Here is a 57,468-nt window from a genome sequence, read left to right as displayed (position 1 = left end):
ATCGTCCGCATAGCAGATTATTTTAAGTTGTTTTTCTCCCATTTGGTATCCTTTTTTAGTTCTTACTTTTTTCATTATTTCGTCCATGATCAGGTTGAACAACAGAGGACTCAGGGAATGTCCCTGTCTTATCCCATTGCCAGCTTCAATTGGGTCAGTTAGTTCTTCATCTACTTTTACTTTTATTGTGTTGTTCTGGTAGATATTTTCGTTCGTTTTAATTATTCGTAGAGGTACCTCTGTTGCGTATAATAAATGGATAACGTCCTTTAATTTGACCCTGTCAAATGCCTTCTTAAGGTCCACGAAACATAAGTATGCCGGCTTGTTGTATTCTAACGATTTTTCTTGAATCTGCCTCATTATAAATATAGCGTCGGCGCATGATCTTTCCGACCTGAAACCTTGTTGTTCTTCTGCTAATGTTATAATTTTATTCAGTTTGTTTGTTATCACTTTGGTCGTTAATTTTACTGTTGTGTTTAATAAATTAATTCCTCTGTAATTCTCCGGGCCCGATTTTTCTCCCTTTTTGAAGAGATGTATTAGGATGCTTGATATCCATTCTTGTGATATTCTGTTTTGTTCTATTATTTTTTGAATTAGTTTTAATAATTGTTTGGTCAGGTCTTTTCTTCCATACTTTAGAAGTTCATTCGATATTCTGTCCTCTCCTGGTGATTTTCTATTTTTTAATTTCCTTAATGCTTCCGTTATCTCTGCTTCTTTAATATTTATTTCTTCGTTTGTTGTCACTTCAGGTGTTGGTGATTCGTTATCGATATCTTTAGCAAACAGAGATCGAAAATAGTCTGCCCAAGTTTCCTTCTGAATGTGTTACCCTGTCTCGTAATATTATCTAGCAATTTAAATATATTCAAAATCATAAAAGCAACAAATAAAGTAGTGTAGATAATTACATAATATATTACACTATTCTTCCGATTATCTTCGTAGGCATATACCTATTTTCGATATACATATTGAACTATAGAACAGCAACTAAAGGAATAAATAAAAATGAAAACACGCAACACATTGTGTAATAATGGTGGTACATATATTCAGGCGAGGGACTTTAAGTCCATTCACCATTTTTTCAAATACAATTTCATAATAATAATAATATTACGATGGTATATATTTTTTAAGTTCTTACTTAACGAGGTTCTGAAACTATTCTGTAGCCTGTCTAATTAATTGAAATACTATGTTTAAATATTGGTCTTTGCTATAAGAGATTATAATGATTATTTCATTCATAGGAGATTCTGACCAATGGAAAGCTACAGAAATCTGAATTAAATCGATAATTTTTGATAATCTCCCATCGTTAAATATATTACGTCAGATGCCCTTCGTTGCTACGAAAAAATACATTCAGTGACATTAATAACAATTAATGTTTTAAAAATTATAAAAGTGATGACTTTCAATCGTCAAATATTTATAAAAACTGTGTGTTTAATGGTACTTACATAAATAAATTACAATAAAATTTTGGTTTTGAACAGTTTTATTCATGAAATAATCGCAACAAATTGCACTCGACCTCTGAAATTAATATAGAATTTTTGCTCTCCTGACACTTTGACATAAGTTCACTCGCCTTCGGCTCGTGAAATTAAAACTGTCAAAGTGTCACTCGGGAAAAATTCAATAATTTCAGAGCTCTTGTGCAATTACTACTGAAAATTATATTTTATTAATTTGATGTTTAGATTTGCTTTAGATGTGTAAGTATTATAATGTATTGTTACATATCATCCTGCAAATAAAAACATATTATTCATATTTAGCCATACGGCTCACACTCCCTCTATTCCCTCCCTTATTATTATTATTATTTCACTCCAGAAATAGTTAATAAAATATTATTTTGAAAAGGTGCCAAAAATATAAGCAAAACTTGTATGCTTATCTGTAACTTGTCGAAGTCTTTGCTTTTGATCCATATTTCATATTCGTTTGTTCCTTTGTTTGTACTTTATTCTTTAAACCCCTTCTGGTGAGGATTCCTGAATTAATTGTGGTCTTTTTTATCTACTTTCTTCAATCTTGACCTTATAGAACTTTTCATTCACAGTCATTTGTTTCGAGCTTCTGTCATGTGTCACATAATATTATATCATACGTTATTGGCATATACGCTGTGAGCTCGTACGTAGAGGGGATATTTATAAATCCGCGAGCGCCAGTAGTGGCAAGTCTGTAAACGTTTACCGGAAATTTGACATAAATGTCAAAGTGATTAATTTAAAATTAAAATTAAAAACATGAATTATAAAAAATATTAGTTGGTCAAAGCTGTGGTATATATTTTTACCTTAAATATACTTACGTTTTAAATACTGAATTTACGTTTTTTTAATGTTCCGTAATAAGTAATTATAAATTAATCAATTAATCTTAGCGCCATCTACACGATAATTGTGAAAGTATCCGAAGTAAGAAATTAATATTTCATCAATAGAACGTCAAAATTATTACCAAAATCTTAAAAAAATCTGTTATAATTTAATTACTTTTTAGCGTTGTAAATATTAAGCGATAACAATTAAATAATAAATTTAAAAATTACCGGTGAAAGTTGAATAGTAATCCGCCAGGAGCGACACCAGCGAAGCTCAGAGCGTATACCAATGATACAAACCAAAGACGTATGACGTAGATATATTAATATTAGGTTTGTTCTAGCAAACAGTCAAACTAGTCAGAAACCGTCAGCAAACATTTGGTCAGTGAGAGAACATAAAACAGTCACCAGTGCTATCCCCCCTACTCGCGCTGGTCCACTATTCGCTGATGGTTTCAAACCGTTTGAAACTGATGCTAGAACAAACCTATTATGTGACACATGACAGAAGCTCGAAACAAGTGACAATCGATGAAAAGCCCCATTTATATAAATAAAAATGTATGTTTGTATGACCTTATAGACTTGCAAACTATGCATTTCATCATATGATGACCTCAATCAAAGTTGTTGTACATTAACCCGGAAAGGTTTCTGCGTTGGTACGAATAAACTAAGTGAAAAGGGGGCTTGCCCCCATAATTATTTTTTATTTTTTTTTAATTTTCTTTTTTAATTTTATATGATGTAGAACCAAAAGATACATATAAACCTAAATTTTCACTTTTTTAACATCAACCGTTATTTTTCAATAGCCATCTAAATATTTCCTCTTCTACATATATAATCTATACATATAAATAAAAATGAATGTTTTGATGTATGTGTGTACCTTATAGACTCGCAAATTATGCATTTCATCATATGATGACCTTAATCAAAGTTGTTGTACATGAGCCCGGGATGGTTTCTGAGTTGATACCACCAACCTAAGTAAAAAGGGGGCTTGCTCCCCCCCCCATAATTATTTTATATTTTTTGGACAAAATATTCTTTTTTAATTTTATGTGATGTACCTAGAACCAAAATATACATTCAACCCTAAATTTTCACTTTTCTATCACCAACACTGCAGTACTGCAAGCAAAATACAATTAATTAAATTTACCTTTATATAATAATTGCATATCATATCAATATTGTGGAACAATATATAATTTTTCTTCTTCAATGAGAGTAGGTATGAAATATACGTCAATTTGACAATTTTAATTACCAATATGAATTATTTAACAAAGATGCAATATTTCTCCGCTATTCGCGCACGATCGTTTCGCGTATCCCCTCCAAGTACTTGCACACCGCGAATAGACACATACGCCTTTCAGCGCTCATTTAATAGGTTCAATTTTTTTATTACCCACTCTACATACTTTTTGAATCAAAACTTTAATTTTCTTAATATTTTTACTTAAAAAAGGTATACTACATTCATCTCGGTAAACTCAACCTTTTTCGAGATAAACGCATTTTAAGTCTGCGAGGCAACATTATTTTTTGTATAATATCATGTAGTTACACCCGAAAAATAACTTAAAACCACAAAAATCTCCAAAAATGTATCGCAAATTTCTTAAAATGGAATTTGCGATGCAATGGCTTAAATATGAGAACGGACATAATTATTATGGTTTCAAGTTGATTTTTTGGGTGTAACTAAAATTATGTTGTATCGCAGATTTAAAATGAGTTTATCTCGAAAACATTTGAGTTTAGCGAGATGAATGTAGTATACCTTTTTTAAGTAAAAATATTAAGAGAACAAAAGTTTTTATTCAAAAAGTATATAGAGGGAGGGATAAAAAAATAAAACTTTTTAAATAAGCGCTGAAAGACGTATGTGGCGCCCTCTTGGCAATACCTTATTTTTGGTGGCGAATTTGGATTTCTCATCCCAAAAAACCCCCGCTTACCAAATTTCGTGTTGTTATCCAAAGTTTTACCAAAATAAAAGTTTAACTTTACACCCTGTATTTCTCTTATTATCAACTTTCGTACTATGGCCCATTCTTTAACAAAAACCCTGTATATTTTTTAAGTATTTTTTGATTTTCTGTTAATTTTTATTTATTGAACTTGACACATTATTGACTAATTTCTAAGGCGGTACGAAGTTCGCCGGGTCAGCTAGTTTGCTATAAATGATGATAATCCTTTATTTTTTGTTAGCTGGCTCTTTTCTTCCTGGAGTATAAACTATATTGTTTCTATTGATTATGCAACTCAAAATGCACGCCAATATAGAATAATATAATATAATCACAGATAAAATCAAATACTTGTATATAGGTACTTATAAACATTACAATAAAATTTAGTATACAGTATGGTACATCTAAAAGGAATAAATTCGTTGTTTCGTAAGCCGACAGCGTTAAGGAAAAATCCTGAAACGGGTAGATTTTTATTTTTAAATTTCGATTTTTTGACATATATATCACAGTAGTGACGTCATCCATCTGGGTGTGATTACGTAATCCATTTTTTAATGAGTTTTGGTTACGTAGGTATTCTTTGGTTTTCCTTAAAACACCATTCTAATTTTCTAGCAGTACTAGTGATAGCGGTAATGCTACTGTTTTGATGCACACAGATTTTATTCTAAGTCAATCTTATAGATGCCAATAAACATTATCAGCCTCTTACTTCAAAATCCCGTGCTAAAATCACTAATAAAATCAATAAATATATAGTAGGTACACATAAAAATACTAATGATATAGAAAAGCACTTAGCTAGTTTACAGTTTAATGCCCAATAACCAGGTAATTCGCTCTAGAATCTTGACGGTTCCAATTTTGCAATCCATTTCTGAGACTAATTCACTAGACTATTTTTAACTGATAAAACATCATAGTAACGACACGTTGCCTACTGACAAAACTTCTTCCTGCCCGTGATTTTTATTGCCCAATAACGCTCAGTTACTGGTGCAATTCGTAGGTTGAAATTTTGAGTAATTGTCGAAAAACCAAAATTTTCAAAGTTTAATTTTTCAGTTTTTCGGCTATGGTGAGCAGTGTGTATGTCTTAGGTTGATCGCTTAAGCAACATTTGAACGCTTAACTCAACTCTATTGATTTGGTGTATTCGCGGTTTTCCTGTCTCACCTTGAACCTAAGATATATACGACCAAAAAATATGCTATTTTGTATCTACCTAGTCCTCTAACTGGCGTACGGGTAGCCAGAAGTCAAAAATTAGACCGGTTCTGAATCGGCCCTCACACCCTCTTGAAAAACAGAAAAAAAAATCAGATCGGTGTAACTTTTCCGCACACATACACACATACAAACATTTTCCCTTTTTTAAATAAAAATTGAGTCACACTTCTGAGCTCGATAACTTTTGAATGGTATAACCGATTTTCAAAATTAAATATGCATTGGAAAGGTAATGATCTGTGCTATTAGGAGCCGCAAAGGTCGGGCTTAAGTTTTTGAAATTTTTGGGAGTTTTTGGGGACGAGAACGAAAAACAGACTCTAAATGGGAAGGGCCGTAAAATCCACACCCTTGGATGGGATTTGGCCCAATTTTCAATTCAGTCAGGTTTAGAAAATCGAAAATTTTGTGTAATATATATAGTGTCGCTTGTAGGGGTGTTGTGCGCCACTGGTGAGAACTGCCGTTCTCTGTGGATAAATATCCTCAATATACTTATTTTATTCTAACCTGCGTTTTACTGAGTCTGTTGTCCTGAACGAACTACCCGTCATAACATAGCCATTAACTGAAGGGTAATTAGCCATTTTATATGTAAAAATTATTGTTATCTACACTACTAGTGGTGCCACCGCAGTATGACTTTGATTTCGAAATCACTGGTTTAGTTATTGGAGACCATAGAGAAATAAAACAAGAGAGCGGTCAAAGAATAGGGCAAACCGTTCACATTCCTTTCTGCGCAGGTAAGTAGCACATCGGGGCGCTGTTGAAACTAAAATTTTTACCAAGCTGTGCCATGGTACAATAAATAATTTATTGTACCGTGAAAATATACTTGTTGACATTGACTTTTCAGGTTGTGTTCTTATCATGTTTTTATGACTCCATTTTGTTGTTGTGCTGAATAGTCCTGTCGCCAGTGGGGGTACAGCGGCCTCCTTAATTCAGATGGACTTACCCAAGTTTTTTTATGTATTTTGAACCGTAGAATACGAATTTTTTGGGTAATAGTCGATCCGGATGTCGATAAGACTGTTATATACAAAGAACTTGAGAAATCACATAACAGCGATTTTTCGCAAAACAAAACATTGTTTTGTATTTTTTGAGTCATTCTAAGCAAAAAATGTTTTTACAAGTTTTTTCGTAGGATGCATAGTTTTCGACATAAACGCGGTTGAACTTTAAAAAATCGAAAAGTTGCAATTTTTGAACCCGAATAACTTTTGATTGAAAAATAAAATAGCAATTCTGCTTACCGTATTTTAAAGTTCAAGTCAAATTCTATCTGGTTTGACTACTTTCATTGCTAAAAATTAATTTTTTTATTGTTAAACAAAGCTATAAACACACAGTGATTGAATGATGCTTTCAATGCGTTTCCCATTTGAAATCGAACGAGTAAGTGCGCATACAGACAATTTCTACGTAGATTACGTACATTAAAACGCATGCATTGGGTACGGGAAACACTATGTGTTTATGGCTTTGTTTAACTAATAAAAACTTAATTTTTAGCAATGTAAAGAATCAAAACCGATAGAATTTGACTTGAACTTTCAAATGCAGTAAGCAGAATTGATATTATATTTTTTAGTCAAAAGTTATTCGGGTTCAAAAATTGCACTTTTTCGATTTTTTGAAAGTTCAACCGCGTTTATCTCTAAAACTATGCATCCTAAGAAAAAACTTGTAAGATCATTTTTTGCTGAGAATCACCCAAAAAATGTTTTGTTTTGCGAAAAATCGCTGTGATGTAATTCCTCAAGTTCTTTGTTTATAAAAAACTTATCAATATCCGATCAACTGTTACCCAAAAAATTCGTGTTCTACGGGTCAAAATACATAAAAAAAACTTGGGTAAGTCCATATGAATTAAGGAGGCCGTTGTACCCCCCTGGCGACAGGACTAGAATTGTTTGATTTAAATATATTGAATTGGTCGAATTGAATATTGGTAAGTGGAAATACAATTTTAATAGTATACAATAGTCTAGAAATATTGATTTTTTAAATTACATTCATATGCCGTGTACAACAAAGCGAAATTGCTTTCACTTAGGAGATAACCTTTCAAAAACTATGAAGTGATTAATTACTGCATTTTACTAAAAATAATGTTAATTCCATGTTTTCGAGTGACTTATATTATTTTTTATTTTCAGGTATGTACTTACTAGTCCTGTTAACTGTTAAGCTGATAATACAGTACAAATTGGAATTACACAAGTAGTGATAATGGACTAATCAATATAGTGTACATAGTGTATAGCATAGATAAAAGTTTTAGTAGGATAGGGTAGAATTCGATATTACTCTTCAAAAAATATGTCACGTATTTCAGCGTTACCTGATTAATTGGAAGGGTATAGTACCCTCGGAGATCCGTGCGAACACTGTGCGAATGTTGATACTAACATATCCTTTTTAAGATAAGCACAACGTTAATTTAGTCCAAACAAATTAATATATTTTTTTTGCCAACAAAAATGAGATTTTTCAACCAAATAATGTTTCAAATATGATGTGCAAAATAATTTTTAATTGGGTTCTGCTAATGGGCTTGCTTTTTTTGTCATTAAAATAAAAAAAAAACTAAATTTTACTCATTAAATCAATGTTGTCCGGTTATCGTCTTAATTATTTTAACTGTACTAATATCCGTTGAGTAATTATGAATGATTAATAGGTCGTTAAAACATTTTATCTATAGAGGCTTCTGGAATATCTTAAAAATATCGAATTTCATTGATAAAATGCGCATATTCCACCGATCTTCGCTTCGACAATACCATAATCTAGCCTCCACACTAGGTAAATCGCCTCTATGCGGGACTTCCAAATAGTTCCAATATTTTTAATATTTTATTCAAGTGAACAATAAAAGTAAAACATAAACAACTTTTGTTTTTTAATTATTTATTTATATAATGTGACATTTTACATAGAAATATGAGTATTTAATTTTGATTAAATTATGTTTACTTGTTGAACTTTTCCTCCGTCTGCACACAACAGCTGACCGGAGCCATTAGACCTAACAGCAAAACGCGCGAAATAAAATGTGTTTTTTAAATGCGTTGTATAAACAGTACAATCAGAAAATCTCTACTATATAATTAGAAAAACTTACCTTTATGTTTAAAAAGGTACTCGATTACAAAATAACAATAATATCAAAAAACACGACTGAATAATATTATTCTTTTGTGGTGACACAAACAAATACTAAAATAATACCGACCATAATGACACAATGCCGAAATCAGCGCTTCGCACACCCTCTGACAAAGTGGAATGAAACTAAATACGATTACATTTTTTTTACTAGAGTGCGCGGGGCATGGTGTATATGTACAGTGTATGAAATACAAATAAAAAACTAGTAATATAGTGCAGTCACTGAAGGTTTTCACCTCCGATTTCGTTGAACCTTGACCGATTTTCATGAAAATTGGTGAGTAATTAGAGGATACCTCAAGGAACAAAGGTGACATGATGCCAACTTGCGCTTTTACCCTGGGGGTGGATGCCACCCCTTCTCGGGGGTGAAAATTATTTTATTAAAAATAATACCACAAGTCGATAGAGGGACAAATTATAAGCAAAATTTGTTATATAAAGTTATTAACATAAATCAACACTTTTTGAGTTATTAAAGACCAAAGATTTTATTTTTTCGTAAAAAATGCATGTTTTAAATCGGTTTTTTTTCACGTATAAATCAAAAACTATAAGCTTTTACAAAAAAGTTATTATTACTGAAATTGAAGATAATATAAAATTGAATACATTCCTCACATAAAGAACTAAACTAATGTTAGTTCAAAGTGAGTTATTGGCAATTGAATGTGTATTTTTTTCGACGAGTACTCAAATCTAAGTATTCAAGCTTAAATAACGGGAAAACGATGCAATGTATAAAATATTCCTCTTTAACATTTGTAAAAGTACTTCGGAATATCTATCAAATGAGCTTCAGAACAAGATAATAGAGAGTTATTGCCAACGTCTTTTAAGTCGACCTGTAATAAAAGATCCTTTATTTTGACATCTAAGCATGCGCAGTATTGCGTCTTTTATTTTTGTCTTTTAATAAAATACAGGCCGCCTGTATTTAAGGAAAATTAGAGGACACCTTTATTTTAATAAAAGTTCCTTTATTTTGACATAACGTGTCAAAAATTTGAAGAAAGGTCTAACTTCACTTGTATTTTGAATTTATCTTGTCGCTTCTTTGGATTGATAATTTGTGTATTGTGGGATTGATATTTGATTAAACTTTCATCATTAAAGTTGTATGTTGGGTTTTATTTATTAAAAACAACTCTAAGTAATATTCTGAGATATAGATTATTGATGTTTTGACCCAAACGAATATAGAAAAGAACATTTTATTGAAGCTTGAGTTATTACAAGAAGTTGTAAAAAGGAATATTACATAAATAATTTTAAATTGTTACTAATTACAATGATCAGACTTAAAATATCAGTAACTCATTTATTAAACTCAATATATTTTACATTTTTCTATAGAAATAAATATTTATTGAAGATATAAGAGATTGAAGATATAAGATCAATAAATTTTAATGAAAGTTAGGATTTGTTAAAATTCTAGATTCAAAATAGAGTTCTATTCAACAGATATATAACAACAGGTTAACAAAATAAAACAAAGGTTCAAGTATTTATTTTTGAAAATTTAATCTTTTATAGATTAGAATCTATAAAGTTTTTAATCAAAAGTATTAATACACTTTCATTTTCATGCCATCTTCTTCTTTTGGTTCTTATCCGTTTCGAATGTTGGAAATCATATAGCAATCGTAACCTTGCTAGCTGCGATTCGAAACAGTTCCATTGATATTCTCCCTTTACCAGGTCTTCGCTTACCTTTGACTGTACCTTGCAATATGTACTGCAGCAGGGAATAACGGTGCTGATTTATCATATGTGTCCCAGATACTGCAGTTTTATGCGTTTAATGGTTCATTCCTCCTTGTTCGTGATCCATTTCATGCCATCAGTATTTGTTTATTTAAACATTGCCAAAAAAATTAATAAAACCAGCATAAAGCTTAATTCTTCTATTATCTTTTTGTATATCGGAAGTTTATCTGACAGATTAGAGGTCTTTTCATTTTCAGATAACTAATTATTGGGAAGTTTATATAACAGTATCCTTAGTATCTGTCTTTTCAGCTCCGGATAACTAGTTAACGGGAAGTTTTTCTCTGTCAGATATCTATTAGTATCTAATCTGTCAGATAAACTTCCTGATAACTAGTTATCCAGAGGTGAAAAGAAAGAAAGAGAGGGCCAAATGGATAAAAGATCAAACGCCAATAGCATGTATATTTATAAATTTATTATTTAAAACCTGCTAATGATCATAAAATACTTAAAATCAGTCACCAATATAATATTTATATTTATTTATAAATTTATTAACAAACTGCAGTCCAATAAAAATAAAATTAGATTAAGCGCTAGCTTTAAATGTCGAACAATAATTTTAAACAAACACACACACAATTTAGTCGCATTAGATTAGCTCCTGGTTGAAAATGTACTGCCACAGCTTCTATATCAATATCAACAGCACACTCATTTGCCAGTATTTCAACGTTTTCTCTATTATGTACTACTGCAATATGTAAAACTGAACAAGCTGATATTATTCTTTGAATAAAAGGTAACTTGCATCTCATTACATATGGTAAAATGGGAAATCTCTTCACAATACCAAATGTTCTTTCAATAACAATTCTTGAAGGGATTTGTGATGGATTATAAAAACACAACTTCTGTCTGAAAATTCTGGAATGGTGTCATTCGGTAGTTGTAGTTGAGGAATGGATATCCACTATTCCCTAATAATATATTCTCCAGAAATTCCCCATTACATATACCCATAATGCAAAAGTATTTAAAAACTCCTAAAATAGTATTTCCAATTTATTGCACTTCCATATTATTGAAAGATGAGTATTATGGGATATATTATGTTGTTCTCTAAACATCTTTAAATGACAAAATAATTAAATTTAACGTTTTACTCTTCAATTATCTTATTTTAATTTATATCGACAAATGGAATTTTATAGGTTATTTTTATATTTACAAAAATATTTCATGTCATTTGTCAAAATAAAAGATTCTTTAACTGCGTTTGCAATACCACTCTTTTAGACCCGTCCTGTATTTGTCCTTTATTAAAGTATCCTGTAATAAAGGATCCTTTATTTGCCGGTGGCAATAACTCTCTAATAGCGTCAAAATTGAGCAAGTTGTGATGAAAATAAAAGAACCGTTTCGAATTTTTTAGGAAAAGTGAAAAATAAAACATACGCCATTTCCACAAAAATTAAAATTTATAGTAATCCTTATAAGAACTTCTTTACATTAGCATAAGTAATGTTTTCGATAATTTTGACCGGTTTAGAATGCATATTTTTGAAAAAAGATATAATTTAAAAAAATCATAATTTTTAAAATTATTTTAATTCTCATATTCTTTTGATAATAACTCCAAAAATACTCAATATTCGTAAAAAATTATATATAATCAAATTTTACTTTTTTCTGTACCAAATATTCTACCTGTTTTACTATTTCTATAGGGTAAAAATAACCGAGATAGAAACGTTTAAATCTTAAATTTTGCTGTGGGAACCAAGCAACCGGGGCCATTTAACCTTTTATTTTTAAAAAAATAAGGCGTTTAAAAGATTAGGTTCAACGTGCTTAAATAGCACTTGTAATTAGCTTTCAAACAGTGTTTAGATGAACCCGATGTCTTTAACATGAACGGAGTTATTAAAAAAAACAATAACATTTTTTGGAAAAAATTTTAAAAGATAAATTTTGAAAAAATTTTGGGGCACAAATTTTAACGTTATCAACATGTTCGGGGGCTCATTTGATAGATATTTTTAAGTACTTTGACAAATGTTTAATAAGTTTATGTTATAAAATGCATCAATTTCCCATTATTTCAGCTTGAATAATTTACTCGCCGAAAAAAAAAATAATATACATTCAATTACCTCTAACTCACTTTTAGTTAACAAGAAAAGGTTTTTTTAGTAAGGGGTTTATTTCCTTTTTTATTAGCTTCAATTTTGAAAACAATAACTTTTTTGTAAAAACTTACAGTTTTTGAGTTATTGATGAAAAATCGGTTAAAAACATGCATTTTTCTCAAGAAAAATTAAAATCTTTGATCTTTAATAACTCAAAAAGTTTTGATTTATTTTAATAACTTTATATAACAAATTATGCTTAGAGTTTGTCCCTCTATCGAATTATGCGGTTATTTTTAATAAAATAATTTTCACCCCCGAGAAGGGGTGGCATCCACCGCCAGGGTAAAAGCGCAAGTTGGCACCATGTCACCTTTGTTCCTTGAGATATCCTCTAACCACTCACCAATTTTCATGCAAATCGATGGAGGTTCAACGAAATCGGAGGTAATAGCTCATATCTACCTTCAGTGACTCCACTAATAGTGTGACACAAGACCGTGTTTTGCAAGTAGGTAGGCTAAATATCTTCTTCTTCAAGTGCTGTCTCCTAATCGGAGGTTGGATATCATCATCACTATCTTTACTCTAAATATTTAGGCTAAATATCCATAAAGATTAATAAAAAATAAAATGTGTGTAGTTTTCTCCCATCCTATATTTCTGAAAACTTTAAGGGAAATATAGAATTATTTTAAATTTCCCGCTTTCCCTGTTCTAGCCGTTTAGTTGAGTAAGTATTTCATCGAGTCGCTAGCATCGATTGTGACAATCATATGTACGCAATCAAGCTCTCTCTCTCTCTCTCTCTTGGTTTCCCTTTCTGTGCTAGCCTTTGAAGTGTTAACTAGGAGCATGACAATACACTGTTAATCGTTTTTGTTTAATTTTTTTTAGTTTTTTAGTTTTTATTTAGTTTATCAATTATTGTTTAACTTTTTTAACAGTATTGGAAATTCTTTGAATTCTTCGTGTATTAAAAGTTTTTGTACGAAAAAGTTTTAAAACGCATTGGACATTTTTATATATGTACCTACATGATTCCAGGTTGAGCCTTTTAAACTTTACATTCAACAATTGAGGTGGATAGTATTGCGTCCTAATTAATGTTATTACTGAAACATCGATGCATTTTAGCTATCCCCACGAATATCCCTAATTTTAGTCGCTTCCTAAGTGCAGTCTGGCTAATACTTTTGAATTCTCTTCATAATCTAACTTACCATCTTTGAATTAACTTTTCTATATATTGTTTTATTATCGTACACTTGACATTGTAATAATGAAAAGAAAAGTGATAAAAAGTGCATATATTTGTTTGTTAAGTTTAGGAATGTAGATTCTGTTTTATTTATTATTTATCTTATTTAATACATTGTTAAATTTGAAGTGCTCATACTTGAATGGAAGATAAATATATAAGATTAGTGAGGTTCAATTAGGATAATTGTAAGTTAACTTTAAAATTTTTAACTTTCAAATTAAAACCTTTCTTTTTACGATATTATCATCAGCTGCGTTCATGCTACAGATCTTTAAAAAATGCGTTTGGGAATTACCCAAGTTAGGTTTGTTCTATGATACACAACTCAACACATCTCCCAAAAATCGTCCAAAAGTTCACATAGAAACACTGCAAGGATTCCGTGTCACTATTGTAGGTCTGATTGATAGTTCACTACAGTATTACACTGGTAGTCGCAAATCCATCGCCGGACTTAAAAAGAAAGAAAGTAAGCAGACAACTTCGGTCAACACAGAGAGCATAAACTCATTAACTAGATACCAACTAACTAGATAGAATGATAAGCGGTGTCAATAGAGAACGAAAATATGCATTGTTTCGGAAAAATTCAAATAAGCTTATATTTTTCTAAAACGTTTTTTGTTAGTTTTTTGTTAGTTGTTAACCTATATTATAACATTTTCCGTTTATCCAATCATATCCCCATTAGCATATTTTTTTTATTTAGCTCCATTTAATTTACAATCTGTTATCACTCATAACAATAAGTAAATTTTATGACAATTATTAGAAGAAAAAATGACATTTAGGAATTCTCTCCAGTGAAAGGCTTCTCTTAACATATAATTAACAAACAAAGTTAATAATGTAGTGCTAAATGTTAATTAATTTTATTTAAATTTGTTTATTAAGTCTGTAGGCTTAACACGCTTAAGTCGACGCACTTCATCGTTGACATTAAACAGTTTGCGCACTAAGTCATTAGAGTGAGCACTAGTTTTGTTTTTGTATTTTCACTGTACTTTGTGACTTCAGTTTTTATGGATTGAGCTTGCAGGTCTCTTTCTATTATGTTGTTCGAAACATACCACAGAGCATTGGTTATAATTCGAAGAACTTTGTTCTGGAATCTTTGTATGATTTCTAGGTTTGAATTTCTAACAGAACCCCATAATTGAATTCCATACGTGCATTCAGTACGGCTTTATATATTAAGATCTTATTTGTGAGATTTAATTGTGATTTCCTGCCAATAAGCCAATAAAGTTGTCTTAGTTTGAGACCCAATTGTTTTCGTTTTGTAAATATATGTGTTCTCCATGTTAATCTTCTGTCAAGATGTAAACCTAAATATTTGACTCCATTTCTCTGAGTAATCATTTGATTATTTAATAACATTGCTGGACACATACCTCTTCTTAGTGTAAAGGTAACATGGATTGATTTGGTTTCATTAATTCGAATTTTCCATTTTTTTAATCATGCTTGGATATTGTTAAGGCTGGCTTGTAAGTTTCTTGAGACAGTTACTGGATCATGATGTGAGGCGAGTATTGCAGTGTCATCTGCGAAGGTTGCTGTTATTGTAGTTCTTGAAGTTGGTAGATCTACAGTAAAAAGCTGGTACAGCATTGGTCCTAACACGCTGCCTTGCGGTGCTCCTGATTTTATTTGGTATAATTCTGAATATTCTGAATGGTTATAACTAAAAATAATCTGTCAGATAAGTAAGACTTTAGAAGTTCATAATATGGATGAGGCAATATGTTTTTTTAGCTTATAGAGTAGACCTTTGTGCCAGACTTTATCGAACGCTTGGCTTATGTCAGGAAACGCTGCTGAGCAATATGCTTATTTTCAAAGTCGTTGCTGATATATTTTACTAATCTATGGACTTGCTCTATGGTTCCATGTTCTTGTCTAAACCCAAACTAATGTTCTGGTATGAGATTTTTGCTATCTAGTATTGGCTTGATGCGTTTCATTATTAATTTTTCCAGCACTTTGGAAAGCACAGGCAGTAAACTTATTGGACTATATGATGTTAATTCCTCTGGTTTGTTTCCTGGTTTTGGAACCATAATTATAACTGCCATTTTCAGTTGTTGCGGAAAATAATTTAATCTAATTACTGCATTAAAAATTTGTAATATTGCCATTATTCAGTTCTTTGTTAATTTTTGTAGTATCCTGCCCGTTATCAGATCATAACCAGGAGCTTTTTTAGAATTAATTTCTTTTATTATTACATCCTTAACTTCATTTTACTTAAATTTCAGTATGGGAAGCTCCATTTGGTAAGGTTCATTTAGTACTCTATTTATTTCCTCCAATTCTTCAGGTGTTGATTCCAAGCTGTTTGGTTGAAAGACTTGTTTGTGAGAGATAGCCACCAAAGGCATCTGCCTTCTCCATGTTAGTTCTTGGCCATTTGCCATTGTTTTTTCTTATTGGTGGTATTGGTGTCTGAGGACTTTATAGTTTCCTTGTGGCTTTCCATAGTGAGTAGTCGGTGGCTTCTGTTGGTGTAAGCTCTACTAAGTATCTTTGTATATAATCATTTTTTACTTCAACTATTATTTTTGTTAGTTCCCTTGCTGCTTTATTAAATTTATTTTTATTGCTCACTGCTCTGTTTTGTTGCCAATTTCTTTTTAGCCTTTTTTTCTCTGAAATTTTTCTTTTATAGTTTGAGGGCAGGATTCTTTTCTTGTTGACTGTTTGTAGTTTGGAGTTGCTGCCCATGAAGCTTTCTGTATGTTTTTTATGGGGTTAGTTATCGCCCGTTCAACATCGTCAGGTGTTTTTAATGGTATTTTTAAATCTATTGCTTCATCTAATACTTCTTGAAAAGTATCCCAATTGATCTTTTTATTGCACAGAGCGGGTGGATTTGGATTGTGATTTATATCGGAGTACATGATGATAAGGACTGGAGTGTGATCCGAAGACAGTAGACAAATAGGGTTAGGTGACTTTTATTTGTGAAGTGAGTTTCAGTAACTAGCCTTTGAAATGTTAACTAGGTGGATGACAATACACTCTTAGTAGTTTCTATTTAATTTTTTTTTAGTTTTTTATTTTTTTATTTAGTTTATCAATGACTGCTTAACTTCTTGAACAGTATTGGAAATTCTGTGAATTCTTCGTGTATTAAAAGTTTTTGTATGAAAAAGTTTTAAAACACATTGGACATTTTTATATACAGGTACAAGTACATGATTCCAGGTTGAGCCTTTTAACCTTTACATTCAACAATTGAGGTGGATAGTATTGCGTCCTAATTAATGTTATTACTGAAACATCGATGTACTTTAGCTATCCCCACGGATATCCCTAATTTTAGTCGCTTCCTAAGTGCAGTCTGGCTAATACTTTCGAATTCTCTTCATAATCTAATATGATCTTTGAATTAGCTTTTCTATACAGTGCTAGTCAAAAGTCCGTACCCCCACCTCGTATCTTTTGAACGGCTATACCTACAATAGTGAAATTTAGAGGGAGAAAATAAACAGACGTAAGCTTCTTAACTAGTCATGACAAGTGACGTAATAGTGACAGATGACTTTACAGCGCCACTGTGACCGATAATTTTAAATGGGACCTTATGACAAGTGATACATCGTTTGAAAGGTATTGAAAATACCTATTCAGACATACTAATTTAGTTTGAGTTTAAGTTAATTTTGATGAATAAATGAAATAATATAAAATTGTAGTTTCGCATTTAATTAATAAAAATTCTAAGTTCCGCCTATGATTACTTGTCAAAAAGGTTGATGTTGTCGTAAAAACTACTAGAGAGTTGAAAAACGTCAACTTTTTTGACAAAAAAACCATAGGCGGACATTTGAATTTTTATTAATTAAATGCGAAACTACAATATTATATTTATTTAATTTATGCATCAAAATTAAAATCAACTTAAACGCAAAAAAATTAGTATGACTGAATAGGTGTTTTGAATACCTTTCGAACGAGGTATCACTTGCCATAAGGTCCCATTTAAAATTATCGGTCACAGCGGCTCTGTAACGTCATCTGTCACTATTACGTCACCTGTCATGGGTAGTTAAGAAGCTTGCGTCCGTTTATTTCCTCCCTCCAAATTTCACTATTATAGGTATAACCATTCAAAGGATAAGAGGGGGGTACGGACTTTTGACTAGCACTGTATATTGTTTTATTATCGTACACTTGACATTGTAATAATAAAAAGAAAAATGTGCAATATTTGTATGTAAGGTTTAGGAATGTAGCTACTGATTTATTTATTATTTATCTTATTTAATACATTGTTCAATTTGGAGTGCTCGTACTTGAATGGAAGATAACTATATAAGATTAGTGAGGTTCAATTAGGATAAGGTTTTAAATCAAGTTTCTTTTTACGATATTATTACCAGCTGCGTTCATGCTGCAGCTCTTTAAAAAATGCGTTTGGAAATTACCCAAGTTAGGTTTGTTCTATCATACATAACTCAACACATCTCCCAAAAATCGTCCAAAAGTTCATATAGAGACACTGCAAGGATTCCGTGTCACTATTGTTGGTCTGATTGATAGTTCACTAGAGTATTATACTGGTAGTCACAAATCCATCGCCGGACTTAAAAGAAAGAAAGTAAGGAGACAACTTCGGCCAATACAGAGAGCATAAACTCATTAACTAGATACCAATTACCTAAATAGAATGATAAGCGGTGTTAATAGAGAACGAAAACATGCATTGTTTCGGAAAAACTCAAATAAGCTTATATTTTTCTAAAACTTTTTTTGTTAGTTTATACACTTGTTAACCTATATTATAACATTTTCCGTCTATCCAATCATATCCCCATTAGCATAATTTGAGCAACAAATCATGTTATTGAAGACTATAGAAGGAGCCTCATGTAGCGGCATGTAAGTACAACACGTTAACATTAAATAATCACAGACTACATACATTTGCATGTGTTTGTGGGCATAAAAGCGTTTGTTACTGACAGCATGTGTGCATACATATGTATTTGTCTGTTGTCTTAATTTTTATATTTATTGTTCAATATTGGCTTGTTCTTATGGATCTTTTTAGCATCTTTTTACAACCAGATATTCTTCTAACCCTGGCTTTTATTTGTAGCATTTAGTTACTTGTAATCGTTGACCTGAAGATGCTCTACACATTATAGAGAGTGAAACCGGTCGTCGGGAGTTAACAATAAATGATTGCGAGTAGGTCTGTCTTTTACTACATTCAAAATGAACTCGCATATGCAACCCATTCAACATTTGAATAACAATTATTTTGTATAAACAATTTTAAAAATACCGTTGAATTCATCATTTTACTTTGATAAAATAGGTTTCCATTTTGTTTTTGATTATGCTGCTCTTATACAGTATGTCTGCGTAACTAGGAACCATATGAACCATATGAACTTTTTTATTATCTATTTTACGAAAAAAAGTTATTCTTCATAAAATGGTCTTCATAGTCTAAAATATAAAACTCAGCCATCAGACATCAAATTTTATCAATTTTATACGAGGTATGTCAAAAATATAAATTTCGTTAAAGAGTAAAATATATACCTTTATATTTCAGAATATCAATAATTGTTATTAAGGAAAAGTTGTTTGGAATTAAAATAGTTATTTATGATATAAGTGTTAAAAGTACACGTTTAAGGCGCGCATGTGAAAGTTTGCAGAATGAGCGAAGCGAGTTCTGCAATTCACATGAGTGCCTTAAAAATGTACTTTTTAACACGCATATCATACAATATTTTTTCTACAAACGTAATTACAGGACAATATCTACAAAAACTTTTACTTGAACTTGACTGACATTCCATTTTTATATTTTTTTGACATTACATCAAAATTGCCTATACGGTCAATACGAACTGCAGTGCCTTAAAAATTTTAAAGCACTAGTACCTTAAAGTAGCATTTTTAACGCTCGTATGGAGTGCTAAAAATTGCGTTTTTAACACGGTTGTAGAAAAACTATGTTTTAATATGCAACTACATCCTTCTAACTCCCCTAGATATTTTGGAATTTTTTTCTATCGTTTCTGCTAATTTTCCGCATACCTAATGTCTCTAAAGATTTCAATGATACGTATTAAACAAAAAAAATGGCACATGCCATTTGGAATGTGCCACGAAAAAATCTTTGGCACATGCCGTCAGAAAACATGCCAAAGATAAGCTAGGTAGACGCACAAAAAGTGTACAAAAAATCACTTTTTTAAATACATAAAGTACAATTAGGAATTCATGGTCATATTTGATGATATCCTATTAACATCATTAGAATACGAGATTATCTCTTAACGATTAACTTTTAGAGTATAATATGCTTTCAATAACCACATTCTGCTTGAAGTACCTAATTCTTTAAGATCTGACAAAATATTTTAGTAGGTTAAAATGGTTTTTAAATGTAGTTTTCCTGTGGAAATTCCCTTAGTGCTATGTAGTCTTAGTTAAAATTTACTACGTAAGTAATAACTTTTTCTTATTTTTTTGCGAGATTTTTACAGTTTGTTCCCAATATATTTTTCTAAAATTATCATGAGCAAAGTTATATAGCGTGTCCCAAAAGTAGCGGGACGGTAGACTATCTCTCGAAATATACATCTGATTAAAGAACTGCAAATAAATTTTCAATATTTTTCAAAAATCTATCGAATGACACCAAACACGACACCCCCACCCCAGGAGGTGGGGTGGGGGTAACTTTTAAATCTTAAATAGGAACCCCCATTTTTTATTGCAGATTTGAATACTTAATAATAAAGTAAGTAACATTTATTCATTCACCCCACAAAAGCCGGATCCTTTGTAAGAAGTCTGATCTATGATATATCAAAGATTCCAGCTTTAAGTTTTTCTGTACTTATCTGGGGCAGCTTCTTTCCTGTGTAGGAGACGCATTAGAATCAAGTGCCTTAACGAACTGCTTCATTAGGCCTAACTTAATACGGAGGAGTTTAAAAGTTTGCAAATACACTTTACAAGCTGTAAGTTTTCCTTATAAAATAGTAATGTAACGACATTAAAGTATTATTTCTTGCATAAATAAGGCATAACACAGTGAGAACAACAAATATACCGAGGAAGAAGTTTAATAAACAATGTATATTTCTTTGAATAGCATATCCTTTATTATCTCAAATAATAAAACTACTAATTTCGGAATGTGCCATATCCATAAAACTAGAGCTGATACAAAAAAACGAAATCCATATTTCCATTTCTCGCCCCCAATATAGTAAAAATCAGCTTAAAGATTCACGGCACCAAACTTTTTTTTTTTCTGTAAACCTAAGACTTTTTCTACCACTATTCATCGTTCACTCCTTTTTATTTCTAGTTCTATTTTAGGTCAAATTTCATCCAGTCTGTTCATATATAGAACCTGTTATGTGATATTAGAGTATGATAAATCAAAATGTGAACAACTAGGAAATAAAAGGAATAATCTTACCGAATGGCTAGAGCCGTTAGTTCAACCGACGGTTAATAATATCGAAACTATTATGAGGATCTCTGAGTCAATTTTGCCAATTATTCTCAGCCTCTTTATTGGAACGTTATCAGATAGACTTGGGCGAAAGCCGTTCCTGGTGATAGGCATTACAGGTAATTTTGTAATATATATTATCTTTTACAGATTAGGAGTTAGAATAAAATAGGCTGGTAGGCAGTTTTATAATCGGAGGTTGGATATCATATAGCCCAGTAAATTAACGGGAAATACGGCGATACCGTGTAATTTTCAGGGGCAACTCCGAAATGCATGAAAATTTGGATTTGGGTTCTATTCACCCTCCACTTCAAAGTTGAAATTGTCCGTTGGTTGCTTTTACTTGGGGGTGACAGTCACCCCTTCTCGGGGGTGAAAAAACATACATTCAAGATAAGACCGGAAATGGATGAATTGACTGATTTTAAGCAACTGTTGTTCTATAGAGTTTTTTGTATAAGTCAATACTTTACGAGTTATTTGCGATTGAAAATGTTTATTTTTCGACAAAAAAAAACTACGTTTTCGGACGGTTTGTGGCAAATAACTTAAAAAGTAAATATTTGATCGAAAAAAATACCCTTGGCAAAAGTGTAGCTTATAAAAAACCGAAAAAAATGTGTATCAGTAAAGTCTATCAATCGAATAAAACCAAAGTTGTAGTTCATGAAAATTACGTTCTTATGCGTCTAATTCCAAATCGAATATTTCAAGGTTAAATCACCGAAAAATTAAGAACTTTTCGGGAAAAATCCCTTTAAGCTTTTTTTTTTAAGTGTTTATAAAAAGCTTTATTTTAATTGTGCATAAAAGTTTCTAGCATTAAAAATAAGCGAGTTACGCTCAAAATAAAGATGGCCCTCTTTTTTTTTGGTAAAAAAATCATGAAAATCTTCCCGTGTTTAGCTCCCCAAATGTAATTAATCGCTACCGCTGTACAAACAATTTACTTACTTATCTATTTTTTATAAGATCTGTCAATCTCACCTGCTTATTTTTGAAAGGGTTATAGTTAAAAAAACTTGAACGGGTCACTAATCACGAGTATATGCAAATTTTGAACAGCCATATCTTGAACAACCAATTTTTGTCTTGCGGAAAAACAAAATGAAACTAGCATATTTATCACTAATACTTTTAAAGTTATTTTGAAAAAAGGAAATTTTTTTTATTATAAAACCATATTTTTTTAAAAATAAGCACTTCAAATCAATCAAACTTACAGATCATATAAACAATATACATACCATTAAAATAAATGGTAAAGCGGTAACTATTAATTTTATTTAGGGTGCTAAATAGAGGGAGGTTTTCACAATTTTTTTACCAAACAAGTGGCCAACTTTTTTTCAGTGTAATTCGTTTATTTTGGTGGTAGAAACTTTTGTAAAAAACAAATATAAAGCTTTTTTTAGATACTTTAAAAATGTTAATAAGCTTTTCCCGAAAAGTGCATAATTTTTCGTTGATTTTGCGTTGACTTATTCGATTTGGAATTAGACGCATAAGAACGTATTTTTCATGAGCTACAACTTTGCTTTTTCTCAATTTATATACTTTGTTGATACACCATTTTTTTATCTTTTATAAGCTCTACTTTTGCTAAGAATATTTTTTTCGATAAAATATTTACTTTTTGAGTTATTTGCGAAAAACGGTATGAAGACCTAGTTTTTTGTCGAAAAATCAACATTTTCAATTGCGAATAACTCGAAAAGTATTGACTCACGTAAAAAACTTTATAGAACTAAAGTTGCTTACAATTGGTCAATTTATCCATTTCCGGGCTTATTTTAAACACGCGTTTTTCACCCCCGAGAAGGGGTGACTGTCACCCCCAAGTAAAAGCAACCAACGGGACAAATTCAATTTTGAAGCGAAGGGTAAGTAAAACCTAAATCCAAATTTTCATGCAATTCGGAGTTGCCTCTGAAAATTACACTCCAAAACGGTCATTTGTTGGGCTAATAATCACTATTTCAACTCTATCTCCTATTTCCTTTAAAATTTCTATTGAATTATATTTAATGCATTCCTCTAAATTTTTAATCCATGTCACTATTCTTCTTTCAATACTCCTTTGTCTTCGTATCTTTCACTGTATTATAAATCTGAGAATTTCAATTCACTATTCCCTTCAATATAACTCCCTGATTTTGTAATTTTCTTATTTTCATTGTCTTATTTTCATATTCTTTTCCCATTTCTGGCAATACTTCCATGTTTATTTTCTTATGCGTTAATGTAATTTTCAGCATATTTCTATAATACTACATCTTAAGTGTAGTAGTCTCTAATTTCTTAAGTCTTTGTTACAGACTCTATTATCTTAGGTCTCTAATCTTAGGTCTTCGTCGCAGAGGACGGTTTTCATTTTTACAAACGCCTTTCGTGCTATTTCTATCCTGGATCTTATTTCCGTAGTATCAATATTTTCGAAACTTCAAGTTCTTAAGTTATTATACTTTAACGCTTTCTATACGTACACATAACATATATCAAAAAATGTATGTTTGATTGTATATTATGTTTGTTTTTCTTCATTATCAGATATTTAGTCTTTTTTATATAATCACCATATTTTTCACCAATGATTCTTGTCTTTACTTGGTACAAGTCTTTGTTCTAAAGTCTTGACTTTAGGTACAAGTAGTTCAAGGGACTAAAAAGCTGAGATCTGATACTACTTGAGAATTTCCATCCCAAAAGGCTTTTATATAATGTTATTTTGTTTCTCCTTTTCAACTTTCTGACAGACGAAATTTTCATAACAATGACAGACAATACATCAATATTACTACCTAAAATAACTTTTGGTTGCTTACCCTACATCCCTGTTTTGACACCTCAGCTAATTAACATTTTCAAAAATGGCTTAAAAATCTTGTTTTAATTATGACAACGTATATAATAATATAGGGGAAACATCCCCTAATTCCCATAACAGAGTGGTCTCTCACCGTAGTGACATTAAAACTAATAAAATAAATGCATGTGCACTAACAGAACATAGTTTAACATTGAAATATGAGTTCAATTTATATATGTAAATATACCTTATATATAAATACCTTATTATATGACTTTTAGGAATCACAATACATACTATTCTAAATACTTTTGTTGCGTACTACGACAATCTTTCACCTTGGTATTTTATTGTTACTTCACTACCAGGAACTTTAGTGGGAGGTTTCAGTACAACATTTCTTATTATTGCTCTTTATCTGGCAGATACTACGACACCGAAGAAGAGGGCCATGAGGTAATTATTTTTTATTCAAAATGTCATATACATACTTGATATTTTATAGCAAAAATAATATTATATTCTGGGTAAAGGTATAGACACCGTCGTTATAGATATATTTGAGGTTTAAGTTAGGTTTCATTCTATTGCATAAAATTTCAACACAGTCTTTACTAAAAAAAGTTCGCTCCCTTCCCCTTTAATGTTTTCAATGATTTGTAAACAGTGTGTCAATTTGGAAAATGTACCAAGTTCTATAATTGGGTCCCTATATCGAATTTAAAAATATTCGAAAATAGGTCAAATTTATATTTATTTGTTAGGGGGACATTTTGTAGACCAGTATTTAACAAAATTACAGCAACCCTCTGCCGGGGACTGACACAACCCTAAAAAACATTGATGAGAAGGGTGTTGAGAGATATCTAATTTTAAAGGTGATTCAACTACATATTCAAAAATATCACATACGTTTGCCAAATATCTCACAGACGTCTTTCAACCTTTCCCTGCTGAGAATAATCAAAACTTTGAAGCATCCATCAAACAATTTTTAGAATTTCCACACCAGCTAGAACTTCCACCAGAAAAGTTTAAGGTAAATGAAGTGATCAAAATAATATAAAATCTTAAATCGAAAAAGTCCCCGGCTTCGATTTTATAACCAGTAAAATTATTAAACAACTACCCAGGAAGGGAATTGTGTACCTCACTCAATTATTCAAGGCAGTATTAAGAACCGCATATTTCCCTCTCCACTGGAAAGTCGCACAAATTATACTAATTCCCAAACCAGGTAAGCCTCTGAAAGATGTCAAATCATATTGACCCATAAGCTTACTGCCGATAGTGTCCTAGATCCTAGAAAAACTGATACTCTCAAGAATTCAACCACTCCTATCAGATCGGGAACTAATCCCTGCACACCAGTTTGGATTCAGATCCCAACACGCAACCATAGAACAGGTTCATCGGATATTCAAAACAGTTAATCGAGCATTGGAAGACAAAATGTACTGCACTGCCGCCTTTCTAGACATCTCAATAAAGTCTGGCACACAGGCCTTCTATACAAATTAAAAAAATGCTTCCTCTCACTCACTTCCTAATTTTAAAATCCTACCTCCATAACCGTTACTTTTTTGTACAACATAGAAATTAGCGCACGTCTCTATTTCCAGTTGGATCCGTAGTTCCACAGGGCAGTGTTCTGGGACCAGTGTTATACCTATTGTACACAGCGGACTTACCAACAAACTTTCAAACCACGATAGCTACATATACAGATGACACAGCAGTGATGTCAATACATCAGGATCCTCGGATAGCTTCTCAACTTCTGCAAACCAGCCTCAAGAAAATGCAAACTTGGCTAAAACGGTGGCGTTTTCAAACAAATGAAACAAAGTAGGTTTATATTACCTTTACAAACCGTAAGGGTCACTACCCTCCTGTATATATTAACAACCACCAACTAAAACAGCAAGCAACAGTCAAATACCTTGGAATGCACCTAGCCTAAAGATTAAACTGGAGAACACACATTTTTGTGAATCGTAAACAACTTGGTCTCAAATTAGACAATCTATACTGGCTGATTGGTCACAAATCATCACTTTCGATGAAAAATAAAGTACTTGTCTACAAAGCAATTTTGAAGCCAATATGGAGGCAATAAGCCAATATCGAATAGTCACAAATGCCCCATGGTATTTTGGAAATAATATTATTAGACGCGATCTAGAAATTGCAACAATAAAAGAAGAAATTACTAACTTCGCACAGAAATACGAAGACAGACTGACACAACATCCAAATGTACTAGCCAGAAACCTGATGAGACAACCAGTCAGACGAAGACTTAGACGACATAGTTATATTTTAGTTATATGTGCCGTAATTCCCAGAGGCAAACAATTTTATATCTGTGTAAAATATTTGCAAAGAAAATGATTAATGAATCATTTCCTCCAAGTCACCTACACTAGTGGTCATAACATTTACTCATTGTAACTTGTTTTAAAGATTGTAAATAAATTGGGAGGTTAAATAAAAAATAATAAAAAAACTTTATTTTATATAATATTAAATTTAACGAAAATTTTCCATAATCAGGCCTATTCTGTATCAAATCAAATCGAATAGAGGTTAGCAATTCAGATCGAAATTTGTAGAAATTGGTACTGTGCAACTTATCTCGATCTATACTATCGGAACGTTGAATAGAAATTTATTTTGACTACACAAGCCTTGTAGAGATCACATTTCGGTATCGTAATTGATCTTGATGCTTGCGCATTGGCATTATAATTGTTCTTCTTATTTTTATTTCTAGTATTTTTAGTTTATTGTTATATTTATTAAATTACTTAGCGATTTTATTTTGTGTTGTTATTTATTTAATTTTATATACCAATAATTACAAGGCAAAGTATTGGGAAAGCGAGGAATAGGGAGAAGAAGAAGATCATGGTTACAGAAGCTGAGGAAATGGTTCTCCACAACAACAACTAATCTATTAAAAGCATCAGTTAATAAAATAATTATAGCCAGAATGATCGCCAATATTTGAAACAAATAGGCACCAAAATAAGAAGAATAATTATTAGGTTTGTTCTAGCAAACAGTCAAACTAGTCAGAAACCGTCAGCAAAAAGTTGGTCAGTGAGAGAACATAATACAGTCACCAGTGCTATCCCCTCTACTCGCGCTGGTCGACTATTCGCTGATGGTTTCAAACCGTTTGAAACTGATGCTAGAACAAACCTATTATTATAGTTACAGCATCAAGTTTAATAGAAATCATTAAACATTTTAAGAATTGCTACTCTAATTAATTGACTGGTAGAATGTGTAGATTTGAACGTATCTAGTGTGTTTCAAACAAAAAAAAAAAAAAATTTCTTAGGGAAAAAATTTATTTACCGTGCAATAATATTTTATGGTCAGGTATAAAGTCTACTATATAATATAATTTAAATGCTCAGCAGATGTTTTTTCTTTGGTGTTCGTATTCCCAATCGGTTGTTCACGTGCCATCTTTTATTCTTGTTGTGTTGAACCAAACTTAACCAAAATTATCAAAAAAAAAAGAATGTGTGTGTACTTTGTACGCACGTAAGAAGTTATACTTCTATTATATGATTATATGATTATAAACGAAATTAATATACTTTTTATTTATATTTTATTTAAATATTAAATTAATTTATACTTACTACTTCTCAAACATTTTTATTAAAACAGTGCCAAAAAACACATTAAAAATGCCACAAATGATTTCTGAACATTAATTGTCGGAAAAATTTTTAACTAAATACGTATTTTCTGAAAATAAAATTATATAATAAATATACTTACAATCATAAAATGTATAAAAAAAAATAAAAAAATGAAAGTTTCTATTGGGATTCGAACCAACTTACCACGCGGCTGGTATTTGCGTTGTATTGGGATTCACCCGCATTAAAACTTCTCCACAGACAGCTTGTCATTATGTGCGAAGATCGTCTAACTAAAGAGATTAACCTTTTGACATTTTTAACTTATGTAAATCAAATTATTTTGATTTTGAATTGAAATGATTTAGAATTGAAAAAATACAACAAAACATAGAGTAAGAAGACAATATATTAGGTGAATATTGATAGACATTTTGATGGTAATCAAATTATGTAAATAAAAGTATTACATACTACTTATGTATTTTGGTAGGTTCAAGGTAGGTATCGGAGCCCGTATAACGACTAATAAATTTCGCAATCACTTGCGTCGTGCAAAGGGGCTATGTTCAAATATCATAACAAAATTTGATCAACTATTTATAAAACACTTACCAGTGAAAGATTCTTTAGCTTTGAATAAGCGAGATCTGCGGCACTCATACTAGGCACAGTTTGATGAGCTTTCACATTGGCATGCAACAATCATCTCTTCTATGTAAATAAGTCCAAAAATATAATATGAAAACTATTTAAAAAGGCAGTATAACCATTAACTAACTTTTTGTTTGTTGTTTCTCTTCCTACAAATTTTAAAACGCAACAAGCATACATTATAACCAAACCATGCACAGTCCCACAGCTGTGCCACAGCTGCCATATTGGATAATTTTTGTCATGTCATTTGAACATCCAATCAGAACAAAGTTATAATGCGCATGCGCCCGGTCGCTAGGTTTTCCCATATAAAATTTCACCGTCATTACGCCCGTAAAGAAGTATAACTTCAAAAACAAAATTTCTTTTTTTTAAGGATTTTTGTCACAGAACACTTATTTCAGTTTGCAGTGCGGTGTTGCCACCTCCTCCTGAGCGCGTCAAATAGAAGTTGGCGTTTTCGATTTCCACTGATTACGACATGAGTTACAGAATGCCAATCCAAACACAAAAACGACGCGATAGATATATCTAACATTCCGATTTCGGGTAATTACGATTCGACTCGGTGATTTCTATTCGATTTGTTAAAAGTTACAGAATAGGGCTGAATCATAGTAATCGAGAGGAGCATCGTAGTCAGGCATAAAAATAATCGAAGATACTGGCTGGTGGATGACAGCTAGGAAGTAATGCAAGGAGAGAAACAAGCATTGTCTTCCAACAATGGTTTTCGCTCTTAAGAATTAGTGTGGTATGCCATCAGTTCCTGGAGTTTTGTTGGTTTTTTATTTATACCTATGCTATCCCTGATTGCCATTTTCTGATTTCTACCCTGATTTAATCATCACTTTCACTTTTTTCTTCCACGGCTACAGGCAAAACACTGCCTCCATTATAAAGTTCTTTTATATAGAATATCCACTGCTCTATTTGGTTTAGATTTTTAATCTATTATTGTGTTTTTACTCTCTTTAAGAATTTTCATCCTTAGCCTCACCCATCGCCTACCACCAATTTGTGATCTGACCTATTATACATAAGTATTTCATACTTTAGTGGAGTAAATTTGGAGTAAAATGGACCTAGTTACTCTATAGGAGTAATACTAATATAAAATAAAAATGTATAAAATTTTTATTCAGTTGCAATGCGAAGGCAAAACAATCTTATTTTTCACTTAGAATAGGGAGCGCAGTCCAGCACTCTAAATCGACGATTTTCGACAAACTTTCATGGTTGGTCGCTTCGAGTAGAGAGCAGCAGGTCTACGCCTCTTCGATGATGACTCCAATAAGATAATCGTCGATTCAGAGTGCTGGACTGCGCTCCCTATTCTAAGGGAAAAATAAAATTGTTTTGCCTTTGCATTGCAGCTGAATAAAAATGGTATACATTTTTATTTTATATTAGTATTACTCCTATAGAGTAACTAGGTCCATTTTCAGTTGGAACTTTACCAAGCTGCAGACGGGGGTTGTGAATTGCAACGTTTAGAATTCCTTTCATTTGTCTTCACTGCAGCATCCATCTGGCTTGCAAATTGTAGACGCCTTGGAGGTGTCACCATGGAAGTGGATCAATAAGATTTCAATTTAAAAATCTTTTAGTAATATTTTTAATACTTTTCAATATTATTAATGTTGCTATTAGGATTGAAAACTTTACCTTTCTGAAAACTCTTAGATTTAAAATATTGTTTATTATTATTATGTCAGTTATTTTAATTGTTTAATTGTATCTGAGACTTTGTATCTGTACTTTGTATCTGAGACTTTTCGTCTTCCTCGTTTTACGAGATATGTCGCTGATTTGCGTCTCAAAGGTGGATTTATTGCATTCCCGGTAATTTCACTTAAATTAGGCAACCGTTATTGATTGATTCAGAGTGTTGACTACATACCTCCATTGATAACGCCTGAGGGGCAGAAATAGCTATCTGGAGATGATGGTCCAACTCTGAATCAAATTAAAACTAAAACTGCCTTTTCTCTCTCTCATTTTTATTTATATTTTACAGAATGGGATTTTTTGAAGTAGGGATGGCTTCATCATTCATAATTGGCAGTCTTTGTTCCTCTTATCTGTTCTATGCTACTAGTTACGTAACTATATATACAATTTCAACTTCATTGATGTGCGTAAGTCTTTTGTATATTATATTTTTGGTACCTGAATCTCTCAAAGTTGAAAAAAAGGTAAGAATATTTTTAAAAATTTAAATTTTTTCTTAAACATATATATATATATATATATATATATATATATATATATATATATATATATATATATATATATATATATATATATATATATAAATAAATAATCAAAATCATTGGCTAATACTCGTAAAGTGAATGTGAATTTAGTTGGAAATATATAAAATGATGAAAGGGTCATCATTCAATACATTTCTGTGCAACTATATACACCGGTGTTTCGGCCTATTTGGGCTTCGTCAGTATAGTGTAGCAAGTTAAAAAAGTTGTTTGTAAACTTGTAAAAGGATTACTACAGGAGCATGGTTACCATTTTTGGTCAGATTGTTAGAAGACCCGCAGTCGCAAGGCTACAACTAACATTGCCAAGGAGGTAAGGCTACCTGAGGAAATGAAAAGCCATAACATTATTAAATAAAATGATGTTGGATAATCGAGTACAAATATAAAAATAAATAATCAAAATCATTAGCTAATACTCGTAAAGTGAATGTGAATTTAGTTGGAAATATATAAAATGATGAAAGGGTCATCATTCAATACATTTCTGTGCAACTATATACACCGGTGTTTCGGCCTATTTGGGCTTCGTCAGTATAGTGTAGCAAGTTAAAAAAGTTGTTTGTAAACTTGTAAAAGGATTACTACAGGAGCATGGTTACCATTTTTGGTCAGATTGTTAGAAGACCCGCAGTCGCAAGGCTACAACTAACATTGCCAAGGAGGTAAGGCTACCTGAGGAAATGAAAAGCCATAACATTATTAAATAAAATGATGTTGGATAATCGAGTACAAATATAAAAATAAATAATCAAAATCATTGGCTAATACTCGTAAAGTGAATGTGAATTTAGTTGGAAATATATAAAATGATGAAAGGGTCATCATTCAATACATTTCTGTGCAACTATATACACCGGTGTTTCGGCCTATTTGGGCTTCGTCAGTATAGTGTAGCAAGTTAAAAAACTTTTTAATTAATTTTTTAATTTTTAATTTTTTAACTTGCTACACTATACTGACGAAGCCCAAATAGGCCGAAACACCGGTGTATATAGTTGCACAGAAATGTATTGAATGATGACCCTTTCATCATTTTATATATTTCCAACTAAATTCACATTCACTTTACGAGTATTAGCCAATGATTTTGATTATTTATTTTTATATTTGTACTCGATTATCCAACATCATTTTATTTAATAATGTTATGGCTTTTCATTTCCTCAGGTAGCCTTACCTCCTTGGCAATGTTAGTTGTAGCCTTGCGACTGCGGGTCTTCTAACAATCTGACCAAAAATGGTAACCATGCTCCTGTAGTAATCCTTTTACAAGTTTACAAACAACTTTTTTAACTTGCTACACTATACTGACGAAGCCCAAATAGGCCGAAACACCGGTGTATATAGTTGCACAGAAATGTATTGAATGATGACCCTTTCATCATTTTATATATTTCCAACTAAATTCACATTCACTTTACGAGTATTAGCTAATGATTTTGATTATTTATTTTTATATTTGTACTCGATTATCCAACATCATTTTATTTAATAATGTTATGGCTTTTCATTTCCTCAGGTAGCCTTACCTCCTTGGCAATGTTAGTTGTAGCCTTGCGACTGCGGGTCTTCTAACAATCTGACCAAAAATGGTAACCATGCTCCTGTAGTAATCCTTTTACAAGTTTACAAACAACTTTTTTAACTTGCTACACTATACTGACGAAGCCCAAATAGGCCGAAACACCGGTGTATATAGTTGCACAGAAATGTATTGAATGATGACCCTTTCATCATTTTATATATTTCCAACTAAATTCACATTCACTTTACGAGTATTAGCCAATGATTTTGATTATTTATTTTTATATTTGTACTCGATTATCCAACATCATTTTATTTAATAATGTTATGGCTTTTCATTTCCTCAGGTAGCCTTACCTCCTTGGCAATGTTAGTTGTAGCCTTGCGACTGCGGGTCTTCTAACAATCTGACCAAAAATGGTAACCATGCTCCTGTAGTAATCCTTTTACAAGTTTACAAACAACTTTTTTAACTTGCTACACTATACTGACGAAGCCCAAATAGGCCGAAACACCGGTGTATATAGTTGCACAGAAATGTATTGAATGATGACCCTTTCATCATTTTATATATTTCCAACTAAATTCACATTCACTTTACGAGTATTAGCCAATGATTTTGATTATTTATTTTTATATTTGTACTCGATTATCCAACATCATTATATATATATATATATATATATATATATATATATATATATATATATATATATATATATATATATATATATATATATATATATATACATAGAAAAGAAAAATCATTGGCAAATAACTCGCAATGTGAATGTGAATACAAAATTAACAATATAAAAAGATGGAATGCAACTGCAGACACGTGTTTCTGACTCATTAGTCGTCATCAGTACAGTATAGCCAAGTTAGAAGATAATAGTTTAACTTGGAAAAAGATCACTACAGGAGCAATATTACCATTTGTGACAACAATGTCAGAAGACCCTGTCTTTCAGGGCGACGACCAACACAGTCACGGAGGTAAAGCTACCTGAGGAAAGAAAAGCCAAAACCTTATAAAATAAAGGATGTTAAGTAAGCGAGTACAACTATAAACATAGAAAAGAAAAATCATTGGCAAATAACTCGCAATGTGAATGTGAATACAAAATTAACAATATAAAAAGATGGAATGCAACTGCAGACACGTGTTTCTGACTCATTAGTCGTCATCAGTACAGTATAGCCAAGTTAGAAGATAATAGTTTAACTTGGAAAAAGATCACTACAGGAGCAATATTACCATTTGTGACAACAATGTCAGAAGACCCTGTCTTTCAGGGCGACGACCAACACAGTCACGGAGGTAAAGCTACCTGAGGAAAGAAAAGCCAAAACCTTATAAAATAAAGGATGTTAAGTAAGCGAGTACAACTATAAACATAGAAAAGAAAAATCATTGGCAAATAACTCGCAATGTGAATGTGAATACAAAATTAACAATATAAAAAGATGGAATGCAACTGCAGACACGTGTTTCTGACTCATTAGTCGTCATCAGTACAGTATAGCCAAGTTAGAAGATAATAGTTTAACTTGGAAAAAGATCACTACAGGAGCAATATTACCATTTGTGACAACAATGTCAGAAGACCCTGTCTTTCAGGGCGACGACCAACACAGTCACGGAGGTAAAGCTACCTGAGGAAAGAAAAGCCAAAACCTTATAAAATAAAGGATGTTAAGTAAGCGAGTACAACTATAAACATAGAAAAGAAAAATCATTGGCAAATAACTCGCAATGTGAATGTGAATACAAAATTAACAATATAAAAAGATGGAATGCAACTGCAGACACGTGTTTCTGACTCATTAGTCGTCATCAGTACAGTATAGCCAAGTTAGAAGATAATAGTTTAACTTGGAAAAAGATCACTACAGGAGCAATATTACCATTTGTGACAACAATGTCAGAAGACCCTGTCTTTCAGGGCGACGACCAACACAGTCACGGAGGTAAAGCTACCTGAGGAAAGAAAAGCCAAAACCTTATAAAATAAAGGATGTTAAGTAAGCGAGTACAACTATAAACATAGAAAAGAAAAATCATTGGCAAATAACTCGCAATGTGAATGTGAATACAAAATTAACAATATAAAAAGATGGAATGCAACTGCAGACACGTGTTTCTGACTCATTAGTCGTCATCAGTACAGTATAGCCAAGTTAGAAGATAATAGTTTAACTTGGAAAAAGATCACTACAGGAGCAATATTACCATTTGTGACAACAATGTCAGAAGACCCTGTCTTTCAGGGCGACGACCAACACAGTCACGGAGGTAAAGCTACCTGAGGAAAGAAAAGCCAAAACCTTATAAAATAAAGGATGTTAAGTAAGCGAGTACAACTATAAACATAGAAAAGAAAAATCATTGGCAAATAACTCGCAATGTGAATGTGAATACAAAATTAACAATATAAAAAGATGGAATGCAACTGCAGACACGTGTTTCTGACTCATTAGTCGTCATCAGTACAGTATAGCCAAGTTAGAAGATAATAGTTTAACTTGGAAAAAGATCACTACAGGAGCAATATTACCATTTGTGACAACAATGTCAGAAGACCCTGTCTTTCAGGGCGACGACCAACACAGTCACGGAGGTAAAGCTACCTGAGGAAAGAAAAGCCAAAACCTTATAAAATAAAGGATGTTAAGTAAGCGAGTACAACTATAAACATAGAAAAGAAAAATCATTGGCAAATAACTCGCAATGTGAATGTGAATACAAAATTAACAATATAAAAAGATGGAATGCAACTGCAGACACGTGTTTCTGACTCATTAGTCGTCATCAGTACAGTATAGCCAAGTTAGAAGATAATAGTTTAACTTGGAAAAAGATCACTACAGGAGCAATATTACCATTTGTGACAACAATGTCAGAAGACCCTGTCTTTCAGGGCGACGACCAACACAGTCACGGAGGTAAAGCTACCTGAGGAAAGAAAAGCCAAAACCTTATAAAATAAAGGATGTTAAGTAAGCGAGTACAACTATAAACATAGAAAAGAAAAATCATTGGCAAATAACTCGCAATGTGAAGGTGAATACAAAATTAACAATATAAAAAGATGGAATGCAACTGCAGACACGTGTTTCTGACTCATTAGTCGTCATCAGTACAGTATAGCCAAGTTAGAAGATAATAGTTTAACTTGGAAAAAGATCACTACAGGAGCAATATTACCATTTGTGACAACAATGTCAGAAGACCCTGTCTTTCAGGGCGACGACCAACACAGTCACGGAGGTAAAGCTACCTGAGGAAAGAAAAGCCAAAACCTTATAAAATAAAGGATGTTAAGTAAGCGAGTACAACTATAAACATAGAAAAGAAAAATCATTGGCAAATAACTCGCAATGTGAATGTGAATACAAAATTAACAATATAAAAAGATGGAATGCAACTGCAGACACGTGTTTCTGACTCATTAGTCGTCATCAGTACAGTATAGCCAAGTTAGAAGATAATAGTTTAACTTGGAAAAAGATCACTACAGGAGCAATATTACCATTTGTGACAACAATGTCAGAAGACCCTGTCTTTCAGGGCGACGACCAACACAGTCACGGAGGTAAAGCTACCTGAGGAAAGAAAAGCCAAAACCTTATAAAATAAAGGATGTTAAGTAAGCGAGTACAACTATAAACATAGAAAAGAAAAATCATTGGCAAATAACTCGCAATGTGAAACACGTGTCTGCAGTTGCATTCCATCTTTTTATATTGTTAATTTTGTATTCACATTCACATTGCGAGTTATTTGCCAATGATTTTTCTTTTCTATGTTTATAGTTGTACTCGCTTACTTAACATCCTTTATTTTATAAGGTTTTGGCTTTTCTTTCCTCAGGTAGCTTTACCTCCGTGACTGTGTTGGTCGTCGCCCTGAAAGACAGGGTCTTCTGACATTGTTGTCACAAATGGTAATATTGCTCCTGTAGTGATCTTTTTCCAAGTTAAACTATTATCTTCTAACTTGGCTATACTGTACTGATGACGACTAATGAGTCAGAAACACGTGTCTGCAGTTGCATTCCATCTTTTTATATTGTTAATTTTGTATTCACATTCACATTGCGAGTTATTTGCCAATGATTTTTCTTTTCTATGTTTATAGTTGTACTCGCTTACTTAACATCCTTTATTTTATAAGGTTTTGGCTTTTCTTTCCTCAGGTAGCTTTACCTCCGTGACTGTGTTGGTCGTCGCCCTGAAAGACAGGGTCTTCTGACATTGTTGTCACAAATGGTAATATTGCTCCTGTAGTGATCTTTTTCCAAGTTAAACTATTATCTTCTAACTTGGCTATACTGTACTGATGACGACTAATGAGTCAGAAACACGTGTCTGCAGTTGCATTCCATCTTTTTATATTGTTAATTTTGTATTCACATTCACATTGCGAGTTATTTGCCAATGATTTTTCTTTTCTATGTTTATAGTTGTACTCGCTTACTTAACATCCTTTATTTTATAAGGTTTTGGCTTTTCTTTCCTCAGGTAGCTTTACCTCCGTGACTGTGTTGGTCGTCGCCCTGAAAGACAGGGTCTTCTGACATTGTTGTCACAAATGGTAATATTGCTCCTGTAGTGATCTTTTTCCAAGTTAAACTATTATCTTCTAACTTGGCTATACTGTACTGATGACGACTAATGAGTCAGAAACACGTGTCTGCAGTTGCATTCCATCTTTTTATATTGTTAATTTTGTATTCACATTCACATTGCGAGTTATTTGCCAATGATTTTTCTTTTCTATGTTTATAGTTGTACTCGCTTACTTAACATCCTTTATTTTATAAGGTTTTGGCTTTTCTTTCCTCAGGTAGCTTTACCTCCGTGACTGTGTTGGTCGTCGCCCTGAAAGACAGGGTCTTCTGACATTGTTGTCACAAATGGTAATATTGCTCCTGTAGTGATCTTTTTCCAAGTTAAACTATTATCTTCTAACTTGGCTATACTGTACTGATGACGACTAATGAGTCAGAAACACGTGTCTGCAGTTGCATTCCATCTTTTTATATTGTTAATTTTGTATTCACATTCACATTGCGAGTTATTTGCCAATGATTTTTCTTTTCTATGTTTATAGTTGTACTCGCTTACTTAACATCCTTTATTTTATAAGGTTTTGGCTTTTCTTTCCTCAGGTAGCTTTACCTCCGTGACTGTGTTGGTCGTCGCCCTGAAAGACAGGGTCTTCTGACATTGTTGTCACAAATGGTAATATTGCTCCTGTAGTGATCTTTTTCCAAGTTAAACTATTATCTTCTAACTTGGCTATACTGTACTGATGACGACTAATGAGTCAGAAACACGTGTCTGCAGTTGCATTCCATCTTTTTATATTGTTAATTTTGTATTCACATTCACATTGCGAGTTATTTGCCAATGATTTTTCTTTTCTATGTTTATAGTTGTACTCGCTTACTTAACATCCTTTATTTTATAAGGTTTTGGCTTTTCTTTCCTCAGGTAGCTTTACCTCCGTGACTGTGTTGGTCGTCGCCCTGAAAGACAGGGTCTTCTGACATTGTTGTCACAAATGGTAATATTGCTCCTGTAGTGATCTTTTTCCAAGTTAAACTATTATCTTCTAACTTGGCTATACTGTACTGATGACGACTAATGAGTCAGAAACACGTGTCTGCAGTTGCATTCCATCTTTTTATATTGTTAATTTTGTATTCACATTCACATTGCGAGTTATTTGCCAATGATTTTTCTTTTCTATGTTTATAGTTGTACTCGCTTACTTAACATCCTTTATTTTATAAGGTTTTGGCTTTTCTTTCCTCAGGTAGCTTTACCTCCGTGACTGTGTTGGTCGTCGCCCTGAAAGACAGGGTCTTCTGACATTGTTGTCACAAATGGTAATATTGCTCCTGTAGTGATCTTTTTCCAAGTTAAACTATTATCTTCTAACTTGGCTATACTGTACTGATGACGACTAATGAGTCAGAAACACGTGTCTGCAGTTGCATTCCATCTTTTTATATTGTTAATTTTGTATTCACATTCACATTGCGAGTTATTTGCCAATGATTTTTCTTTTCTATGTTTATAGTTGTACTCGCTTACTTAACATCCTTTATATATATATATATATATATATATATATATATATATATATATATATATATATATATATATATATATATATATATATATATATATATATATATAAAATGAATAATTTTGGGGAATGCAGTCAATGTGTTTTGGGATTATATATATATATATATATATATATATATATATATATATATATATATATATATATATATATATATATATATATATATATATATATATATAATTTTACTTAAGAATTTAACTGAAAATAATAGTAACATAATAGTATCGTACTCTGTATCAGTAATCAAAGGTCAATTATACACTGAGAAGGAAAGCTTGGTGTATAATAACTTGCTCATTTATACGATAGACAAGATCTTTTTTAAATATAGAAAATGTACGTTGACTTTAAAGAAAACTCGTGAAAATTTAAAAAAAATTATCTTCAAACTTTTGATATTTTTTTGTAGATGCCTTCTTTAAGAGAATTGATGTCTGATATAAATATTAAAGAAATTCTTAGAGTTCCGTTTAAGAAGAGGGAAGGTAACACAAGATATTACATTCTTACCCTTATGGGGATACTTGTCGTTTATAGCTTTGTTATTGGAGGAGATGTATCATTAAGAACCCACTTTTTGCGACAAAAGGTTCATTGGACATTGTCCCAAATTACTAATGCCTCGGTCTATAGCCGTGTCTTACTGATTTTAGGAACAATATTTGGAACTACAATATTATACAAGAAGCTTAAAATGAAAGAACTTCAACTTGTTATTTTGTCACTCGTACTGTACATTATTACGTGTATTCTTTATGGATTAGCAACTAGTGATATTTACATATATGCAGGTAAGATGTATTATTATTACGGCAATTTCATATAAATAATATAGAAAGTAGACCAAAAGTCCGAAAACGCCTAATCTATTTTTAACGCTTTAACCCCAGAAACAGACTAACCACTCTGCATCACTACTATGTGGCACCACAAAGTTGCTTCGTATGATAAGCCGTAAATTCATTCTGCCATTCCATTAAACGTGCCATTCCAGAGGTAGACCAGGGCGCATCTGTAAAAATATTACTACATTTGGACGTTGAGAGGTGACTCAATTTTTTTTGCAGAAATTGCTTGAAAATAACTCAAATAATAATATTTGAGTTATCCTCCCGCTCACAAAGGTCCGGAACATTGTTTCAATAATTAAAATGTCAAAAAATGAAGGAAAAATGCGATTTTTTTCTTCGTTTTTTGATTATAACTTTAAAAGTATTCATTTTCGAGAAAAGTTGAACTGACATAAAAGTTGCGTAATTAAATTTCCTACAATATAGAATAGGTTGAAAATTTAAAAAATAGTCATCCTTGTTGCAAAGTAGCAATAATTGCGAAAAAAACATACAAAAACAAGTATTCGCATTTTACGTTTTTCAATCATTTATGCTACACTTAGGACCTTCATATTTCCCCCAAAAAAACTTTATGATACACTAAAACAATACTGTAAATTTCATTAAGATCGGTTTAATAAATTTTGCAAAATAAATTTTGCAATCCAGGTTTCGCAAAAAAAATTCATTTTTTCAAAATGTTACAGGACTAAAAATAAAGCAGATAGCAAGTTAAAATTTTTTTTTGCATATAGAAGTGTACTGTAACTTTTATTTGCAATCTGCAAAATTAAAATCGATTAACAACCACGGCGTCAGGAATTTTTTTAACTAAACATTAATTATTGGTGCTACGCGCAGGACAGCGGATAGTTTGGTCTGATTGGGCATTCCAATGACCTTTGATAATGATTGATACATTTTAATTTTTGTTACATTTCGATATAAATAAATAAATTTGTTTATTGCAAAATAAAAATACTTAGGTACTCTATCTTTTGAAATAACACTTTTTTTTAGCAAAAACTTTTTTGTTCATATATTTTAACTTAGTGAATAAAAGTTTATTATTTTTAAACACATGCAATTGTTTAAACAATATTTCACAAATAATAATAAAATTAGTTTGATTTTTGTGGAATTAAAATATTAAAATGCAACAAAATATAGAGTAAGAAAATAATATATTAGATAAAGATTAGAAGAAATTTTGATGGAAATCAACTTGTGTGAATCGAACACCGCTGTCCTGCGCGCAGCACCAAAAATTAATGTTTATTAAAAAAATTCCTGACGCCGTGGTAATTAATCGATTTTAATTTTGCAAATTGCAAATGAAAGGTACAGTACACTTCTATAAGCAAAAAAAAATCAACTTGCTATCTGCTTTATTTTCAGTCCTGCAACATTTTAAAAAATGAATTTTTTTTGCGAAAGCTGGATGCAAAATTTATTTTGCAAAATCTATTAAACCGATCTTAATGAAATTTACAGTGTTGTTTTACTATATTATTGAGTTATTCTGGGTAAAATATGAAGGCCCTTAGTGTAGCACAAATGGTTGAAAAACGTAAAATGCGAATACTTGTTTTTGTATGGTTTTTTCGCCATTATTGCTATTTTGCAACAATGGTGACTATTTTTAAAATTTATAACCAATTCTATATTATAGGAAATTTAATTACGCAACTTTTATGTCAGTTCAACTTTTCTCGGAAATGAATACTTTTAAAGTTATAATCAAAAAATGAAGAAAAAAATCGAATTTTTCCTTCATTTTTTGACATTTTAATTATTTAAACAATGTTCCGGACCTTTTTGAGTGGGAGGATAACTGAAATATTATTGTTTGAGTTATTTTCAAGCAATTACTGCAAAAAAATTTGAGTCACCTCTCAACGTCCATCTCAAAACAGATGCGCCCTGGACTAAGGACTAACAGTAGACAGCCACGGTCGTCCATCCTCACTGCTAGTGGCATACATTAAAAAATTATTGGCGCTGCAAAAATCCCTGTCGAAGCCACTTTGTGGCTCCACTCAGTGGCACTGCAGAGTCGCTCGTCTGTCTCTGCGGTAAATCGCCTATTTTAAACTCGAAAAGTATAAATTTTTGAGAAAAATTACAAGAGAACTTTTTATTTAAACTGACCAAAAACCTTAAAAAAGTATTTTTATCAAATAAAGGAGAACTTTTGAATTTACAGTAAACTCTCTCTTAACGTACACCTCCCTTCGCCGGACATCTGTTCTATACGGACGATTTTTAAAACAAAAATCATTCGGCGATATATCAACCTGTACCCTTTAACTCCTTTACACGGACACTCTCAACAACGGACGCGGACAGTAAATGAGGGTAAATGCGGATAGTAAATTAATAAAATTAACTTTTTTTCCAAATATTTTGCAATTAGTCGAGGAAATGAAACATTTTGGCTCGCAATTTTTTCGTCCAGCATGGATTTACTTGAAATTTTCACAGAAGGTAGGGAATAGTCCAAGGATTATTTTCTATATCATGCCACTGTACGCTAAAACCTTGGGAGTGGTTGATACCCCATATCGGGAGCGGGAATTTTTTTATTACATTTTAACCATGCAAATCGATGTAAATAGTGATTCTAAGAAAAAAATGTCTTTTACATTTTCTTCGTAAAACTAATATTTTTCGAGTTATTCGCGCTTGAAAGTAACAGTTTTTCGATGAAAAAATCGACTTTGTTAGAGGGTTTTTCGAGAATTCCTCGAAAAGTATGCATTTAATCAAAAAAACTGTGGATTTCAAAATTGCATCTTTTAGTAACACAAACCAAATTATTTTCCTATAATATCTTTAAGACCAATACAAACCGAGATACGGCATGTTAAAAGTTAGCTTTTTTCGTCAAATGCATAATTTGAAATATTCAAAGTAAAATAACGAAATAATTTTGCATTTTTCGAGGAAAACAACTAATCTTTTTTCAAGTATACAGTTAGGTATTTCAAAAAATAGTGATAAAAAGTTTATAGCCTGAAAATTAAGCGACTTATAATAAAAAGAAAAGTCGGTACCTGCTTTTCTCTATGAAAAAATCAGTGAAAACAACCCCCTAACTATCCTCCTAATTAAAAATTGGTCTTTACCTTTCTGTGATTCCTTTTATATTTATATTATCAATACACCCAAGAAGTTTTACCTATTTAAAAGAACTAATTTTAGAAAAATTGGAGTTTAAACAAAAATTAATTTTTTGGAATTTCCCATTTTTCACATTTTACTTCAAACTATCTCCGAAAATACTGGAGATACGAAAAAAATGATAGATTACTAAACTGTAGCCTTTTTAATAGCTAAAATTCCATTGTTCACATATTTTCATTACAGTGAACAGCAAGCGAGATATAGCTGCTTAAAACCTCTATTTACTAGCAAACACCCCCTTACTCGAGCGCTTTAAACCCACCCTAATTAAAAACTAAGGGATCTTACGGAATTTAGTTTACACAGTCTTATAAGTCTTTAAAAATCGTACAATGTCATTTTTTAAAAAAGTTTTCGTCGCCAAAAATGAAGGAGCTATGTCTATAAAACCATTTTTTTTTTTCGAAAAATTTGGATAGTCCGCTTATGGATCATTTTCAATGTATGTATAATACCACAGAACCGGTTCGTATACTGGAAGATGACTAAAAAACTATTTGTATTTGTATTTGTACATATTTGTAAATTCGTATTTTTGTGTAAATAAATGTTTTTGTAATTCTTTAATTCTACTTTTTTTCTGTATAGATCTATTAAAATATCTACTTATAAAACTGTAATGTTATTAAGGGTGGTTTTTAAGGGTTGAAATATATAACATATTATCTCCTAAAGTATAAAACAATCATTATCTAACCAATCAAAACCAAATTTTACCCATATTAAATTTTACAATGTTTTTATATAATTTTTGACAATAAGGGGTAGTTTACACCCCTAAAAATAATCAACGCCCTTAAGCATGATATAGAATATAAAGTACAGGGTGAGATGATCCTAATCCCAATTTTTTAAGTAAATCGATGCAAGCCTAAATGATTCTTTTAGGATAAGTAAATTTTTTTATATAGCTCCAACAAGGGTGATTTTAAGGGTTGAAATATTATGATAGTATATCTTAAAGCATAAAACAACTACTATGTAACTAATAAGAACCAAATGTTGACAATATTAAAGTTTAAAATATTATTTTATAATTTTTTACAGTTAGGGGTAATTTTCACCCTTAAAAAACCAAAAGCGTACAACGGATCAATATAGAAAATGAACTAGAGGGTGTAATGAGCCTAATCCCAAATTTTTGTACAAATCGATGCTGGACGAAAAAATTGCGAGGTTTTGCCATTTTTTCAGCTTCATTTCATCGACTAAATATAAATATGTATGATACAAGACCTGCTCACTTTAATGAGAGTATACTTTCCTCGAGACATTTTTAACGCAGATGAGACGGGATTATTTTTTTAGAGTTTACAGCATTACCCAAGAAAATTTGGCTTCTAAAGATAGGATCACAATTATATTTTGCACCAGTATGATGGGGGACAAAGAGAGGCCACTGGTAACCGGGAACAGTAACAGCCCACGTTGGTTCAAGGTTTAACACGCAGAAAAATTACATGTCGAATGGTACAGCAATAAGAAGTCGTGGATGACAAATGACAAGGGAAATCATGACAGACTGGCTAAATGAATTTGACAAAATAATGTAGAGAGAAAATGGAAAGGTTCTTTTGTTTCTAGACAATACTACATCTCATCCACAACTTATGTTATGTAATGTTAAACTAATATTTCTATTTATATGTGTATACATACTGGGTTGGGATAAAGTATGGAACCAAGATCTTTGAAACGAAAAGAACGATATTTATGAAACTTTGCATGCAAGCACAGTGACGCAAAAGGCATCTGTTGCCATATTTTTTGTTACTATTCCACTTCCGGTTTCACCGGAAATACCCCTAACTTATTTAATTTAAATGGGACACCCTATATATTTTTGCGGATTTTAAAAGAACTTGTTATTTTTAATTCATACATACCAAATTTGGTAGAGAAAATTTATTAAAAAGTGTCTGTAGATAATTTTTTGTATTAATACAACGTAATAGGAAATAAACGAGTACCATCTATACTGTAGACTAAAATTGTTGTTTACATGCACTGCATGACTTATTTGAATTTAGTGTAGTAGGTAAAACTGTTACTGAACTAATTGACACAAATAAGTTGTATTAAAAATGGTTCATTTAAGTGGAAAAGATCGTATTGAAATATTAATGGTAATAGGTTATGGTAAATTTTCATTTTTTGGAAGTCAATTTTCCAAATCCATGGATTGGACGTAGAGGATTCATAGAGTGGCCCGCTCGTTCTCCGGACCTCAACCCGTTAGATTTTTTTTCTTTGGGTTATCTAAAATTACGTGTTTACGTCTTAATTACGGCGACCAACATGCTTGCAGGATTTGAGACAAATAATAATTGATGAATGTGAACTAATACGTGAAGAAATCTTGCAAAAATTGACTCACGAATTTATTTATAGGCTTGAACGTTGTCAGGAGGTGAACAGCAAACATTTTCAACATTTGAAATTATTTTTTTTTATTTTTAATATCATTGGTCTAACGTAAATAAATTAACCTATTTTTTAACTCTAAAGAGATTTATTTCTTGTTTTAATAGTTTTTTTCTTCCAAACTTGGTATGTATGAATTAAAAATAACAAGTTTTTTTAAAATCTGCAAAAATATACAGGGTGTCCCATTTAAAGTTAATAAGTTAAGGGTATTTCCGGTGACACCGGAAGTGGAGTAGTAACAAAAAATATGGCATCAGATGCCTTTTTCGTCACTGTACTTGCATGCAAAGTTTCATAAATATTGTTCTTTTCGTTTCAAAGATATTTGCTTGGTTCCATACTTTATCCCAACTCTGTATATGTATATGTACATGCATTTATTTTAAAAAATTTTAAGGTAACATATTTTTTTTCTCTTCAACGGACACCTCCTTTCAACGAACACTTTATGCGGAACGACCACTGTCCGTTCAAGGGCGAGTTTACTGTATTTAAAAAAATGATTTAACCAATTTCTGACCAAAAATGTTGCTCGGTACCCTTCTGATTTGTTTAACGGGACAAATTTTGAAGAGGCGTCCGCAAGAAAACCGAATCAGAAATTGTTTCATACGGGAGCGCCCTCACAACATGGGCTAACAATATTTTGTAGTTTTTGTACATATAACACTTTTGCAAATTAATATATTGGCCTGTATTTTAGTTTTACATATAGCCGCTTAGAGGGCGCCATCAATAAAACCTTGCGACACACACGCAACCCACGGTTCTTAGACATGGTTGCCTAAATCGACTAACCAATGAACATTAAGGGTGAGATTACGTCACGAGAGTTTACTGTCATTTGAATCGTAATATGATTTTTTTCGAATCCTGAGAAAACCAAGTATTTTAGAAAAATTTAAACGCAGGATGCAAGATTACATTATTACCGAGGGCGGAAAGCCCCTTAGAATTAACAAGCAGATTCTATTGAATGAAATATTTGAAATTAAATATCACACTTCTCTTTTATTTTCAGCCCTGTAACTTATTAAGGTGATACAGTAGCGATCAACAGGTAGCCAAAACGCGTTCCAAGATTGCGGCTGTAATTTTGAATATTTTTTCGAGATATTTGGCACACGTATTCGTAATATAATAAAGAATGGCGGTACAGAGTAGGGTGGATCGAAAAACGTGTTTTTTCTGTTATACAATTCTAATAGCGCGAAAAACTTGCGCATAGACGTCATTATAAAGGGAAAAACAAAATAAAAAAAAAATTTCAAAATTTGAAATCGCGCAGAAGGCCTAAAGTTACAAATAAAATCAAAATATCGGTAATTTTCAAAAACAGGCAAAAATTACAAAAAAAAAAACTGTTTGCGTTCTAATAGTGAAAAAAGTGTTAATAAGAGTGTCCTTAATGCATACAAAAGATAATAATACCCATTCCCGTTTAACTGAATTCGCGCAAAAAGCATGAAGTTGCAGGTTGTTTCGTAAAATAACGATATTTCATTATTTTCGACGATTTTTAAACATGTGCCAAAACCATACAAGTTGTATTTTTAATTTGTAATAGTGTAAAAACTATTCAAAATAGTTTTCCTAATCAATAAAAAATACTTTCGGACCTGTTATTCTTTAACTGTATTCGCGCAATAGGTCTAAAGTGTAGTATACGTAAGTTGTACTGTCCCGTAAAAACGCGGTTTTCCATATCTGATGAGTGTTTTTTAACACATTAAGGTTTGTAATAAGACTATGACAAGTGATTTACAAACAAATTTATTAGCCAACACATCATATTGCAGCTCTCAGCTCATTTCAACATTTAATCTGTGCTGAAATGACCCAGGACTCACGACGAGGACGTGGCTGCAAGGCGAGTCCCACCCCCACCCTACCCAACCAACCAACCGGGGTGAATGTTATTTACAATATTTACAGTAATTATTTACTCTGTACTCTGTACTATGTATGTATTTGTTGTAGGCAAAAGGTTATTTACATAAAAGCCCCTTTAAATTCCGACTTTGAATTAAATGTGGGCATCAGCTGCCTTGATTTTAAAGTAGCTCGAATATAACCATCTCGATTTTCATGCCCGCACAATTTTTCTGCTGCCCCTGTAACCAGTTTTACACACCTCTCAACTGACTGGCTGTGGCATGGGAATTTGACGTATTTAAACTCTGGTAAAGTTTTGTCTTTCAATAAAGAAGTAATATGTGCAGTTGGTATCTTGGACAGTAGTGGCGGTGGTGTTAACTTACAGATTAACCAATCAATAAGTTCGGTATAGTCGTTTGCACTAAAATTTATTGAAGGTATTTTAAAGTCCCTAACGTATCCTTCAGCTGATGGCTCATTTCTGGATTTTAGGATCCTTCTGTAGCCAAGTTCCTTAATGTGTGGTCTTTCATCAATTATCATAGCCAACATCATATTTTCAGGGTGGCAGAAGAATGCGTTCCTTTGAACTACTGGATCAAGGATTTTCTTGATATTGTCCGGTAGATGTCTGGTTGTTTTAACTATCTTCAAAATATGCCTCGGTCCATCTTTCACAGTGTAGTTTTTCTTTATATCAAACCAAACAGGTGCATATGTCTTCACTATGTAATTTGCAAGAGTCTGTAACTCAATTGTTGGAGTAGTTTGGGAGACATACAATCTTAAAACCCGGTTAGCACAGGTTAGCCAACGAGAGTGACTGATGCATCCAGGATTCTTAGCAGCCAATTCTGGATTACAGATTCCTGTGTTGACGGCTCTGACAATGTCTAGGAGATACTGCTGATCTTTACTCAGATCGGTTTTAGTGATATCAATGACTTCTTCTAATTGGATCGGCTCAAAATCTACAACAGGGAGTTTCCCACAGCCAGGGAGTTGTTTTCCAATTGGACCGCTGAATGAAACTGGTCCTGTTGTCGTTCCATCCAAGTGATCAAACAAATGCCTATAAGGTAACTCGTTGAAATGTAGCAAGCAGATAAACCATTGTAAAGGACGGCGACACTTAACTTCAATGTCTGAACGCAATAGACTGTCTTGTAACACGCGAAGTTTTTGGAGACGCCATTTCAAAACTACGAAATACACTTCCACTTTGTCACACTGTTGATACAACACTGGTTGATTGCACTTTGCACTAGCAAATAGTAGCAAAGTAGTAAATAACGTGTGCGAGTTCAACTACGCGTGGGCGAGTCCACTCGGTGCCGGCTAAGGGGAGTAAGCGTTATTCTTTTGCGCGAATACAGTTAAGGAATATCAGGTCTGAAAGTATTTTTTCTGGATTAGGAAAACAATTTTGAATGGTTTTCACACTATTACAAATTAAAAATACAAATGGTATGGTTTTGGAATAAGTCTAAAAATCGTCAAAAATTATGCAATATCGTTATTTTACGAAACAACCCGCAACTTTAGGCTTTTTGCGCGAATTCAGATGAACGGGAACAGGTCTAATTATTTTTTGTATGCATTAAGGACACTCTTGGCAACACCTTTTTCACTATTAGAACGAAAACAGACTTTTTTTTTGTAATTTTACCTGTTTTTGAAAATTACCGGTATTTTGTCTTTTTTGTAACTTTAGGCCTTCTGCGCGATTTCAAATTTGAAAAATAAATTTTTTTATTATTTTTCCCTTTATAATGACGTCTATGCGCAAGTTTTCCGTGCTATTAGAATTGTATAACAGAAAAAACCCGTTTTTCGATCCACCCTAGTACAGAGCCCAATTTGAAAAATATATTAATATGTGGAAATTACTCTGTAATTAAATACAATATTAAAAAAACGAGCCGGTACCGCCATTAAGAAGAACAAAAAAGTACACTTTCTTCAAATAAACTTTTTTATCCGATGCCTAGATTTTGTGTCATTTTGGAACTACTAATGGAATAAAAAATTTTAGTAGTTCCAAAATGACACAAAACCTAGGCATCGGATAAAAAAGTTTATTTGAAGAAAGTGTATTTTTTTGTTCTTCTTAATGGCGGTACAGGCTCGTTTTTTTAATATTGTATTTAGTTACAGAGTAATTTCCACATATTAATATATTTTTCAAATTGGGCTCTGTACCGCCATTCTTTATTATATTACGAATACGTGTGCCAAATATCTCGAAAAAAAATTCAAAATTACAGCCGCAATCTTGGAACGCGTTTTCGCTACCGATTGATCTCTACTGTTTCCTCTTAAAAAAAATTTTCAAAAATATTTATTAGTTTTCTCAGGATTCGAAAAAAATGAATACAATTAAAACACGTTGAGAATTTTGACATGCGTCAAAATTTTGCATTAACTCAATGTAAAATTCTGAACTGTTGAATTCCAGCTTCGCTAATAATTATTGTACATCAAAAGACATTAGAAACTATTTGTAGAGGATTGAAATCTGTATTGGAAATAACTGTTAAAAATGGTCTACGTAATTAAACATATTCCAAAATTTTGTAAAAATGTAATACATTTTAGTTTTCAGCCCAAACTTAGGCCACACACAATGCAATAATGTTCACATTTTTGAACTGTCAATATTTTTATTTTATCATCTATTGTTTAAAAACAATACAGTTGATAAGATACCCTCAGTTGCGGAGAAAGGATTAATAATAAAAATTTTTTTATTCAGTCAATGGTGTGAGCACTGTCAGTTAAATAGTAACGTGTGGCCTTACTTTTACACGCATACCTATTGTGGCAAATGTATCATATTTTTTAAAATTTTGGAATGCATTTAAATCGTAGAACAATTTTAACTTTTGATTTTAATACAGATTTTAATTCTGTACCATGACTTTTGATGTAAAATAATTAGGGAAGCAGGAATTCAACAATTCAGACTTTTACATTGAGTTTTCTATGGCCTTTTTTACGATTCACCACCCGGTATAAGATAAAATGTGTACTATTTGTCTAATTATTTCATAATACCACAAATAATACACATATACAGTTGAGTCCGCGAGTCTTTACCCGTGCGTCATCACTTAAAGCATACGAAATAAGTCGGAAATCTATTTCACGCAACAACAACTGACAGAAAGTGGCTACTGTTCCGATTACGGGTTTTATTATAAAATTTGACGTTATCAAATATATAGAATGTCAAATGTAAGTTTTGCTTCAAAATTTTTGCGCAGAATTACAGCTACATTTGAAGTAGCTTAATAAATTCTTTTATTATTATTGATTAATAAATAAATAAACAATTTATAAAAAAATCCAATAACATATTTTATTTTTGTTATTTTATTCACTTTGACGGAAATCTAAACACAGTCATTTCTTTACTGTGTGAATGACGTTAGCTTTGTATGTTTTAAATATTAATTGCCAAAATATAATTATTTACCCTAAAATTTCAAAGCCCAATATAAAATTAGTTGTGAAAACAACTGTTTGTGTAATATAAAGAAACTTCAAAACGCAAAAATTCGACAAAAACCGCAAAAAGTTCAACTGACTGACAGCCACAAAATTAAACAAATCAGAAACGTCAAACAAATTGTGCTTAAAATATGAAAACATACCGAATCGTCTTTTTTTGTACCTATCTCTTTTCAATGCACTGAGTCTAGATGGTTCATAAAAATAACATGTGTTGTTACTTAATAACAAACGGCAGCTGGTTTATCATGAGTTTCATGCATGGAAGAGAATGATGCTAGATAAAAAGTATGTGTTTTATCTCGCCAGGTATTAATGACGCACGGGTAAAAACTCGCGGACTCAACTGTATACACAATAACACACATTCAATGATCGAAAATCATTTAAAAATATGGGAATGTAAACTCTTGTGACGTAAAGTCAAAAATATAAGTCTCCCCACCACCGTCGGACAAGACAACCGTAATAAAGTCTAATAACCGTGAACGCAACCTCAATATTTTGTTGACATAAATCGAGTTTCATAGCGGTAGAACAAGTCGTGTAGATATTAGTGTAGGAAACAGAGGTTGAACCTTGCAAAATGGACACAAGTCCGGTTTTATTTTTTTTCTGATAGGTATATCAAGGGGTGCTTATTATCAGACTAACTTTTTCTTAAAAAATTTCCCCCGAAACCCCCCTTTTCACCAGTTAAATTGAGGTAATTTGTGGTTTTAGCGGAACGTAGCCCTTCCTGTACCTATTGCAAAACAAAAAATGTCTTTTATAGAAATATGAAGAGGACTATATTTTCTACGATTTATTTACAACAGCATATGTCTGCCACCCACCGTCTAGTGGGGTGCGGCCCCAAAATTGACAAGTTTTTAAAAAAGATGTTTTTAAAAAAAATTATTTTTCCCTAACTGTAATGAACATTAAGAAAGAATCCTGCGGATATTATTTACAAATAAGTGACTGATTTTTTGGTATAGGTTTCACTTAACCCGGCATTGGTCGCTAGGTAGATTGTTACGCGAGTGGTCGCGCGTGAGATTTTCTCTCACATACCCAAATTTTGCCTTTTTTACAAAATAAAATTTTTAAAACAGCTTTTAAACTTTTTTTATTAACTAATAATAAGAAAAAAATAATATAACATAATATAGATAATAATATAATAAAATAAAAAAAAATAATCGGAATTAAACAAATATTAATCAATCTCCGTATCTTGATAATTTACGGCACAGCACACAAATATAACAAGAATGCTCTGGAAAAATTGATTGATGACAATAATTACAATTTTTTTACACTATTTCAGGTTTTAAGTGCCAAAATAAAATTAATTTTTATGTACAGTTCGTAACGCGGGTGGTCGCTTGATGAGAGAATGTCTCACATGAAGCACGCTAACTCAACAATTGGGTGATATTAGGTCAACTGAGTCACTATCTAAGCGGACGAGTCTGTTAGATTGTCGAGGGAGGATAGTTAGGAGACTAGAAGGAACTACAGAGCGTATAATTTTCCAGAAAAAAAATTCTGTGCAATTTTCTGAAACCGTGAGAGAAAATCTCATATAGCGACCACTGGCGGGTTAAGGATAATTGCCCTTTTTTTAATTACAGGGTGTTACATTTTAAAAAACCCCTTTTTATACCATCTGAACCGTTTATGTTAGAGTAAAAAGACTTTCAGCGATTATCCATGTACTGGTGCTATTTATATATACCAAAAAATCAGTCACTTATTTGTGAATAATTTCCGCAGGATTTCTTCTTAATTTCCGTTACAGTTAGGGAAAAATAATTATTTTTTAAAACATCTTTTTTAAAAGCTTGTCAACTTTGGGGCCCCACCCTCACTAAACGGTGGGTGGCAGACATATGCTGTTGTAAATAAATCGTAGAAAATATAGTCATCTTCATATTTCTATAAAAGACATTTTTTGCAATAGGAATAGGAAGGGCTACGTTCCGCAAAAACCACAAATTACCCCAATTAAAGGGGTGAAAAGGGGGTTCCGCGGGAAATTTTTTAAGAAAAAGTTAGTCTCATAATAAGCACCCCTTGATATACCAGAAAAAAAATCAACCGGACTTGTGTCCATTTTGCAAGGTTCAACCTCTGTTTCCTACACTATACAGTGAAATTTTGAAATTAGCAAATCGGTCAAAAATGTATCTTAACCGAGAACATTCTCGGGTAATAATTTTTTAAAATTTTCGGAGAGTATTATCCCAACAGCAATGTTTCTGTATTTGTGAATGAAGCATCACACCAATCAACTATTTCCCGGTGGTATTTCGAATTACAACGTAGTCGCTCCAGTCTCACCGACGAATCCAGGCCAGGTCGACCCAGAACAGCAGTCACACAGTAAAATGTTGATGCGGTTCGTCAGGTAATTAAGGATGATCGCCGTGTAACATACCGGGATATAGAGACATCTTTGGGCATTTCAAAGACCTCGATCCCAAAGATTGTACATGAAGAACTGGGTGTTAGAAAGTTGGTTTGCCCTTGGATTCCTCATTTGCTTTCAGAAGAGCAAAAATCGGTTTGCGTCAATTGGTATCAAAAAACATTAGTTCAACAAAGTATGCTTAAAAAACGTTTATAGTATTGTTAGTGAATGAATCTTGGATATCCTCCTACCAACTGGAAAATAAACGCCCATCCGCTGTGTGGGAGTTTTACGAAAACCAATAAAAGTGATCCATTCTCGAAGTGTGTCAAAGAAAATGGTCGCAACTTTTTCGAAAAAGCAACACACAACGGCGAATAATCCTAAATCATGACAATGCAAGTGCTCTGTTCAAAAGACAATAGAGTTTTTGGAGCTTCAAAACATCGAATTCTTAAACCATTCACCGTATATTCCCAACGACTCTTTTACGTTCCCAAAGATCAAGAAATCAATGCAAAGGAGGCGATTTCAGTCGCCAGGAGAAGCCATCGATGCCTTTAAAACAGCAATTTTGCATGTGCCAACTGAAGACTTGAATAACTGATTTACCAATAATTGCTTTGGACGTATGCAGAAGTGTATCGATTTTGATAGGACATATTTTGAAAAGCACTAAAATATTTTAAGTCTCTATATTTTTTATTCTTATGGTTATATGCAAAATTAAAAAGAAAAAATTTTAATACTTCTTTTAATTCTAGCTTTTACATGCCGATGTTTTGGTGGACTAATACAATCAATGGTTCGAACTTTGATATCATTTATGGTACCATCACATGAATTAGGAAAATTATACGCTACTTCTTCTGCTATAGACAGTGTAGCGCAACTAGTGTCTTCGAGCGTTTATCCCCAAATATATAATGCTACCATTAACACAAACAGTGGTCTCTTCTATTTTGTCAATGTGGGAATTTATGGCATATTGGTGCTAGTTATCTTGTAAGTATCTAAAAAGTACCTGTCTCCTTATTCAGGTTTTTGCAACTTCTTTATTGTAAAAAGATAAGAAGTTAGACCGATATAATGAAGTGTATATTAGCTATTTATTTAACACGTTGACGGACAGTGCGTCAAATGTATAAGCAAGTGTTGTAATACTATATGAATTTGGCAAAGTATAATAGGGCAAATGCAACGTCTATTGAAGTTGTGTCACATTACATCTATAGAAATTAGACGTCTATAGACGTTCTGTCCGTCAACGTGTTAAATACTTACTTTTTGACAAATATTTTTTTTATTCTAGAAACCTGATGAGGTTTGAAATGCCGAAGGCAATTGAGAGTGATAGCCATGTGGTAGCATAGTTTAACGACAAAGAATCAGCTCACTCTCGAATTTTGACGGTTCCAATTTTGCAATCCACTCCTGAGTCAAAATTTTTAATGCGCGACGGTAACGACCAATCACGGCAAATGCCCGTAGATAATGACCAATCACGGCAATCGTAGGATGCCGTTAGCTGTCATTCTTCTGCGCGAAACGCAAAAGTATTTTTTGACTTTGATATAACATTTGGTCATCAAAATGGAACATAGAGACCAAAGGATTTTTCGAAGAGTAACCCTATTGATTCTTTAGCATTATACTCTGTTGATAGTGAGATAGGATCTAGAGAAGAAAAAGTTATGGAAACTAAGGAAAAACTACGTGAAATATAAAATTTATATTATAACTCGGTGGATTACTATCATGGATGAATAGGGGATGTTTAATATGTTCTGTGAACAAATTCTCTCTCTGATTTAAATAATATGCATTAATTTTTTAAATTATACCTTAAAATTAAAAACAAGTTTTTTATTATTATATATACCATCTCGATATCAAGCGATCATAAAACCTTCCCTGTCTAATACTGTACTGTTTGATTACATTAAATCAGTAGGTAATATTGTTAGCTCCAAAAACGTACACTTTGCATCTAGTATTTTCTATGGTCGTATCTGTATGTACCTGTCTTCTTCAAGTTGAAAATCTTCTAAGTATTGATCAAAGCATTTCAGTAATTACAAAAATTATTCTAATATGCAGACTTTTTTATGTTTCACTTACAAAAAGGATACTAATTTCTCATTAGGGACAATTCATTCTTTATCCCATAATTGAAAAACCACTCCAGGATCGATCTAGAATTAACACTTACCTTAAGGAAAAATTTCATTGAGTTGGCTGTCACCTTTTTCTTTGTAAAGACAGAGAATTCGACTCAACAACCCACGTGCTTCGTGGAATAGTCATATAATGCCTCAGGGTATCTTTATTAATTTCATCCATTCAGGATTTAGTACCTACATACCATTTTAATGTAAAACTTTTAGTCGTCAATTTAAGGGTTAAAATGTCGACCCATGTGTTTTTGGTGGCTTAGTATGTAGAGCTTGCAAAGTACACCATGGATGATGCTCTCTTTAGAGGGAAAACGTTCTGTTTTGTATTTGTAGCCATTTTTTGGTTTTTTTTTAATAAATATACCTGTTACACAGAAGATTTTTCTTCAATTTTAGTAACACTTACCCCTCCCATTTCTTACGTTAAATGTAACTTATATTTAGCCTAACACTGACGGTTTTCTCTGCAAACATCGACTACCATTTCTTTTGATAACTAAATTCACAGAATGTTTATTTCAAGCGACAAACTAAAATACTTTCTTTGCAAATAAGTTGGACATACTGAAGAGTCATATTCCAATATCTAACACAACGCTGCTTCCCCCTAACCCGTCTCCGATATCAATTTTATCTCATCAGATATAGAACACTGATTCCTTGTTATTTTAACTACTAGTAACAAGTAACACCCTTCCGAATATTTCTAACTTATCATCCGAAAAAATACCTCTACACCTTCCTCCTATTCCGAGCTGAGTAATCAAAAAATTGGCGAAAAAAATCACGTTCTAATGACTAACTTCGCCTTACCTTAGCTTCACCTTCACTTCACCCACTACTGCTCTACCTCCAATTCCTAACTCAATGCTTCCACCTAAGTCCTCATCAACTACTATACAAAACCCTGTCAAAAAGAAAACAAAAATATCCAAATCAACTGATCATGACTGATCGTGCGACAAAGTGGCTGTTTTAGCACGGCCGTAGAAAATAGTTATTTTCCTAACAAGTGCAGAAAGTCATACTTTTCCGCACGCGACTGCAGTTTGCCGAACGACGCGAAGCGGGAGTTCGGCAAGCAGTCGAGTGCGGAAAAGAGACTTTTTGAAAGCGTTAGGAACAATATTTTTTCTACGAGTCTTTAAAAAATGACCAAATTTTAATCAAATTATTTAATTAATATGAAAATACATACACAAATTAATTCTTTGACAAGGTTGTCAAAACCACAGAATAACTAACCACACAGAAGCGAATCTGACTGTCGTTTCCATTGATTTTGTTGGGACCGAAATATTTGACCTTATGCACCAGTTACAGAATAGAACTTGATGTTCTAAGGAATATACCATTCCAAATTATGTAATATTTTTGACAAATAGTTATTAATTAAATATGAAATATAAAATTTAACTAGAAAAATTAATAAAATATAAAATAAAACATATATAAATATAAAATTTAACTATAAACAACTGTCACTGTCAGTCGCAAAAGTGAGGTTGCACCAGTTACATGGACTTGGAGAAAGGAACGAAAGAGGGCAAAGACTAATACATTTCTGCCAAGAAGAGAAATGCATTATGGCAAATACTTTGTTTCAGCAACCTAAAAGACGACTATATACCTGGAAATCTTCAGCTGATCAAGAGGGAAAGATAGTCAGAAATCAAATTGACTACATTATCAATAATAGAAGGTTTAAAAACATACCCAGGTGCAGACGCAGCAGCTAACCATAATCTGCTCTGTACTGGATTCAAACTAAAACTAAAAAGAATAAAAGCTCCCACAACGCAGAAGAAACCTAATACTCGACTTATAAGAAATGCCGTAATAGCAGATGAGTTCGGAAATAAGATAAATCGTGAGATTAAAAAACAGTTAGAAAGATCTGAACAAGAAAATATCGGTCAAAATCTAGATATCATGAATTCCGTCATGGTCACCATAACAAACGAAGTTTTGAAACCAGAAAAAGACCCAATAAAGAAAAAGGATTGGATGACCGATAACGATAAAATACTAGACCTAATTCAACAAAGAAGAAATTGGAAAAACAAAGACGAGATTCGGTATAGAGAGATATATATAGACAAATAAGATACGAGGTTAAGCGAGAAAAAAAGGACTGGATGGAACAAAGATGTCGTGAAATGGAAGAACTACAAAGAAAACATGACGAGTTTAATATACATAAAAAGCTTAAAGAAATTACCTACACTCAGAGAAAAAGGACTCCTCACTTTATGAGAAACTCCAAAGGTAAAATAATTCTCGACTTGGATGAAAAAAAGGAAGAATGGACTTACTACATAAAAGAGCTCTTCCTGGATACGAGGCCACCACTTAACACCACAAAGTATACGAATACTGGTCATAGTATTTTAAAAGCAGAAGTAGAGAAAGCCATCAAACAGAGCAAAAATGGGAAATCTCCAGGCCCTGACCAAATACCATCAGACTGTCTCAAACTTCTGGATGACGACAATGTCCCACAACTAACAAACATTTATAACCATATATACGAGACTGGAATGATGCCACAGATATGGTTAGAGTCTACATTTATTCCAC

The 57,468-nt window shown here is 32.2% G+C and overlaps 1 protein-coding gene and 1 long non-coding RNA gene across 2 annotated transcripts; one reads left to right on the top strand and one right to left on the bottom strand.

The window, feature by feature from the left end:
• The first annotated feature begins 20,227 nt into the window (after positions 1-20,227).
• Positions 20,228-54,562, top strand: LOC114324745 (proton-coupled folate transporter-like). Its single transcript, XM_028272576.2, has 7 exons — positions 20,228-20,347; positions 21,235-21,492; positions 24,467-24,641; positions 30,525-30,702; positions 38,886-39,267; positions 53,476-53,716; positions 54,024-54,562. The coding sequence occupies exons 2-7, from the start codon at positions 21,390-21,392 to the stop codon at positions 54,082-54,084; spliced, it is 1,140 nt and encodes a 379-aa protein (XP_028128377.2). The 5' UTR covers positions 20,228-20,347; positions 21,235-21,389; the 3' UTR covers positions 54,085-54,562.
• On the bottom strand, positions 20,992-21,438 carry LOC114324747 (uncharacterized). Its single transcript, XR_003651595.2, has 2 exons — positions 21,338-21,438; positions 20,992-21,268 (listed from the first exon to the last, which is right to left on the bottom strand). It is a non-coding gene; the product is annotated as an uncharacterized LOC114324747 (long non-coding RNA).
• Positions 54,563-57,468: the final 2,906 nt, after the last annotated feature.

Source organism: Diabrotica virgifera, chromosome 1 (genome assembly GCF_917563875.1).
Source record: "Diabrotica virgifera virgifera chromosome 1, PGI_DIABVI_V3a".
In the NCBI taxonomy this organism is placed as follows: domain Eukaryota; kingdom Metazoa; phylum Arthropoda; class Insecta; order Coleoptera; family Chrysomelidae; genus Diabrotica; species Diabrotica virgifera.
Note: the sequence above shows the minus strand (reverse complement) of the source record. Positions and strands in the feature narration are given on the sequence as shown.

Excerpts from the sequence above, each read along its gene's own strand:
- LOC114324745 (XM_028272576.2), top strand. The coding sequence starts at position 21,390 with ATGAGGATCTCTGAGTCAATTTTGCCAATTATTCTCAGCCTCTTTATT. Across the intron at positions 21,493-24,466 it reads CCTGGTGATAGGCATTACAG|GAATCACAATACATACTATT; the intron begins GTAATTTTGTAA and ends TATGACTTTTAG. Across the intron at positions 53,717-54,023 it reads ATATTGGTGCTAGTTATCTT|AAACCTGATGAGGTTTGAAA; the intron begins GTAAGTATCTAA and ends TTTTTATTCTAG.